The sequence below is a fragment of the Phaethon lepturus genome, unplaced genomic scaffold, assembly GCF_000687285.1.
Source record: "Phaethon lepturus isolate BGI_N335 unplaced genomic scaffold, ASM68728v1 scaffold19968, whole genome shotgun sequence".
In the NCBI taxonomy this organism is placed as follows: domain Eukaryota; kingdom Metazoa; phylum Chordata; class Aves; order Phaethontiformes; family Phaethontidae; genus Phaethon; species Phaethon lepturus.
Window position 1 is genome coordinate 1 of NW_010558521.1, and position 55,627 is coordinate 55,627.

Sequence of the window (55,627 nt, forward strand, 5' to 3'; positions counted from 1 at the left end):
CCTTTCCAACCTTAGTGATTCTGTGAAAAATGTGCAGACATCCCTCCAAAAACTAAATGTTATTGGTTTTATCATGCATACTTTTTGTGTGTTCACAATTACGGCCAAATTCAGTCTTACACTGAATTAATTAATATTGCTGGACACAATCACTGCCTTTCATTCAAGAAACAGTTGCTCTGCATAAGCAAGTTACCCTCTTTCATGAAACGAGGTAACTGAGACAGCAGCCCCTATCCCAAACACATATGAAAGTGTGTGTTTATAAGACAGAGAGGGAGGGAGACAGAGCAAGCACAGAATACATATCATTTCCACCCAAACAGCCAAGTCAAAAAACATTCAGCTTAAATACTGGCTGAACTGTTGTTTGATTTTGCTGCCTAGGGAAATAAACAGGTTTGTATTGAATGACCACAGCAGTTAGAAGGGATACTGTGCTGCAAACAATTGGCCAAAACCTTCAGTTATGATTAATGTTGCCACCTTTTAGCCAGCTCAGTTGATTGCTTTGAAAGCCGTGGGTCACGTTTCAGTCTAGTGTGACAGGCTGCATACCGTAATAGCTCTGTAGGTCTTTAAAAAGCCTCCAACAAAAACAAAGTCAAGACCTTCGTATTTCTAATAATTCCAAAATAAGCAGAAGACCATCTTAATTTGCTGTAGAGAAGCTTTGAAAGGCAGAAACATAATTCTGAATACTTATCAGATGATGTAGTTTCAGACTTGTTAATCGCTGTGTCCTGATGCTTAAGTGACACTTAATATTTTTCTCTTTTCAGTATTGTTTTCCAAAGTGTTAGCCACATCTTAGCCCTGTGAGGGGAAAATGTGCATTCATTTGAATGATGTTCTGGTTGGTACATTGAGCAGTAATAGAGGTGCCCAAAAATCAAGAACCAGATCCTGAAATCCCAAGTTTGACTTTAAAAAATAATTTAAATGCATGGCAAAATTAGGCTCCATTTGCCTACTGGTTTTTAGCCTTACAGGTCACATTTCAGTTATATTTTCAGGCTTCCACTCATAACCATAGGGACTGAACACTTTCCTTTATAAAATTGTAATTGGGATAACCATGTAGTTATTGCCTCCAGGTACCAGAGTGCTGTGCATAAAAAGTTCTGAGATAAAAATCATGCAGGTTGATACTATAGAGAATGATCTGATCCCTCGCTTCAGTTCTTTATTATTTCTAATGTGAAGTGGTGTTTGATAGCAAAGAAACTACCAGCTGCTGTTACAGAAATTTTGCTGATAGAGGAGTTTATTAATAACAACTTTAAAAATAGGCTTTCTAACTGGAATCTGCTATATCCCAGTATCAAGACATTACACTAGGCGACTATAAAAATTGTTCTCTCCCTTACTTAAACTCTTGATGCTGGGAGCTGTAATGTTTTTATTTGTGTGTAAAATAGGGAAATACTACTGTGATTTTGCTTGTGTGTAAGGGAAGAGAATAGTTCTTGTTGTTGTTATTAAAATATTCTAAATTACATACTGTGTATATTAGTATTCTCTAATAAAGCTCCATAGCTTCAGTTCCAGCCCATTCTCATTCCTGACTTCCCAGCTTCAACAGAGACAGAGGGAAAACAGATTTTGTGGCCCTGGCTGGGGCTGCATGGCCCCATGGATGGAGGATGGTCAGGAACCATCCAGCTTAGACCATGGATCATAATGACCATCCTAGGGCAAGCAAAGGCTCAACACAGATATTTGACAGATCTTTCCCAAATCTTAATAACCCCTTAAGGCAAGTGGAATGCTGTCAGACTTCTGTGAAATGTTGTGGACAGAACATCAGACATCTCCAAAAATTGCTCTGCACAAGTTGTTTTTTTGAGATACAAACCATATTGTTTTGATCCCTATCCCTGTGTCTGCTGTATACATACTAGATCTCAGTTCAGATTCCTTATTTGCAAGCAAGCTAATAGAGACGGCAGATTTAATTTAAAATTCTTTTTGCATCTTATTTACGTGTCTTCTGTTGTCATTCTGCTTTCCTCTAACTATGAACAGATGGGGAACTTTCCATACCAAATGAAGAAGGAGCTTTGGAGAACGGGCAGCCTCTGGGCTCTGGGCAAGTTTTGAGCTCCAGCCAGGTATCCCTGCCAGCCCTAGCAGAACTGGAGTCAGGTCCAGCATCTGGGGAACCCTGCTCATACGATGTGCTCCCAACCACAGATATCATGGATGGGACAGGTAACATCTTGTTTACATTATGATGTAGCTACTCTAAGCTGTTTGAAACAAGTTTCTGAATTCTAACATTTGGTGTCTAGCCCTGAGAAATCGTTATTGAAGACCAAGGTCTTGTGATGGAGAAGGTGACAGCATACAGATTGTCAGCGGATGCTCCATCAAAAATTTTTACTGACTTGGCGTAGAAGTAACCTCTATTTCTAGACAAGTAACCTGCACTTTGTCAACATTTAAGAGCACATTTCTGACTGTGGCTACATCTCAGCTGTGCCGATGAACTCTAGGGCAGAGAGCTGACAACATTTTTAAACCCTGGGGTACAACATCATGCCCTCTACCTGCTGGGTGCTGTTGGGTGACACTCATAACCACACAGCTTTCAGTAGCTAACGCAGCCAGCTGCCCTACCCTAGATGAGGCTCTCTGTGCTTCTTCCCCAACCCATGCAGAGAGACAGCAACGCTGTACATCTAGGTTACCTCCTCTTTCTGCATCACTTAATGCTGAGAGTTGTCAATGAAGGTCAAGTGAGGAAAAGTGACTGGTAGAAGTGTTCATCCATGATCTTGCACAGCTATGTGGCCTCTTTGAAATGGAGTAGGCCCCCTTGAGGTGCTTTTACATTTATAGGACAAGTTTAGAGACCACCTGCTAAGATATCTGGTCTCTTAGATATCTTAGCTCTGGTCTGAGCAAGCTGTGGTGACAGACGGTCTGAGATGGGGCATTTTAAGGCTCTTGATTTATGTTCAAGTTGTGGGAATACGTCCCAGCCTGGCATAAGGGAACTGGCTGCTGTCAGAGGTAATGGGAAATTTGACTGTTGTGTAGATGTGTGTTACTCTTTCTCTCTCTCCCCCCCCCCACTTTCTATGTTATATGATGTTTGAGTGAAATCGAATTAGTCGTTCTTAATCTGCATTGCTTGCGCTTGCTTTTCTATGGCTGTATCCGCTGCTGCTTTGCTCGTAACGTTGTTGCGTCTATGATGTGGTTGTGTCCTCCAGTGTCTGAAGAGAGCCCCACATCCAATGAATCCGGCATCCTTCTCTCCCAAGATCCTACAGCTAAGCCAGTCCTGCTACTTCCCCCCAAAAAATCTGCCGCTTTCCCTGGAGACCATGAGGACACCCCAGTGAAACAGTTGTCCCTCCTCAAACAGCCCCCTGCCCTGCCTCCTAAACCTATTGCCAGGATTGCCAGCCACTTAACTGGTAAGTAGGTGTTCCTGGAGCCTCAGCACCACTGTTTTCCTTATAGGAAAAACCTGCCCTTACAGCAAGGTTCTCAGTTGTCCTTCTTCCTTCTGTAATGCACATGTTGTTGTGTGTATTGGTAATGTATCTGTGTTGTACCTAGGGCTCGGATCACGAAGCATTTTCAGACTATGCTTTCATCGAGGTTGCTTCAGGGCACTTCCCCTCTCGGCTGTAATTACCTAAGACCACCACTGCATTTCCTAACCCTCCTCACTCTTCTTCATCAAGACTTACCATCACCACAAAAATTGCAGGATGTGCTTTGATGGGAAAGGAAGTATCAGGAAAATACTAGGGTATCTTTAAATGCCTTTAATGAGGAAAGGGGTGAGGACTGAGAGGAAAGGGAGAGTTTTGCTTTCTCCTTTTGTCCTTTGTTGCTTCTCCCCTCAACTGCCTTCTGGGCAGTCGGGACCTGCACACACCCTGTATCTTTCTATATGTTTGTCTTTCACTTGGCCCCCGATCCTTACACAGACCATTCTATCCCATGGCTTCTCGCCATTTTGCTTCCCTGCTCACACTACCTGCCTAAATGCTTCCTTCCAACCCTGCTCTGATGACTCCCCTCCCAATGGTGAGTCCTGATGACGAAGGGCAGCTTCAGTTGTCAATGATCAGGAGTTTGTGTCCTACATTTTATGCTGCAGTTTATCTCTCACTGCATGGCAGCTAGCAACTGTACAATACAGGCTCCTTTTCTGTGTTCCAGATGTTATCACAAGTGCCCAGGCTTTTTGGGATTCAAAGCTCTAGGTACATGTGGAAAGAGGATTGCTGGGTCTGCTTCTCTCCAGTCTCTCATTTAGACCATTGAAGCAAAGGATGGCTACATTTATACAAACCAAAAAAGGTTCCCTAAATGCTTGCCTGCACCTTTTGAACAGTCTGCTCATAATTGCAGCTGCTGCCCAGGAGGCAGCACCTCAGAACCCTGAGTTCAAGAGGAGGTGTGGTGCATCTCTGTTCTGGGGCAGCTACCGATCTTCTTGTGTTCATGCTGCCCTGATCTTTTCAGGGCTGATATGAGAAATGCTCAGTCCACATTAATGCATTCTAGATGTTGTTTGTTTTTTTTTTCCCTGACAGTTAATACCCATTTTATTCAGGTTAAGATATATATCAGGAAAGAGCTCATTAGGAAAGAGCATGTTCTGGTTTTCTGTCATATCTCTATGTAGTCTCTTCATGTTTCTGTTTGGATGACCGCACATTTTTGTTCTGTATAGTTTTGTTCATTTTATGTGAAATCTCTTTACTTTCTTGCCTGCCAAAATCTACACATAATGGTTAATATTGTGCCTTGTACTACAAACTGAATGGGCAGTTCTGCAGCCTGGAAAGCCAGGCAGCAGTATTAATGGCTTCAGGTGAGGACAAAACCAGCTTCCTATGATCTCCCATAATATTCTGTCCTTATTACAAGAAGCTGTTCAGAAATCAGGCCAACATAGAAGAAATAAAAAAAAAAAAATAGGACTAGCATAGGAAAAATAGCATAGGAAAAAAACTCAGGTACTAAATGTCCTTAATTCATAAGCCTTTCATTTGTAAGAGATAGCAGAAGAATCAGAGGATGAGGACTTCTGGTGTGGTTTTTTTTTTGTAGCTGGAAATTTTGTTTGAAGTAGAATCAGGCTCAAGCTATCAGAGTAAGCTTGATGGTGACAACTTTCCAATTAAAGTGAAACAGAACTGTGACTTCTCTTACTTTGTGGTGGCCTTTAGTGATCTCTCATCCAGCCCTAAGTAAATCCTTGTATGTGCATATAGACTCTTGTACGTTCAATATATAGAACCCTCGGGGAAAAGGAACAGAGATTTGGGTTTAGTCAATAGGGGCCTAATTTAATTGACAGTTATTCCTGGCAGAACTGAAAGCCTTATTTATACAATACCTTATAAATAAAAGTATTAAACTTATTCTTCAGGGTCCATTTACTTTGGTGGTCTAAAGGATATACATGTTGTTCAGTGCCTTGTGTTCTCCACTGGTAATTATTTTAGCTGTGTATAATCTTTGGAAATGATCAATCAATTCTAATGAAGCACCCTCATCAGTGAGAAGCAGAATTAATGCTATTCTTTTACTAATTACTCCAGAGACGCCCTCAGCTTGTGTGTGAGAAAACAAGTAAAATATGAATTCTGGTGTTTTGAGGTGAGGACTTTTCTGTTCTTGTTGCATACCCTTTTTTTACTAAAGATTTTGTGAGAAGGTTGAAGGACAAATTAAGACATACTGTGCATGGCTAATGGAGAGTGAGAGTGGTTTAATGGTCTGCTAGCTCTGTTCCAGAAGACTGCAAGGGGAGATGTGATCTTGTGAAGGGTTCAGGTACACATCTGAAAATGCAGAAGCGCCTCTTAACTTTTGTCTTAAGATATGTATATATGTATAGGTGTATGTGTACATATGTATATCTATATAATAGAAACATGTTTTATACAAATCTATATTATAAAATCACTACAGGCATGGTCAACAGGAAAAAAATAGAAGAGAAATATTTTAAATACAAAACTTGAGGAAAGAAAAGCTTCCTTTGAATCTAATCACCTTCTTGCTGTGAACTTATCCCAAAGTTCTTCAATAAGGGCATGAAGCCTGACTTGCAGGGTTTGGCAAAGGACTTAATACAGGTTTTAGAAATGGAAACAAAATATTCCTCACTTCTGAAAGTGTTTGTGAACCATCTCAAGCATCTATCTGCCTATGCCAAGACAAAGATTGGCCTTTCCCTCAATAAGAAATGTACATAAAAGAGCAGGCCTAAAATAAACATGTAAAAGCACATTTAATTTTGGAGAGAATGAGAAGGAAAAATCCGTTTTAACAGTGACAGGAAGAGAGAATTGCCTCTAGCAAATATAAATCACACAACCTTGGCATGCTGCTTCTTGAGGCTGAGGTACTGTGGGGACGGGGCCATGCAGGAACGGGGACAGAGCTAAGAGCACGCTGCAGAGCAGCCACTGGGAGTGGTGCCACCACAACTGCAGAAGGTGCTCTATACTTTGCCTCACGTCATCTCTCAAGCTCCTGATGACACTGCCTCCACAGGGAATGTCCATACCACAGCACTGGGTGTGGAAGTGACCATGCAGCCCTAGAAGATGGGCAACCCTAAGAGAAAAACATGATCCTTAGCTGTTTTGATACCGTTGTTTCACTGCTCCGCATTTGCTGTTAGCCATTTACCTCACAGTGAGCCTTCTACTGGTTTTCAGATACGATTATTGTTAGACAACGTTCACGGACAGAATTTCTTTCATCATTTCAATTCTCAAATATCTACATGCAGAATTCAGGCATTTAGGACAACACTTGCAGCCCCCTTACTTCACTGAAAATGAGGGAGGAACTGAAATAATCACCTGGGACCAAATTTAGTTGGACTGCTGGGGTGAAGTCCCCAGATTATCATAAAAGCTTTCATGGCCAAAATTGACAAGAAGACTGGTCATATCTGATTTGATAGATGACATACCTCAGTGGTGTAAAGCTCCTTTTGATCTTGATTCATTAAGCTGTTACTTCTCACCAGCACAGACAATGTTTTCTGAAATTAATTAATTTTTTTCCATCTTTGAAACCCTCTTCAAGGCTCTCCATGTGAATTCATGCAGAGCTGTACTTTTCAACCTTTAGGCTAAGCATGCTTTTCTTTCGTTCTCCAAATTCAACTTGAACCTTGGATGCATACATGGTGCAGAAGAGCAGCAAAGAATTTCTGTCTTGAATCTTCCCTGAAGACGTGGCTGCAGATCTTGCTGTAGTCATCAGGAGATGCGTGGCAAAATTTTGAGAACATTTTTTAACTTGTCTTTATGAATCTGTTCAAAAAACTCATTGAAAGAAGAAAAGAGACTCCCCCTGTTCAGGCACAAGTGATTCCCAGAGAGAAGACCTGAAAAAGTAAAAGCTACTTGTCCAAATGCTACCAGCAAATAATCAGGCACATCACCTCATTTCCACTGTGGACCTCCCTCACAGGCCATGCTGGTTTTTGCACTTTTTTTTTAACATTACAGTATTAATTACTTGGATGGGATTTAAAGAGTAACTCATTAACTTTATGCTGGGTTGTATTACTTGTATATAATACAGCAAAGGTTATAGTGTAAGGTCATTCAGGCGGGAAGGAACCTCAGCAAGTGTCTAGTCCAACCTCCTGCTCAAAGCAGGGCCAGCTACAGGATCAGATCAGGTTGCTTAGGGCTTTGTCCAGCTGGGTCTTGAAAACCTCAAAGGATGCCAGTTGCACAACCGCTCTGTCAAGCCTGTTCCACAGTTTGGCTCTTCTCATGGGGGAGATTGTTTTCCTTATAATCTAGTCCTGAACCTCTTTTGTTTCAAATTTTGCCTACTGTCTCTCTTCCTCCCACTGTGCACCACTGTGAAAAGCCTGGCTCCACCCTACCTATAACCTTCTCACAGCTACTGGAGATTCGCTATTAAGTACCCCCCCTGCAAGCTATCTTTTCTCCGAGCTGAACAAGCCCCAGTCCCTCAGCTTCTGCTCACAGGTCAGGTGCTCCAGACCTTGACCATGGCAGTGGCCCTCTGCTCAACTCATTCTGGGATTTTTCTGTCTTTCCTGGAGGATCCTAGGCTTGGCACAATAATCTGGAAACAGTCTAAGGAGTGCTGAATAGAAGGGGAATAATCCCTTGATCTCTTGGCTGTGGTTCTACTCATGCAACCCAGGAGGCTGTTGGCCTCTTGTTGGCAGCATAGCAAACACAGCCAGCTCTGCCACAAGCCCAAGATTCACAGGCATGCATGCCCTCTCCTCCATGCAGTCGTTGTGCTGAGGCAGAATTTGAGTATTTTAATGAGCTTTTCTGCCAGCCCTGCTGGAGCAGCATTTGCTGCCATACATCCAGAACTTCCTAGCACTCTGTCTGCAACATGTGCCAGCCAACTCTTCAGCCACGTTCAGTGGCTAGGAAGCATCAGACTTGGTGTACAGCTCCAGTGTACCACAAACACGTCAGAAGAACCATACATGAGCAAACCTTCTGTGCAGCAAATAAAAGTATATTTATCTGTCTCCTGAAAACCTAAAAGGAAATGCAGCAACTGTAGGTGTTAGCAAAATTATCTATATGGAAGGGGTAAGGGCTGACCTGTTTGTAATAGGTGTGATGTGCAGCAAATATTGTGGCATCCACAACTATCTTTTAAGTAATTAATTGTCATTAGCAGTGGGAAGATTTCTATGTCTAACATCTCTTTCATCTATTCTGGCACAGTTATTACTTAGCCGTGCACAGTACTGAGTGGTCACAACCCTGCTGGGAGCCAACATCTTGCAAAATTGCTCATTATTCTCTTGAGCGTAAAGAACCTCAGCCAAAAGAGATTAAACAGACTTGCACTTCGGGCTTCACACAGTTTGTTTCTCATCTGTCACATGAGCGCTTTGTGCAGTGATTTAAGCCTCTGGTAGTGTTCCACTGAGAAGACACTTGTCATAGATTCCTTGTTTATATTTCCACTGTCCAGCTTCTTATTCATCTACAGATGCCCATGTCTGATGGATATTCCATGCTGGAGACAGTAACGGTTTCCACCCCTGGTTCATACATCACATATATTGTGAAATCAAAACAAACGGAGGAAAGAACTGTAAAGCACAGTCATCTCACTCTTGTACGCAGGGACAAGTTGTTCTCTCGTTTACTCCAGATGATGGTAGTGCAGTTTCCAACAGTGTGCCTGCAGCCCAGGGATTTGAGCAAGGCTCCATTTGTTCAGCATGTTTGCTGATCTGACCACTCAGTAAAACTTGCAGTACAAGGTCTCCGTTACTGTTGTCGGTGAAGATATATCGATCCGTTTCTGAGTGAATGGATCGAACTCTCCTCCCATTGCAGTCATTCTCCTTTTAGCCATTTTTTTTTTTAACAGACAAGTAGAGTTCTCCCAGAGGTGAAGGGCAGACAAGTAGATTTAATGCCTTTAGTTCATTTTCAAGGCTCTATTTAGGTATTAGGGCCATATTCAGACAGGCTTAAGAACTTGTGTGAAACACAGTCAGTCTGAATAAAGCCTTAAGTTAAAAATAATGGACAAGATTTTTGGCAGGTCTCCAGTGGAGTCACCCAATACCACTGAAAATATGTTGATGTGAAGGATTTCTTTAAATTTACGTGGAAACTAAAGGTCCATACCTTTGTTGTGAAGAGTGGAAACCAGAGTATGCACATTGATTCATGATGGAGTATGTGGTTATTCAGTATAATTAAGCTAGACTTGTTCTTCCGTGCAACTCCAAAGCTGCAAAGCCTCTATCACAACTTCACTAGATGAATGCTTGCATGAGAAAGGAAAAGAAATTTTCACTATATTTTAGAAGAAAGATGGAAGCATTCCTGTTTGCTTTATACCTTAACCATTTGGCATGTAACACTCACTTCTAACATACAGTATTGCTCTAATCTTCAGGATCACAGAAGGCAGCAAACCCAGTTGATATTTCCAGTTATTCTTTTGTCAGAAACAAGAGAAGCCTGCACTTGGGATCACTGAATTCACTAACAAGGAATACTCCCCTTATCATACACTGAGTGGTGGGGCGTCCAGGCCCAGGCACTGTCAGTTGAAGGCGTTAATTGAGATACAGCAGAAAAGGATCTAAAACTAACAGTCAAAGCTGCACTTTTCAAAATGGAAGTGCAGATCTCAGTATAGTCTTTGTAATTCAGGACTAGCTCTAGAAATGAAATTGCCTGGAGCACAAATTTATGAAAACACTTTGTTACTACAGATCCCATAGGAGCCTTACTCTCAGGGGTCTATACAATTTACTCTTTACTCTTTGTTATTTACCTTTTATTGAAGACAGTGTGTTTTTTTACGCAGGATACAAAGAGGAAATATGCACAGATAACACATATGTAAGAAAAACGTGATAACTTAGAGAACTTCCTGTGCTTGAACAGAAAATCCTGAAAGTCTTTTTTTTCTACTGTACAGGACAACTGCTTTAGAGGAGAGGTCTGTGCTCTGTGGTTTGGCAATCCCATGAGTTAGATTTCAGCCTTGGTGGAGCCATCAGAAGAATTCTTGCCTTCAAGAACATGTCAAGTGGATATGATAGTGCATTGAAAGACAAAAGATTTGGGTTTACTCTGTGTAACTCTCTGTCTCTGCAACGTGGGAAGGCCACTTTCTCTCCATGCCTCTGTTTCATCTTTGCACTCCCTTTGCCTCTCCTATGTCTTTAGCCTATAAGTCCTTTGAAGAAAGAGAAGACTTACTGTCCGTGTGTTGTTCCTAGTGTAGTAAAAATACTGGTATCAAGTGAGCACTGTGGATGCAATGAAGCTATGACTAGCACTAAAAAAAGTGTAATGTCATATCTGAGCTTGGCTCCATGCGTGGTCTTTTTCCACATTAATCATTCCTTAAACATTTTCAAGAAGTGTTAGTGCTTGGAAGTACTAGTGTTAACCTTGTGCACTGTGGCTAGTAGATACGGGTACTAGTATAGGCGATATCGAGAATAGGCCAGGAGGGAGGAAAGAATAAAGGGGGTGAGGGGAAGGACAGTTAATGCTAAAAAGAACCGTCTGGAAAAGGTCTTTAGAAATCTGATGTCAGTCAAGATGATGATGACCTCAGAAACTTAGAGAGCAACATCTTACTCGCAAGCTTTCTCAGGTCAAAAGAAGATTCTGGACCTTCAGTTCCTTTACCATGTTACAGCAAGAAGAGTGGATTCTGGACCTTCAGTTCCTTTACCATGTTACAGCAAGAAGAGTGAACTGAAGCAACAAGAGGCCAAAAAGTGTGCAAGCCTTGCCTGAAGAGCTGCATTGCGCAGCCAAATGTCTTCCATATTCCAGGCTGAAAAGGCCTGGCCTTCCTCCTAAACACAAACTCACAGTTGCATGAAGCTCACAGTGTATAGATCTGCTCTCATTTTTGCTCTCAGTGTGTGTTGTGACTGTTTCACACACCCATCTTGGGAACTACAAGCCCTGGCATTACTTTTTCTCCCTTCTGAAATCATTCCACAGTGCTCCAAAAATCTCCATCCTTCAGTTGAGTCCTAGCAGAGAGGTTTGCTTGTGGTCCTCTCATTGATTTCCCATGGAAGTCAGGGAAGTCATTGCCTGGTAGGTCAACTATGTGTTTCAATGAACATGCCTACAGTTAAAAAGGTTAAAATTCAGTGCATGAGTCCAAAGAAAAGTGCCTCCCAAGTCTTCTGTAAAAGAATACATTAATGCTAACAATCTTCTGCCCTTTATCATTTTCTCCTCCGGTATCCTTTGTTTTTCCAGACCACTCCTGTGTAATATTTGTTTTTTCTCTTGCCCTACAATGTAATTTTTAACACCAGATGTTTTGCACATTACGAAATTGTAAGAAATATGACTTGTAGTAATTGCACTGCAGTGGCTGAGAAGGATCAGGAATCCCTAAGCTTTTGCTCCAGCAGTGAGAGTGGTGAGTCATCTTGTAACTTTAGACACCAAATTGCTCTCCCCATATTTGCGTGCCTATTGAGTGGGAGACATTGCGCTTACCTCACAGGGCTGTTTTGGAGGATTAAGGCTTTAAAGTATCAAAGTGTGCTACAAGCCTTGTTAAGCATTGCTTAACATGATTATTAAGGGGCACATACAGCCCTGGGATATTTTTTGTGAGACTCAAAAGTGCTGCAAAACAATGGTACTTTTTTCTGAAGACAGTGCTGAGCACATGCTGTACAGAGTTGTCTGTCGCAGCAGGGAAGGGGTGCGCACTCCCATGTTGACTAGCAACCTCAGTACCTGCTCACCCAGGCAGATACTCTCATCTCCATCTTACTGCCATGAAAATTAACATCAGGGCCTCTCTCTCTTCTGTTTTAGATCCTGGTGCTCCTGTGAAACTGCCTTGTATGCCAGTTAAACTGTCACCTCCACTACCTCCAAAGAAAGTCATGATTTGCATGCCTTTAGGGGGGCCAGACCTCTCTCTCTCATCCTATTCCACACAGAAGAGCTCCCAGCAGCCCTTGACTCAGCACCATCACACTGTCCTGCCATCCCAGTTAGCAGCTCACCAGCACCAGCTCCAGTACGGCAGGCACAGCGCATCTGCCTTCTGGGTCCAGCACGTTGCCCATTCACCCTTCGGGATGCCGGATGATAGAGGAACTCAACAAAACACTAGCCATGACCATGCAGAGGCTAGAAAGGTAATGGATCAACTTTTAAAATTACCTGTTGATGTGCACTGTTCCTTGCTAACCTCAGTATCAGTATCACAACTTGAGTTGTGCTGGTAGTGCTTGAATCCAGCCACAGAGACAGGGAAAGAAAAAAAGAGCCTTTCCAGGCTTTTTTGACAAGTTTATGGCAGAAAGGAGAAACAGATCGAATTTCCTGAACCCCATTGTCCTGTTCAAGGAGCTGGATAATGCAGCCAACGGAGAAGATGTTAACAGGACATGCCTGGCTTGCAATATATACTGCCGAGTGCGTAACTCCGGTTATGTGGAGGATTGCCAAACAAAAAAAGGAGAGGAGGTGGAAGATTCAGAAAAGAGCAGTAGAAACCAAATGTGCTACTCAACCAGGACATCTGATTAACATTACCAATTAGCTTGAAACAGCCTATGAGGACTTCCTAAAAGTCACTCGGAGGGGTTTTAATGTACTATTTCAATTAATTTAAATCAAATTCTATGTTTGATCTTAAAGTAAGTATTTAACCCATTCCAGAGCAGCTACCTACTTAGCTGTTTGCGTCTGGAGCAAGGTTGTACATTTGATCAGAAGAGCCTTACCCACCTTGGGGCTGTTTTTTATTACTGTCACTTGTGGGTATCTCTGAACCTTCCTTAGCACAGGAAAGACATGGACCTCTTGGAGCGAGTCCAGAGGAGGGACACAAAAATGATCAGAGGGATGGAACACCTCTCCTATGAGGACGGGCTGAGAGAGCTGGAGGGGTTCAGCCTGGAGAAGAGAAGGCTCTAGGGAGACCCTATTGCAGCCTGCCAGTACTAAAGGGGGCTCATAAGAAAGATGGGGACAGACCTTTTATCAGGGCCTGTTGCGATAGGACAGGGGGTAATGGTTTTAAATTAAAAGAGTGTAGATTTAGACTAGACATATGGAAGAGATTTTTCACAATGAGGGTGGTGAACCACTGGCACAGGTTGCCCAGAGAGGTGGTAGATGCCCCATCCCTGGAAACATTCAAGGTCAGGTAGGGGCTCTAAGCAACCCGATCTAGTTCAAGATGTCCCTGCTCACTGCAGGGGGGTTGGACTAAATGACGTTAAATGGTCCAACCCAAACTATTCTATGATTCTATAATTCTGTGAAATAGTCTGAATAAGTGAAGCATGTTGTATAAATGCAAGCTGTCCTCATAGACTGCAAGATCAGCAAGCTTTGGAAGATTTGTCTTGTAGAGGAAAATTGAGCAAGTCCCAGAATAGGGAAGGTAGTCCAAAAAATGGCATGTTCTATTTAGTACCAGGGCAGCTTTGTAGCCAGCTTGTTCTAGGATCATCAGATCATCCTTCTGTTAGACAGGAAGCTAAAATATTTGGTCTAACAGACAAAATGTCTAATGATTTGCTCCAATACCTCTTTGTAATAATGTTACCTTCATTATAGTATTAGTTAAAAAGAATTCGATCAGGGATGGCAGATTCTCCTTACTGCATGGAAAACAGTCAGGGAACCAGAGACTGTCCCACACTGCCAGCTTAGTTTAGTATCAGGATAGTGAGACCTCTGTGGTTATATCAGGGGCTGATGTTTCTGCAGCATGGGGGAATCCTCTGCTGTGGAAAAACTGCTAGGGCTGTGAGGGAGATTCCTACTCCCATCACTAAAAGGCCTGTAGTGGTAGGATTGGAAAGAGCATCTGCATTCCCCCCCTGTGCCCAGTGACTACCCACTTTCCTCTCACATTGCCAGCAGGGCTGGTCAGATGCATCTGCATAGCTCCAAAGCTTGGTGCACCAAGCACAGAGGGTAGCTGGTGTCTCCCAAAGGCTCCTTTGGGGCTGCACTGCCAATGCCATCCCCAGCATAGGTCAGATGTCTTACTGTCTGGCGCACAGTGCATGTAGAAGGCACTTTGTTATCCTGAGCCCAGTGACAGCTCTCAGAGTATGACTTCATTGTGGCATCTGTTGCCCCACAGCAATGAATGCTCCAATTTCAGGGCATCCATCAAGTTTATGTCTACAAATATGTTTAATTGATTTAAAGAAGGTGATGCTGTTTGGTTTTAACTATTAATTTGAAGCTGAAACTCTGCTGCTTGTTAAAACTGAATAAGCAAGGGTTCATTTCCCAATACGAAGCAATTGCCACCCTTTACAGAAGAAAACAAGAAAAGGTTGTGGCACTGATACTTCACATTTAAACTGAAAATGAGTCCTAGTTCATGATATTCCAGACGGTTGACTTTTCGTAGTCTTTTTGTGTTGATTAACTATTATTTCAATCTTGAAATAAAGTATTGACTACTTCAGTTATTCTCCTCATCACAACAAATCAATAATGTTTGCATTCACAAGAGAGAAGGTAGGTGATGACTGTTTCCTCTGCAACAGTAATTGTTATTTCCATAGTATTTCCAGGTAAAAGGGTCTGTGGAGCTGACACTTAAGTTCTTAAAGTTTTGAACTTAAGTTTTAAACTGCGTTTTCAAGCCACATTGTGATCTTAGTATATTTGTTAACTTTTCTTGAAAATTTGTGCAGATTTTTAAAGTACATATATTTAACTTGGGAGAGGATTATTTGCACAAAGTGCTGCTGTTTTCTAATACTTTTAACAGTAGTTCTTTTTTTTAATTATATAAAACCTGGATTAAACCTAGTGGAAATCATGCTACAGTATTTGTCATTGGATACTTCAGCCCAGAAGTCTTGAGGGCTTTTTAAAACCACACAGATCCTAGACCTGCTTTTCTCTATTTAAAATTTGGTAGTGTGCTCACATCTGTTCCATGCATAGAATATGCAGTGAGATCCTGAGCTTTACTGTTTCTTCCAGGATAACGTGTTACTGGGTCACTGCTATTGGGTCGACAATCATGAGGGGATGACAGAGCCTGATGGATCTCTCAGACGCTTCCTGGGGAATACTAAGTTCATTGGCAGCATTTAATTTTGCTGATCTCGTTCTTTATCTCGGAAGAATCCTATAATATTATAGAATAATTGCCATGATGCTGCAGTAATAATGCTGCTAAGCCTGGCAATTTAGGAGATTATTTAGAGTAGTATTTTGGTTTTAATAAGGGAGGATCATGTAGACAAGTGCCGATCAGTTTTCTGCTCTAAATTTTTTCTTTTTTTCCTTTCGGGATTTTTTTTTTCTTCCCTCTGTCTAGTTTCTTTGATCCTGGTGCTGTGGAAGCTCCTCAGGTCTGTTAAACTCCACTGATATTCACTGAATCCAGAACCAATTTGTATCAATTGCACATTTTTCCCAGTAAGCTTTTCTTAGTCCTACAACTCTTTACCTCCACCAGGACTGTGAGTGTGGACAGGAACAAAGAACAAAAGACTACAACATCCCCTTCCTTTAGCAATCTGGATTTTTTGCTTTCGCAGATGAGGTCTCTGGAATTCAGATAGTCTAAAAACATCTGAAGGCTGATACCTGAAATCAATGCTTTGCCAATGAGCCAGAAGCTTGTCAGAGAAAAATGAGCTGTCCCTCTGTACTGGCCTGGAAGCCAGAAGTTATTTTGCTGCCTTTGACCTTGAGAAAGCTACTGAGCTTCTCTACATCTGTTTTCCCTTCTGCAGGAGTGGTTGCACGTTACTGCCTCATCTAGATCTTAGTGCATATTAATAAGTTAATGTCTTAAATTACATTAAAAGCATGTAATAGCTATTCAAGTCCCAGTTGTTCTTATGACTTAAAATTACAGTTATTTCTGGATTTTTAATTCAGTTTTATTACAGACACTGTAGAACATGAAGTTCATTTGCACACGTAACACTTTTGATTGCAGACATTTTCTGGTACTTGTAACATCTATTCATAACCTATTCTCAGAAGGTCAATCTGTCCCTTGTCATAGTATGACTATTATGACATGTCATTTGTGCTGCCAGTTTGCCTCTATTTTCCTTGATAAATTACCAACTTTATGATAGATTAAGTTGAAAGAGAGAAGAGTGTAATTTCCGTGTAACCTTTTTTCTGCAAGCTCTGTTGTCAATTTGTGCCCTACTGCAGATGACTTTCCCCTTCAGCCCCAAGGGTATGTGTCAAGCATAAGCAAAGCTCTGCATTTTGGCGTCATTTTTACCATTTCAGAATGCATTTTAAGAGTTGGTGAAAATCTCATAACCCCTGCCACCAAAATCCGTGGAAGACTTGATCCTCCTAACTGAATTGGAGAGGAAAGACCATGCCCAAAAGCCACGCATCACAAGCAGCAGCGAAACAAGCTTTAGAAACCCTCTTGTGCCACTGGAATGTATCTTTAATTTTGACTTAGAGAGGCAGCTTCTTCAACTGAAATAGCCATATTTTCTGCCATGCCCATATAATTCTTGGTCTGTCTGGTAAAACGACAATTAATTTCAATTACTCTGTGGGCTCTTGTACACTCGCAGCTGAATCAAGGCCTCAGTTTGTTCAACGTAGGTACTAAAGAGCTCTTAAGTGGCAATATCTCACCTTGAGCTAGAACTGCATCTGTGGCAGAGCAGTGAAAAATAGCTGTGTCCACAAAGACAGTGTGTGAGACCAGTTCCTCTGGGACACCAGTTCAGCTTCAGACTGTAGATTTATGAAATTAAATGCATTTAGACATTCCTGCCAGAGTCTTGTAAATCTTATAAAACATATTTGAGTCTGAAAACATTTATCTTCCATAAAACTTGTCAAGAGAATTGCTTTTTGTCTAAACTTCAGCATTGCCTAAGGATAGAAACACTTAATATTTATAGCTCTGCTTTTTCTCTCTGTCTCTCACACATATGCCTGTATTGTAGAAATGTATATACAATGGTTTGAAGTTTTTTTCCAATTTCTGTTTTAACTGATAAGTACAGAAGAGTGTACTGGGGATCTGAAAACACGCTGATAAAAATGTAACTCTTTATTCCAAAATCAAAGCGCCTGGGATGACAGATGAGAAGTGTGTGGTTTTTTTCCCACTAGATTTTATAGGATGGATTTCACTTTTTTCTTTTTAGATTTTGTCTGTACTATGAGTCATTCATATATTCAAATTCTGGTTTTTCATTAAAATCTTTTCTCACTAGAAACATTGCAAGCTATAGTGGTGTAACTTGTTTGCTGTTTTGATCGCATGAAGATGATGCAACAGTAAATACAAGTGCTTATACTAGTCACCTATGAATTATTCAAATCTACGTGTTAAGATACTTTTCTTAAACCAAGTACTTGCTTAGCTGTAGCTTTGTTCTCTAATTTTGTTGCAAAACATGAAGCTGATTATAAATAGACACTTTGAAACAATAGTGTGCTTTTTGGTAAATAATGCTAAAAAATTTTGTGGTGTAGACCACTTGACCATGTCGGGTTTTTTCTAATGACCCAGAGGAATTTATACACAATGGAAATATCCAGTGACCTTGATTCGTCTTTCTTAAGTATACTGCAATACTGCATGTATTTCACAAGTCCTTTGCTCAGACAGCTGACTTCATCAAAAAGATGTGGAAAATGCTGATTTTAATCAAGAAGAACACAAAACACTAGGAAAGATGAGGGACTTAAAATAGAAAGTAGTATTATCAAGGAAGTGGATGATTCAGAAAAATTACAATGAGATGAAAAGCCATCTATTTCTAGATAGCTAGTTCAAATAAAGATCTAGTGTGGTAATTTTTAAATCTTGTTGCCATCGGATACCTGCTTGGTAACCGAAACTGGTGAACCACTTTGATACCTGCTACTGTACATGCATGCCCATAAGGGTGCATCTGTAACCTACATACATCCTTCACAGAACAAGGAAGCACCAAGTGGTCCTGGATGCTGAACTACTTTTTGCTCCCTTCATTTTTACTTCCAGAGGGACTTAGTGAACTTGTACTAAGTCTCTGTGTATGTGTTGTTTTAAAATTAACTGAATGATTTAGTGGTTGTGTTCACCACTGGAAGTTTTTTGTCTTTTTTTTTAGCAATGTTAACAGAATTCCACAGCATTTTAGTTTCTCTTGGAAATTTAATTCCAGGTTTTTTAACTTCCTACCTGTTGCGGTTTAACCCAGCAGGCAGCTAAACACCACACAGCCATTTGCTCACTCCCCCGCAGTGGAATGGTGGAGGGAAGCAGAGAAAGAAAGTAAAACTTGTGGGTTGAGATAAGGACAATTTAATAGGACAGAAAAGGAAGGGAAAATAATAATAATGATAAAAGAATATACAAAACAAGTGATGCACCATGCAATTGCTTACCACCCACTGACCAACGCCCAGCCAGTCCTGGAGCAGAAGCCGCTGCCCCCTGGCCAACTCCCGCCAGTTTGTATGTTCAGCATGATGTCACATGGTATGGGATGTTCCTTTGGCGGTTTGGGTCAGCTGGCCTGGCTGTGTCCTCTCCCAGCTTCTTGTGCCTCCCCAGCCTCCTCGCTGGCAGGGCAGTGTGAGAGCTGGAAAGTCCTTGACTGCTTAGTGTAAGCACTGCTCAGCAACAACTAAAACATCAGGGTGTTATCAACACTATTCTCATCCTAAACACAAAACACAGCACTATACCAGCTACCAGGGAGAAAATTAACTCTATCCCAGCTGAAACCAGGACACTACCTTACCTCTTAAAAAGAATTACACAAAAAATAGGTTACAGAGAAAACAAATTTTTAAAATGAAGGTAATAAAATTAAAATTATTAAAGCACATCAATAAATTAAAGGGGAGTTGAAAGTTTTTAAAGACTGTAGTGCATTCATGTATTATTAGGATAATTCAGCTGATGAACTCTATAACCACCTCCAGGATAAAAACAAAAATGGGTCAAACTCATTGAAGTCTAATACAAAAATTTACAAGCCAGTTCTTCATGGATCTTTCATACTTTGTATGTAGTATGGATTATCACTAAGGCAATGGAGTGCCTCTCTTCAAGGCATCCAGTAAAGCTATGCATCTCGTTGTTGGTTAGTCTGCAGTAGTAAATGTTGCAGTTAGCAAAACTATTTCTTTGAAGAAAGGGAAATGTTTCAAGTTGACTCGGTAGAAAATCACTTAAAGAGAAGAATACAACTGCAGAATGCCTCTGGTATTCTGAACAGGCTAAACTATTCAAGGAAATTGAGGCTATTCAGCACTCTGACCCAAATTTGGGTGCCTCAAGTGCAATTTGGCCAGCACATCTGGTTTCGCACCCATGTTCTTCTGGAAAGTAAAATGGGAGTTTCACATAGAAAGGGTGTCTGACGGGAAAATGTTCCCCAGCTTTTATACAGCCATTGCCTCTGCTGGGACTTAAGAGAGAGATCGGTTTCTGCTGAGTCACAAATAAACGTGAGCAGCCGTCATTGTTGCCTGCCAGTCTCTCATTCTCATTTAATATTGGAGAAGCAACATGAGCTCTTAGATAAAAATGGGCTGGGGAACTTGGTTCTGTTCCTGACATTTCCTTTCACCTTTTGTTTGACTTTGATCTTTACCTCCTCATATTCCTGCTTCCCTACTTGTATTGATATGTTCCTTGATAAAGGACTTTGAAATAAACATATAAACAGAGCTAGATGGGAGCAGTACTGACAACAGGTCTGAACCTAGTGAGCTGCAGGAAATGATCAATCACACTTTATGTGACAGAAGACATAGGATGTTAGCTCCAATTCAGATTGATCTCCAGCACCTGGCTGGAGTGAGCAGCCAGGGCAGGAGGAGGGATGTATCACCACTGCAGCCCCTACAGCATGTAACTGTACCATTAGCAAACAAATCTCTCAGGCTTTAGCTCCCTCCCGTTGTTATTCTCACCAGCTCCCAAAGTCTCTTTTCTCCAAGCCCAGTTTGACATGCTTGTTCCCCTCCACTTCAGAGGGTTGTGCCTTTGCCTTCCCCTCAAGTCAATCAACATCTACTTGCCCAAACAGTGCAAGTCATGGTTTTGCTATGCCTTTTCTCAATCCTCCTCTACAATCTATACATTTCCTTCCTCCACTCTCTTACTCCACCGTTTGCATTCAGATGAGACATTGTCTCCTTATTGCCTGCAATGCCAGTGGAGAGGTCACACAGGCACTGGACTGAAGACATGCTTATCACTCTGAGTAGCTGGTGCAATTCCCGCTAAGCCTTGAGACTCCATTTGCCGCAGATCTTTTGTTCTCAGTCTTGGCTGTCAGTATTTCTGCCTGCATGCTGTCCTACCTTTCCCTAACAAGTGTTGTACCTTAACTTTAGTGTATACTCAAGTTAAACCCATTAAATGTCTCGCTGGTCATGAAGATCTTCATGTCATTTCTTCTTAAAAAGGGATGAAAAACCACTGCTTTCCTAAACACAGTGAAAGAAGCAACTCAGTCTTCCATTGATCTGTTTCCTTTATTTTATTTATTTTTTTTTCTTTCCCAGCAGCTCTGGCTTACACACAGGTGACAGTGTTACAAAAACAGGACCTGGGGGCCTTCCAGACATGAGACAAGTGCCAACTGTTGTGATCGAATGCGATGACAATAAAGAAAATGTGCCTCATGAAACCGACTATGAAGATTCTTCCTGCCTCTACACAAGACAGGAAGAGGAGGAAGAGGAAGATGAAGATGAGGATAACTCATTATTTACAAGTAAGACTCATTCTATTTTTGCTTTCTCATTATTTTTTCCTCTGAACTCTCAGTACAGAAGGGAAACACAAGGCCTGTGAATTTTCTTTCTCTACTGTGGCTTTTGCATCTTTCACAGGGCTTGACTACATGGGGACACTTGGTGAATTAATCCAAAATAACAAGTAGTATGAATCTATAGTGATTTCCCTAATCTACATGAATCCTTGTCTGGGTAGCTGTCAGACAGAATTCAAATGACTGGGTTTGGTTTATATTAGTTCACTTCCAAATTGACTTTTGGATTCACTTTCCCAGGTGTCCGTGGTGTAGAGAAGGCCCGTAGAGTTTGGCTTAAGTCAAGATCAGCTCAATAGAGTTACTTCAGGAGGATGAAATAAGTGCCACTGATAGAGAATCAGAGCTTTTATATATACTAAGTATTAAATCATGTCAGAATCATAAGTCTGCACATACTTCGAAAGGGATTGTGATCAGAAGATTGGGCTTAGATAAGAAGAGAAGAGGTTAATTGATAGCCATATCGCAATTACAGTCTGGAGAGGGACCTCTGGCCCCTTCCTGACCTGAGGAACCCATCTCCTGCCTCAGTGTGGCGTGATAGGGCTCTCCCATGGAGACAAAATACCATACTGTCATGGTTTATCCCTACCCAGCGACTAAGCACCAGACAGCTGCTTGCTCACTGCTCCCACTGGGATGGGCGAGAGAATGGGAAGGATAAAGGTGAGAAAACTCGTGTGTTGAGATAAAGACAGTTTAATAAGTAAAGCAAAAGCTGCGCACGTAATCAAAGCAAAAGAAGGAATTAATTCACCACTTTCTGCTGGCAGGCAGGTGTTCAGCCATCTCCAGGGAAGCAGGGCTCCATCACGTGTAATGGTTACTTGGGAAGACAAACGCCATCACCCCGAACGTCCCCCCTTTCCTCCTTCTTCCCCCAACTTTATATGCTGAGCATCATGTCATATGGTCTGGAATATCCCTCTGGACAGTTGGGGTCAGCTGTCCCAGCTGTGTCCCCTCCCACCATCTTGTGCACTCCCAGCCTACTCACTGGTGAGGCGGTGTGAGAAGAGGAAAAGGCCTTGATTCTGTCCAAGCCCAGCTCAGCAGTAACGAAAACATCTCTGTACTATCAACACTGTTTTCAGCACAAATCCAAAACATAGCCCCACGCGAGCTACTATGAAGAAAATTAACTCTATCCCAGCCAAAACCAGCACACATACTTTGTGTATGACAACTGCTTGTCATCCTGCTGGTCATTGAAAGCTGAAATTTCAGGCCCTTGGATTTCTTTTCTTTGGAAAACTGAGAGCAGTACAAACAAACAACACCCTTTTTAAAACACATACAAAGAAGTTTCTAAAACAGGCATATTTAATCTCCTCAGAATCCACCCTTACCCTGCAAGTGAAATGAAGCAGTCTTTGCTCTTAAACTAAGAAACAGAGCAGAACTGTACTATCTCACAGTCTACTGCCAAAGCCCAAAATCTGTCATGGGTTTGTGTCTCTGCTTGTGTCTGTCTTCCCTGCTCAGACTGCTTTGGATGCAAGCCTAGGAAAGCAAGCTTGAGCCATGAAAGGCCACTGGTTTTCACAGTGTCTTTGCCACTGTCACTGCCTGAGAAGAAGTGTCAATTAATGTACATAGAGGCCTCTGCTGCTTCTGATTGACTTTTGATTCCTTCTAGTGCTAGCTTGGGTGTCTTAATAGTACACTGCAAGAGAGTTACCTACTCTGCTGCCTGCACAGATTCTGAGGTTGAATTATTCATTCCATTATGCGGTTCAGAAACACTGTGCTAGAGAAAGCTACAGATGCTGCTAGCAATTCTGAAACAAGCCCTTCTTCACTTCCCTCTATGGAGCAATATTTTAATTTCTTTTTCCTGTATACCTACCAAATTCAGCTTTGCCTTATTATGATATGAATTGAGGTTAATTGAGCACGTGAAGCTAATTGACAAGCCTTTTCCCATAGTCCATATCAGTGTAAATGAGAGCCTAGTATCCTTCCTTGGCTAGCACTTCTTTGCCTACTGCATGCTGTAATGAAATGATGACACCTCCTTTGGCAGAGCCTTTCCTCTCTCCCACAGGCTCCCTGGCAATGAAAGTCTGCAGAAAGGACTCTTTAGCAATCAAACTAAGCAACAGGCCTTCCAAGCGAGAGCTGGAGGAAAAGAACATCCTTCCTATGCAGACTGATGAAGAGAGGCTCGAACTTAGGCAGCAGATTGGGACAAAGTTAACAAGGTAAGAGATTAACATTTTTCTAATTCTTGCTTCTGGAAATACATGGTGGGATGCAGTTTTTGTCCTTAATCTGTAAACATTTGAGATCTGTTTGTTCACAGTGTTCAAGAGGAAAAGCCGGTGGGGGGTGGACCAGGAGACTCTAGACATTATTTCTGCTCCAATATAACTTCCCATACAGTGCCCCATTTCATTTTCCTGACGTATCCTATGGGATCTTTGGTTTTCTTAAGTATCAGCATGAACTGTGTGGATTTGGTTCTTTTGAGTGCACCATTGGGAAAAGTTGAGCTTTGATAACATTTTGGAATGTAGCTGCAGGTGCCATTTGATAGACCATTAGTTTGGCCAAAGGGCAGAGGTATGATTTTCTTTTCTGACTGCATCTCCTGTGAGTAGCTGAGTCTTTTCCTGATCCAAAATACTTACATCCTTCAGTACCTGCTTTTGTTGAGTCAGGTTGGACAGATTTACCCTGCCTAGACTCTTCCTACTTCATGCCAGTGTTACTCACCAACTGGTCTGGTTTTCTGTATTGCATGGTGTATAGAGGGGTTGCCATTAAACGTGGAAGATTTTTGTCAAGAATTAGTAAACTGAGGTCAGGTAGAAATGTTTAAGAATCTCCTGTGCTCCAGCCATGATTTCTGTAATCAGTTTAATACTGTTACATTACCAACTTGTCGGTGTGCAGAGCTGGTGAATGCTGTTAGTTACCCTCCAGTGTGATGCTGAGAAAACCACAAGACGCCCAGAGAGTTGTTGGGAATTTTCTTGTGGATTTTTTGGGGTGGGTTGGTTTTTGGTTGGTTTGGGGTGGGGGGTGGGGGCTAGAGGCAGGGCTAAGGGGAGAACACTGCTACCATGTTGTGGAGACAGGAAGAATAGGAGCTCCTGGTAAATACCTCTTTCGATATTTTACATGCTTTTTTTTCATGGCCTTGTTACGCCCTCTTTGAAATAAAATAACCACATCTTTCCGGTCTGTCTTTGAAAGTCTTTGTGCTGGATCAGGCTTAGGCAACTCCAACACCTAATTCTTCAGTATTCTGTTGAAGGGCCTCAGCAGTGATGCCCGAAGTATGCAAGACGATGCTACACTGTTGCTGGTACTGTGATTTTTCAGTCCAGTCTTTATTCAGCCTAATACCTTGTTAGACTTCAGCTGCACATGGAGCTCAGGGTCCCAGAGAGTAGCACATGATAGCAAGGTTCCAGTGTTTATATGATTTTTTTTAACCTCTTTGAAGCATGTGAAGAGTTGTCTCTTAGCATGTCTTACTGTGCACTGCTTGACCTTGCAATGACATTGAACAGCATTTCCACTGTGTTGCCCATTTGCCTAAATTGCTTCGGTCTCTCAGAAGTTTTACATCTCTGTCTGATGAAGGTAAATAGTGTCATTTGCAAACATTGACTCTGCACAGCTCAGTGTGCCCCAGGTGATTTTTATTATAAATATTTTATATCTCACCTCTCCAAAACCTACTTTTTTCCCATTAAAGAATGTTTCTTCAGCATATCTCTTTTTAACAAGGGAAACTAATTTTGGCACCCTTCCTGTGTAAGCCCCATATTCTCACAGTGTCGTTGCTTGCTTCCCCAATTGCATCTCTGCTCATTCAGTCTGAGGTATAATGCTTGATCGTGTCTTCTAATATAGCTAGGACTTAGACGACTTAGAGGCAATCACAAATAGTTCAAATAATTAAGACTGTGTATATACAAGCTCAAAAAAATAGCTGAGCCACTGCTGTTTTATTCCAGTTTTATACCATACCAGTATAACATCACTGACATCATTGGTATAATTTCACAAGCCTTATCTGGAATAATATAGTTGCCAGTCTGACCTTTTAATTACTAGTATTTACAACTTAGTATCTCATCCTTTTGAGTAGTTAAAAACAATCAAGAAATATAAGGAGAAAACAACTTCCCTCATCTCTAATATGCAAAAAGCCACCGATGTTTCAGCAGCAAAAAGGAAGGTACCGTTCTTACCAGTGCTTTGTATCTAAATGCGATGTATCCATGTGCACAGACTGATGAATATTACATTGAAATAGAGAGAATATTTCAACCTGGACAGTATTTCTTTACTGTCCAGACTTCATTACTGAATCCGTCCTTTGCCATTGCTCAGTATTTGTCACACAGTGATGCAAATGCCAAGCAAAATTAAAGTAGTGAAGCATTTATAGTCCTTAGAGAAGACATTAGATGCAGACTATAATTGCAGCTGGCAATTTTGGATTTCAGAGGGATTTGTACTGTTCCACGAATGGTCCCTTATGGTTTAAAATAGCCAGCCAATGAAATCACATGTGCTACTTACAGAAGTAAAAAATGCAGAATAAAAACTTCAGCAAATAGTTCTTGTCTGTAATGGACAATTGATTTTCACCAAGGGGCTGATTAAGATACTTCAGTATTTATTCATAATCCTCACAGTATTTAGTTTGGAAGAGCTCAGTGGTTGCCACATTTGGCAGATCAGAATTTAGTACTGTAAAGAAAAGATCATTTTTAAAGATGCTTATAGCCAGGAATGTTGCGAGATTGACCATGGACATACTGTGTGGGACCAAAATCATCCCAGGTGTAGTTCCTCTAGCCTTATTAGAGTTGCACCAGGAATCAGTTTGTCTCAGAACTGTTTGTTCCTATCCTGTTTAAATGTAGCTTGGAACTTCTGAACCTCAAATTAGTCCCAGAAAATTGTTATGACTTTACTATTGCATCCACCAACTGGAAGAGAGACTCCAGAGGGGACTTCACCATGTTGCCTGTTTCCCGTGCTGGGAAAATAGTGCCCTGACTTACACCAGACCAGTTGTGGGGGTAAGACTGCAGAGATCATATCTTACAAGCAGGATCTGGCCCGCTACACACCTGAATATTAGCACAGCCATGAGACCAATTAAGACCTTTGTGCCTGTTGTAGAAACACTTCACATGAATGTAGTGCTTCACTGATGTGTATCCTGTAGATCCAAGCAAAAATGGAGCTTTTCGCCTAAGATGGCAAAATACGTCCTAGAAAAAGGCAGGAGATCCCACGTCACATGAATTCCAGCTGCATGAATAGGCCACTGCACCATAGACTATTTCTAGGCAGTTTTTATACAGCAATTACAGCAACTAATTAGAAGACCTCCTCTTCTAGTCCAGAATGGAATACTCCAAAATGTGATACCTACTACCAAGCAAAGACCAAACAGTGAATTAAGATACAGAACTTCAGCTCATAACCACATGTGACTTGGGGATAGGAAATGCATGCTGGAGGCCATGTTCTTAGCTGCTAAAAACCCTTACAACTCCATTAACTTCTACTGTGAACTGCAGACCTTCTGTGCCAAGTTCAAGTAAAATTCAAGTAAATTTTGAAGTGGGTATAGTTTTCTTTTTTCCTGCCTGCTCAGCTTCTCCCAAACTCCTCCTCCATTTTATCCCTCTGGTGCCTGCACAGCTTCACAGCTGCTCAAGAAGTGCGTACAAGTGACCATAAGACAGAAAGGAGAAAACAGGAGGAAACACAGGACTCTGAAAGTTGACAGGCAGAGGGAAAAGACAGACTTCTGCCTTCTGCCTGTCTCGCTGGCTATGTTGGACCTGCTGGGAAGCACTGGTCCCCTGGTTATTCATGTTAGAGCAACAGGGAGGAGGACTTGGATTTAGCTTTTGGTGGCTATCAAGGTGAGAGGAGTGGGGCATATCTGTGCTACGCCTGTGAAGCAAGGACTCAGACAGGCTCTGGATCTGAGCTTCAGGGTTCTCTCAGGGGCAATGATAAAGGCATGACCTGTCAGGAGCCCCAGTGAGGAGGAGGGCCAGCACTGATTGGTGTTGCACAGCAGAGCCATGTGTCTCCCAGAGACTGTGGGACTGTCCCCTGGTACTGAGATGGGTGCTTCGGTGCTGGTCCTTGCACTTCTGTTTCACCAAGGAATCGTAATGGTGATTGTAAGAGACCACACAGATTTCCTTCATCAACATATTATTTAGTAAGCACAAGAGCTCTTTAGAGAAAATATATCTATATTTTTCTGTATAGCTATACACTACACCAGACTTTGCTGAGGACTTCGCACTCTCTTGAACTGGGAAGACCTGGTTTCTTTGTGTGTCTTTCACAAAGTCTGTCCTGCACCTTGAGAAAATATGTGACTTTAGACTATGTATGTGGCTCATCTGCCACACATCCTATGAGAGAGGCTTTCTAAAGGACTAAAGTCTTTTTTGAGTCTCTTACCCCGCCAACTCTAGCAAAGGTACTCATTAGCAATTAGATACAGAAGTATTAAAGCTGAAATCTTGGTCCACTGCTTTTCAAGAATGCATGGCAGTGTCCTTATGCCAACAGCTGTCAGTTATAGGAGTTACGTTAAGCCCTCTGCATATTAACTAGCTAATTAAATAGAAAATAATTAAATTAGAAAGAAATAAAGAAGAATGTAACTTCTTGCAGTGTCCACACACTGCCTTTTGCCTCTCTCATGACTTTGAGTGATGGACATCCCATTGCTTGACTGAATTCTGTGAGTGTGTCACTGTATATGTTCTGCTGGCTTTAAAGCAGTGAATCAACGTCAAGCTCCTCTGTCAGATATACAGTTGTGCTGTGCATTGTTTTTTGTGTAGCCCTAGATTTATTCACTACAATACCTTATAGGGTGCTGTCCTTGCACCAGCAAGTGGAAACTCCTGCTCTGAAGCAATATAAATAGTATATTGCAAGTATCACAGGGCAAAGGATAGGAAGTATGAAAATAGATCACAGAGTCACTGGGTGCATATGGCTGTAAATATGTACATGTGAGATACGGACATGCACACCTGCTAGATGTGTTTATAGTCCCATTGATGCTTTGGAAATAGTAGTGAGATGTCTGTGACTGAGAAATGTACCATGAAAAGTCATAAATCTTTGTTATGGAGTGGCAGGTTTGACAGATGATGGTCACCTATTACCTCGATCAGAAGGGTAATCTACTCTACGCATTCCCTGATCAATACTACGTCTTCCTCAGCTGTACTGAAAAATACTGCCTAGAAACAGAAATCCTTTGATGAAATGAACTTGGTGAATTCCCACAAGTATAAAAAATTGCTATTGGTTTTTAAAATGTCATATGGCTGCTGTGAGATTTTTGGACTTGTTCACATCAGGTGCTGGTTGTCCACGTGTCCATCTGCATGAGGGGAATACTCAGGAGTAAGAGCAACAGAGCGTGTTTGTAAACAGAAGGAGAGACATGAACCATAAAAAGAGTAGAAAAACTGGGCAATTTGGGAAAAGGATTGTGTCTTCAGCATCACCATGAAGGTGACAAAGATATTACCAGTGCTGAGGAAGGGTTGGTCTGCAAGGCTTGCACAGTTGTTAAAATGCCTGAGGGGACCGAATAGTCCAAAGTGATCATTTTTATTTACTAAAAAATTAGTCTGTGAGGAGATTCAGCTTTTTGAAATGATAAATTACTTAAATTGCAGTCCCGTTGAGGGAAGGGTTTGTTCAGCCAGAGGGTGGCAGCAAGATGGCCCCCATCGAGCATAGCTGAATCTCCTCATGGCTGCTCCCCATCCAGCACTGTGGAGAGCATTTTGTGCCCTCCCCATCTCCGAGTCATTTAGGGATAAAAAGAATGGGCAGACAGCAGGATTAGGCTTTATTCACAGACCTCATTTTGTTGAGTAACGTGAAATAATTTCTTCCTAATTACCTCTGACGTCTGCAATTCTCAAACTTATTGTTAGCTTCCCCTAATGAGAGAAAAGCAAGTGCCTAAAGCAAGAGCTCATCCCCAACGGCAGCGCGTGCGCGCGCGTGTTTCTGTGGAGCTTGCCTCTGCGCATGTCGGGTGCTGGCGATAAATCACACGGAAAATGGGATTGTGGTGAACAAGCTCATCTAAATCCTGGATTAGAGGGGACGATGTGACAGCACTAGATGCATGAATGGGGCGACCAAAAAAAGCCGCAAAAGGCTGAGCCTGGGTTTTAGCTGTGATGGTACACAGGGAAAATGGCATTTGTTTCCCTTTAGTTTAACTTCATGAGGAAGCTGTACATTTGTGAGAAACCCTGAGGGAGCTATCTAAATTGCCCTTAGCATCAGGAGGAAGGCAGCAAAAGCAGGTGATTATCTATGGGCAACAAGCTGAAACTGAGTTATCATTATGCACCTGGGATCAACCACCAGGAATAAATACTCTGAGCGGAACTGATCGGGGTTCTGTGTGGGGTACAGATGGAAGATGGGCTCTCAAGGCCCTTGTCAGGCCTTTTTTCTGTGATTGGTGTCCTGGCGAGCTCTGTTGCACTGAAAGGAAAGGTGGCTTTGTAGTTAAAACGCTCTAGGAAGGCTGCATCTTCCACGGGTGTCACAACCTCAGGCAAACCACTGAAAAAAACACATCTGCACATATATATATATTTAAGATATGTCGGGCTCTCCAGATGTACATATGTACCTGTGAACTTTGGAAAATTCCACTAGTTGACAAACTCTCATTGACAGCAAAGTTTGTGTGCTTTTGAAAAAACACCCAGACATCAGGATCTCTTTAGACATCTATTTCTGTGTTTCAGTAGGACAAGGATCCTCATTTCTGAGCATGGTTTGAACTTGTCTCTTTATATAAGTAATTTTCATAGCTAGCGTCATCGTTGATCACAGAAAAAGACAAGTCTAACATCATGAATAATGCTATTACTATTGTTTTGATACGAATTTCAACAACCAACAGCATGAATTTGCTTCATCTCAGTAATTTATGGTTCAGATTTACTATGGCAAAAGGTCAATGGAGCAATCCAGGGAAGGAGGAGGTGACAGAGGGTAATGTCACCGCAAAACACATCACCTCTACATACTCCTTCGTTTGTGGGATGAACAGTGTCCTTGACCTATGATCTGGATGGGCCCTGGCAGTGTGACCTCTTCTCTGTCGCAGGGCCACCTTGGGTTGGGATGAATCCCTGCTGCCACCAGTTTCACTCAACCGGGACCAGCAGATGTTTTGCTATGTATGAAGGCAAAGCCTCACAGAATGGATGTAGTCTGTCCTTGGGCAGATGTCTCTCTCCATCTTAGAAGGCGGGGCTCCAAATGTGCAGAGACAGTTTATTTACGTTATTATAAAGGAGGAGGAATGTTGTGCTGGGGAGAGGAATGCTCTTAATGGTAGACAGCAAGCCGCAGGAAGCAGCATTTCAGGGCAAGGTCTCCTCAGAGGCACCCGTGTGACCACTGATGAAATGGAAAATGTTTTCTCTGTGTCAAAAGTTCATTTCAATCAGAGATGTCGCCAGTGCAGGAAGGTATTTGTTATTCCTGGGGTCCGTCACTGCTCCTCTCGCCAGCTCCCATGGAAGCAGTGCAAGTCATCCACGTTGTCGTTGCAACATCTGTTCCTCCCACCCTTTCTCTGCAGAAGCCGAGGCAGAACACATTATGGGGTTACAGTTTCCCCTTCGTGCTTCCCATCCTCTTCAGCCCCCAACACAGTCTGTATTTGAGGTCTAACTCAGTCTGTCAACACAGCCGAGACAAATACAGTCTACCTTAGTTTCCTTTGCAGTTTCAGTGGGGTGTGGTATCCTTCGTTTTCTGTCCCAGATTGATTGCAGTGTTGCTTTTAGTTGTCAAACCACCGTCAGCTTTTACCTCAGAGGAAGCCACATTTCTCTGCTGGGCAAAATAATCCATGGTGATATAATGCAAGCTTATGGCAGTAATGAAATAACATATGTCGGTGATAGAAATAGTCTTTTATTTCTCCAGTAAACAAGAGGCCGCGTGGAGCCCATGCAATGCTCTCTTTTGAGTAAAAGAATGACAAATATTAATAAAAACAGGTGAAACAAACACGAGCAAGGAAGTAGCTGATTCAAAATATATTCTGGCTTTCAAAGAAGAAAACAAAGGTGGTTTGTTTGGTTTTTTTCTTTTACCAGTTAATGCTGACAAATTTAGGGCAGCTCCATTAAGAACTAGCTCATAAATTTCTACCTTGAGAAAATCTAACCATAAATCTTCATGTTTTATGTCTACTGATCATGGGGAGTTAATCACAAGCACAACTGTTGCTCAGCTTGGGTGACCTTGTAATTTCTGTAAGGGAAACAAATCAGATGGCAGTACAAGTACATAAAAGAAGCAGACTGGCAGGAATAAATTTCACTTTATAGGCTGATGATTATAAAATGGAAGAGTTGCTTTTTGAGAAAAATATTTAGCCTCTCTCGGAAGTTACAGTTTGCAGTTTTTTCCAGTGTATTATGGCCTGTTTGGCAACAGGTGTGCAGGACATTAACATAGGTAATCCTTGTAAAGGAGTCAAATACATAAAATCAATTTTTTATCCTGACTCCAATCAGCTTTTAAATATATATGTGCTCATATATGTGCACTGTGGTTATTACTGTGAGCATGAGCATGACTGCTAGAGAACTAAGTCTAACTTGTATGCATGGTCATCTGTCTATGACCAGAATGTAGGAGTTTCATATCCAGGTTATTGTTTCTGAGTAAATTGAGGTGACTTTTTCAAGAGTTGGCCCTGTAGTAAATAGGATTTCACGTTTTATATGTTTGTTTTATACAGGATTAAATGTCTTTTGGACAAATGTACCAAGAAAGTAAATATACTGACCATTACACCTGGTACAATTATGTAAGGTTGGAATTTTGCATGTTTTCCCTAAGACATACTGTTAACATGAGGATCACTTAGAGATGAACAGGGACTTTTTTGCATACACGCAGAAAAGTTACAACTGGTCTTTTAGAGTCAAGCGTGGATGAGAATTATGCTCATATTTCAGTGCACTGGGATTCATAAGCACTGCACAGACCATATGTGGGGATTAAACTAAGTCCTTAGCCTCAGACCCAACCATGTAGAATTACCATTTACGTTAATAATATTAGTGGTGAAGCAGAAGTGTTCTCATGTACATTAGACCATACCAACATGTCTGTAAGTATGCAGACTGTAATATTCATTGCTTGCCTTTGATAAATAATTTTCAAACCAGCAAACTACAGGGAAAACATGTTAGCACCAAGGTAAACTCAGAAACTTCATTGACATCCCTGAATTCAGGAGGCAGCAACACTAATGGTAAATGAGTAATAAAATAAGCATTCCAGATATTGTATTTGCTAAATGAGCAAGGATCTATAATGTCAGGCTGGACTATTTATCCTGCAGAATATTTGAGTTTTTAAGCATGCTGGAAAAGTCTTCACAATTTCCTTTGTTGCAGTAATCAAGACAGAAGTGGTCTTCCTGCCTCCCAGCAATCAGCTGGCTTTGATGTAAAATCTAGCCTTGCAAACAGGAGACCCTGATCTCCAGCAGTGGGGGCTGCAAAGGCACCAGTCCACTCCTTCAGTGGGGAACAGGAACTCTCCCTGGACAAGGATCCTTTCTCCTGCACGTGCATGGGGACCTCAGTTACCTGGTGGGATGGTGGATGGCAGCTTGGTTGCACCTTGTGGGTGCAGCTCCCTGTGGGGAAGTACATGGGGAGATATGAACTGCAAGTAAACGCCATCCTCAGGAGGTCCTCACAGAAGCTACAGGGAAAGGTTGTCTTCCATGGCTGTCTGCCATGAAGGTCTTTTCACAGCCCCATCAGCTGACCCACCTCCAGCTAAGCTCATGACCAGCATGGACAATGAGCTCCTTTGGCTTGTTTGGATGCACTGGGAAGTCAGAGCACCTGACCTGTGGTCCCTGGCTTTCCTGGAGCACTCTCTGCTCCAGTGCAAGGACTTCCTTGGCCACAATATCCAGGTTTTAGCTCTAAAAGAAAAAGGGCAGGCAGCCCCTCTGGCAGAAGTCAGATTTTGTTTGGAGTCAGGTTTACGGCTAGGCTTGACACACTGCAGCTGCACATTGGTCTCAAAGTGGGGAGCAACTTCCCTGACAGGAGTTTGGTGCCTTCTTGAATATCCCCATCAGGACATTCTCCAGCGGATCCCAAAACCTCCCTCTGCTCCCTTTCAGGGGAAGGAGTGACTGATGTCCCAGGGCCAGAACAGCCTCAAAGACTTCCTCCCTTCCCTTTTCCAGGCTAACAACTCAGTGTAAATGCCTGGTGTCCTTCACCCTTGGGTTGGGCCAGAACCATTAACTCTTCCCTCATTTAGGCAGACCTAAATATATAATATATAGGGCCTGTAGCAATAGGACAAGGGGTAATAATTTTAAACTAAAAGAGGATAGATTCAGACTAGATATAAGGAAGAGATTTTTTATGATCAGGATGGTTGCCCAGAGAGGTGGTAGATGCCCGATCCCTGGAAACATTCCAGGTCAGGTTGGATGGGGCTCTGAGCACCCTGATCTAGTTGAAGATGCCCCTGCTCATTGCAGGGGGGGGGGGGCTAGATGGCTTTTAAAGGTCCCTTTGAACCCAAACTATTTTATGATTCTATGATGAGATTCTGAGACAGAGAGACTTGGGCAATTGCGGGGATCATAGATCTCTGTGATACTCCACCATCCATTTCAGCTTCACCCTCGGACTAGCAAAGAAAGTCTAATACTGTACTGCAGTTAGAAGAGCTGCCAACATGTTGCACTGCACTGTTGAATTCCAGTGAGTTTAAGGTTCCGTCATGTTTCCTAATGTAACATGACAGATGAAAAGAAGCTCTGCAGCAGTGAAAAGATATGATTTTTGCCTCTGAGACCCACCACATGTGACACATTTTTGGGAAGTAGTTTTATTCCTCTTTCTCTTGACTAATTCTTCTCTTCAGAGTCTTTATTCTATCTTATTTCTCATTGTATTTCACTAGTGCTAATAGCCCCCTCTACCCCACCCAGCCCTGGTTCAAGATACTGTACAGCACTTGGCCTTGGTCTGAAGGATTTAGGAGCAGATACAGAGTGATGGGGAAATGCAAGGCATTGGTGTGGGAATGGTACGCATCACAGCTCACTTTCCTCAGCATTTTCCCTGATCATTGCGCACTTGACTGCCTCAGATTTGATTCTCCCACCTGCCTATCATTGTACTTTGCCTTTCTCTCAGTTCTGTGCCCTTGTCACTAGACATGTCACATTTAACATTAGGGCACATGTTAAAATCTTCAAGAGAGAGAGAACAATGCTCCCTCACTATTCAGTGTAAAAGTATATATGAAACGATGAATTTGACCCAGTAGTACTAGAGGTTTAGTGCTATCTTTATTTTCTTTAATGTTTCTTTGATTGACAATGGTAACTGGGAGAAGTACCCGAAGACTGGAAGAAAGCAAATGTCACTCCTACATTCCAGAAGGAGGACTCAGGGAATTATAGACTGGTCAGCCTTACCTTGATCACTGGGAAGGTGATGGAGCAGCTAATCATGGTAACCATATCCAGACATGTGAAGGACAAGAGAGTAATCAGGAGTAGTCAACATGGATTCACAAGGGGAAGTCATGCTTGATCAAACATGATGAACTTCTACAATGAAATGACTGGCCTGGTAGACAAGGCGGGAGCTGTAGATAGTGTCTACGTAGACTTCAGTAAGGCTTTCAACATTGTCTCCCATAAGATCCTCACAGTGAAGTTGTTGAAGTATGGCCTGGATGGGCAGATGGATTGAAAACTGTCTGAATGGCTGGTCCCAGAGGCTGGTGATCAGTGGCACAAAGCCTAGCTGGAGAGAGGTAATTAGCAGTATACCCCTGGGGGTCAATACTGGGTCCAGTCCTTTTTAACATCATTCATTAATGATCTGGATGATGGGCAGAGTATACCCTCAGCAAACTTTCTGATGAAGCAGAACTGGGAGGAGTGGCTGATGGCACCAGAGAGTTGTGCTGCCATCCAGAGGGACCTTGACAAGCTGGAGAAATGGGCTTACAGAGATCTCATGAAGTTCAACAAAGGCAAGTGCCAAGTCCTGCACCTGGGGCGGAACAATGCCATGCACCAGTATATGCTGGAGAGCAGCTTGACAGAAAAGGATCTGGGGGTCCTGGTGGACTCCAAGTTGTGCATGAGCCAGCAGCATGCCCTGGTGGGAAAAAAAGGGCTAATGGTATCCTGGGCTGATGATACAAAGTACTGCCAGCAGGTCGAGGGGGGAGATCCTTCCCCTCTACTCAGCACTGCTGAGGCCACACCTGGAGTGCCGAGTCCAGTTCTGGGCTCCTCTGTACAAGAAAGATATGGGCATATGGGAGAGAGTCCAACGAAGGGCCTTGAAAATTATTAAGGGACTGGGGCATCACTCCTATGAGGAAAGACTGAGAGAGCTGGGACTGTTCAGCCTGGAAGAGAGGGCTCAGGGGGATCTCATCAATGTATATGAGTACCTGAAGTGAGGGTGCAAAGAGGACAGAGCCAGGCTGTTTTCAGTGGTGGTCAGTGACAGAACCAGAGGCGGTGGGCACTAACTGAAACACAGGAGGTTCCCTCTGAACATCAGGAAACACTTTTTCACTGTGAGGGTGACCGAGCATGGGCACAGGTTGCCCAGAGAGGTTGTGGAGTCTCCCTCCTTGGAGATATTCAAAAGCCATTTGGACACAGTCTTGGCTCTAGGTGGTCCTGCTTCAGCAGGGGGGTTGGACCAGATGACCTCCAGAGGTCCCTGACAACCTCCACCATTCTGTGATTGCACAAGGCATCAAAAGAGCTGATAAAGTCTCTGTGTATTAGCAACATCTTTCCCTTTTGAAGTGCAAGACGTTGTTGGCTGATTTTTTGTGTGTCTTTGGCAGTGCAGAGTGGCCAAGTTCTGTCTCAGACTTTCCCAAATCCTGATTCCCTTCACTCCCCCAGTCTAAGGTTACTGTGATTGTGTCTCATAAACCTATTCTGATACAATGCTTGACAAATTTCTCCTGCTTTGGGTTATTGCACAATGATGCTGCCGGCACAGACAATTTATCCAGGTCATAAGCTCTGACAAATGCTTGTCTATGACATGTAGACCATAAAAATCTCTAGCTCACTTCAGTTCCAAGAGAGTGTGGGGTTAGCCCTTGAGACCAAAGTCCTTGTGCTCTGCTCCATGGAAAAAATTACCAGGACTTAGTTTCTAAACAAGAATATCTCTCAGGCATTCTGTATTCACATGGAAATCAACTCCAGATGCCCCACTTCCCTCAACAAACATTTCTCTCAGCCCTACACCTTCCCATCCCCTCAGTCTACCTCTGCTATAGCAAAAAAAAAACAGTCCCAGTTTCACTTCCAAGAGTTTTTCAAATTCCTTGCACTCTTGTATAGGTCTTTTCTCCTCTTCTAGCTATCTGAAGCAGAACCTTAAGATCTGCCTTCAAAACTTTCTGTCTCTGGGTGGATCCAGAGACAAAGAGCAATTTACTGTTCTTTCTCAATTTGGGGAATTGGGAGCTTGCTCCTCTCAGAAACGTCCCAGACAACCTGCAGTGGCTCTCTCTGGTATCTATGCAACAGCAGTGATCTCCAATAGTGCAGAGTACAGCAATGTTCTAATGGCTCTGGTAAGAAATAGGATGGAAGCATGTATTTGGTGCACATCTTGCCAAAAACACTGAAAAGCTGTCAGTTTAGTGGTTGCGAGACATTTTTCCCCCCCTCTTCCTTAGCAGCTGGTGTTCATTAGCTGGGCTCAGCAGAGCACCAGTGCTGTCGAGCAGAGGCAAAGTTGTTATTAGCACGAGGTAATCTCTAGTCATGAGAGGGGGCTTAACACCCAATAAACTATAAGGTACAGATGTAAATTTGGTGTGCTTGTGAAGAAAAATACAAGTCCACATGGCTGTGGCCAGTGGGGGCTGGAAGGAGGGACTGAGAGAGTGTTTTTTTTTACTTCAACTCAATGCTGATGCCTGAGAAGTTGCATCTTTTAAACTAATCATGAAGCTGAGAAAAGCTAGGAAGCAGGCACCGTATCTGTTTGCCCAGGCCACCTCTGCCAGCGTGTTTTGGTGCCAGTCTGCAGCCTCTCCATAGCAGTAGGTGCAGCTTCTAGCTTTACAAACACTTTGTGCATCATCGATATGTGTTCAGAAGGGATTTTATCAGGGTGACTGTGCTGATTCCCTTTGCTACCTCTCTCCAAGCCCCCTCTCCTTGCCTTCACTGCAGCTGGATATACAGAAAACAAGTGGATGCCACAAAACCAGGGCACTGAAAGCCCAGGACAGAGGTATTTCAGTTCTGGCATCTGAGTGTGCCCTGCGGGGAAATCCAAGCTACTCCTATGGCATGTCAGCAGCCGTGAACAAACAAACTTTGCTCATCTTATGCATACAAAACATTTTAAATATTAACTCTCTTCAGCCTCTGTGCCTGAATGCCAGCTGCACAAACTATTCAGATCAGTAAGGAGCTCAAAAAACAATCACCAATTCAAGGCAGCCTTTCTTGAGAGGACAAACAATTGCAAAAATGTGGGTTTTAATAGCACCCTCATTTGAAATGTCACAGGGAAGACATCTACAACACTGTCGCAATGGGGTTTAAGAAGTGAAGTGTCTGAAGTGTAAAGGAGAAATGACTCTTCAGGTCAGCTGGGCCAGGAACAGGTTTCTTTCCCATTTTATATGAGGAAGATAGAAGATGCCGCTGGGCATTCCCTCCCCCTCCTTAGTTCTACGTGAGCTCTCATTAAGGAAAAAAGTAATGAAAAAGCTACTGGTCTCCCTCAGCAGCTAGATTGTGATAATGAAGCAGGTTTTCACATTGATAAAGTGTCAGGGGGAGCAGGGGAATGTGCAGGCAAGAGTACAGGCACCTGATGTTAGAAAACTAAGAGTGGAGAAACTTGGTGAAACTAAGCAGGTGTTGAACTGAGCCCTCAAAACTTCAGGGGGAAAATGGGAAGAGCTAATGTCACACTATGCAGAAGACTAAGAGAAAGGCTGCAGCCTGTTCAGCATATCACATAGGGTTTGTTTCTCCCTTTGCCAGAGTTTTGTTTCATGGGTGGTTTTTTGCTTATTTTGAAGTTAAGAGTATTTGCCTGGAAATAGGATCTTTGTTACTTTGGAGATTATTGATTCCGGCTGCTAATTCCTTATTCAATGTAGTAAGCCTCTTTGTAACGTTCCATTTGTTTTGCTGTGGAAATACTTACGAAGCAAGAAAAAAACCCGAAGATTATCACTTTATGGTCCAAATTTAGCCTCAGACTAATTATGTGTGTCTCAGTAACTTTGAGAGAAGAAAATACAGATGGGAAAATATCTTGTTATGCTTTTAAGCCGCCAGATCTAAACCTAAAGGTGATAATATAATTGTGAGCAAGTCGTGTCTAATATCTTGTCAAAATAACAACTGTGCAGTTTCCTAAAGCGTGAGGTTTTTTAATTGTAACCAGGTTCTTTTTTTTTTAAACTAGACACTCTTGGTATTTTCCGTCTCTGGTGCAGCATGTTTTCACTGATGTGCCATGAGATGCTATGATTTAAAACAAAATATTTCTAGGTTTTACTAGTGCATAGAGGCAGAAGTAGGCACTGGCAGTGAAGGTGTTAAATACACACCAGCTGGAAAGGGTCAGGTTGTGTTCCTGAACAAGGTGGGAATTTATACAATGCACAAATCTCTTGTGTAGGGTGGTGAAACATGAAATCCTCTGGAAAAGGTAAGAACTGAATTCGCAAACAGTGATGCAGATACAAAAAAATCAACATTGTAAAATGTATCCAAAGACCCGGTCTGATCAGCAGGTACCACAGATCCAGATGTGACCATTAAATGGCTAGGAACAACTGAGGCATCTGCACTGCAGCTGGCAGCGCGGCTGCTGGGGAGAGCTCTCCTTGTAACCTGCTTCAGTAGAGTTGCGCTGGTAACTGCCATAGCAGTTACTGCAGGAAGAGTTGTGTCTACTGCATTTGGCTGAATAAGGGCTTTTTTGCATTCGGTACTCAAATGGAACGAAATAATTAACAAGTGAGATAGATAGGGAAAACTGAATAAAAATAGCAAGTCTAGGCATTAATTTTTTATTGCAAACTAAAAAACTAGCATTTCAGATCAGAACCCAGTATTTTGTCCAATGCATTTTTTAATGCTTTTTTAAACTTTTTTTTTTTTTAGAGAAGTATGCCTAGTGAATTGTTTTCTCAGCTGAAACTATTCACTAAGTTTGACCTTACCTCACAGATGACTTCTGACCTGATCGAACTCAATTTTTCAGCAATGTTACTGTTCATCACGAACATTTCACCCAGACCTAATTCTTAAACTCCAAATGAACATTTTAAGACGTAGCCCTTTGCAGTAATTCCCTGCTATTTATCACCATGCAATCTGGGGGTCTGAAATCCCTCTGGCACAAAATCGTTAATCACTCTTAAAGCTTTCAGATTCATTCACTTCCAGGATTTTCACTTCAGTAACAAGACAATGTGTGGGCACCCTGCTATTTCCCATACATCTTTTCTCCCAGAAACTGAATTATCATGGTTCTGAATGGCTAACGCTGCCAACTTCTGTTATAAATGTATTTATTTGGAATTCCTGTATTGTGGCTGTTCCGAGTTACTGAGTATTTTAGCTTTTGATTCATTTCTTGGAAACTGGATAAGTTGCGCTTTTTTAACATTTTACCAATGTAAAGTGCCTGTTTGGAGACGAATTTTATTTCTGCAGTATTGTTTGTTTGCCTGCCTTCATGCTGGCACTGGTAGAATGGTGTGTGACAAACTAACACGGTCAGGGTATATACAGAATTCCTCTCTCTCCGTTCTTTGAGTGGTCTGTAGCTGCTGCAGGAACAGAGGAGACTTTTTCAAGTGTCGAGCATGCCGTCTGCAAGCTGGTGAAGCTCCCCGCCTGAGTTTCCTTCGTTAAAACCAACAGCTTTCTGCATTTTGGATTGAGATTTTAGGATTACAGCGGCGTTAGTGCATATGTGAATAAGAAGTTAGGGTGCTGTTGCTTTTTTAATTAGACAAATTGCATACTGACAGTGCTGGAAGCGCAAGATACCTGCTAATGCACAGGCCACGCGCACGCAGTCACTGCGGTCCGTACTTAATCAGCATGTAGTTGCTGTGGTCCACAGAGACCGATCAAGAGCCCTCACGCCAGCCAACTCTAGGCAAGGTGGTTCCTCCGTTACATGCTTCAGCCCTTAGCTTGTCCTCGGTCTGTGGCAGCAGATTTCTCAGAAGAGAACTCTTAGAGGACAGGGGCGCTGGGAAAGATCAGTGGGGGGTTTTAGAGGGTTGTAGGAGGTTTGGGGCGTGGGGATGTGCTCCCGTTGTCATCCCTCAGCCTCCCTCTGTGGTTTCCTCCCTGGACCCACAGACCTTCTTCCTGCCTAAAGCGTTGCTTCCTCTCTCCATCGCGAGGCCACCAGACGTGCACAGGAATAACTGCTTTATTCCTCTATCAAACCATGCTCAACCGTGCGAGCTTCCTTGAGCACCAGGAGCTGGGCAGGGGGACATGCCAAGAGGGAAGGGGCCTCCACCATTCTGGTTCTGGCTTGGAGGCGGCTCTGCTTTTAAGAGTGTAACTTTTATGGTAAGAAGCAGCCATGTGCTGGAGACTAGAGTGATACCACAAATTTGTTTAATCCAAGTTGCTAAAAACACCCAGGGGTGGTGTCACAACTCCAGTCACAACTGGTTTGATTGGGTGACAGAGGGCTGAAGGGGTCTGGACCCCTGCCTCAGGTCCGTTTTTTGGCAGAATGGGCCATAGGATAGTCCAGGAAGCCCTTCGGCTGCAGAAGACTGGGGACACCTTTGCAAATATATTAATGGTGATCTGGTCTCCTACAGATCTTCCAAATACAAGGTTACACCTCAAAACTGGGTAAGTGCAGAAGATGGCAGGAGAACCTTCCTGAATCTGTTCAGCTCTGATTGATTTTTGTGGTGCCATTTTATTCAAGTCATTCATGGATTGACCTTGAACTGTGAATTATGGTCTCTTCAGCTTTGTAAAATCAGCTTTTGGTTCAATATTATTACTTTTGGAGAAGCAAGTGTCTTCTCACAATGCTGTACAGACAGCAGAAGGACAATTGCTAATATTTTAGAACATTTTTTTCTTTATTACAATGGGTCCTAACGTCAGTCTGTTTTTGCTGGCATGCTTTAGATTTTCAACCAAGATTTAGTGCGTTTTCCCCTCTGCATTTCTAGTACTCAAAAATATCCCATTTTTATTGTTCCAAAAATATATTCTTGAATTAGATACATAGTAAATTCCCTCCTCTAAAAAAGATTGTTCTTTGTTTCCTACTGCAGCTGTTGGATATTTTGTTCTTGGGATTAGGGAGAAGAGATTTGAGAATTAATGCTGCAAAGCTCCTGAGGTGTAACTATCTTAATTCCACCATGCCCCTTTTTTTAAAATCATTTAAACTTGCATGATCGTATTTTATGTGAACAGCCAGCATTTGGCTAAAAGGTTTGATGTTAATGAAACACTACAGTAACAAAACAGAGGAGGCTCCATTTTAGAGCTTGAGGTTGCTAGACGCAAGCTCGCATCATCTTGCAGTGTTCCACATGTCAGTAAGTGTTTTGCAGTTAGTATTATTGAAAAAGGAGCCAAAATCTGAATTTGTGTGACTAGCACTACTTGGCTTTATCTTTTGAAAAGAATAAGAAATTAAGTAATTCCTTGGGAAAATGCAGGTGTCTGCATTGTGATACTGTGGTCTAATGAAAGATTGATGACTTGGGTATGTCATTATTCACACAGCTGTAAAACTCTGTTTCTACTCAGAGTCATAGGACTATCTAGTCATTCCTTTATTTCTTTTAACAAAATACAGAGTTCATGGCCCAAGATGATTCTGCTTTATTTGGGTATTTTAAAGAAGTATGTTCTGTATATGATAGGCAAGATCTTAACTTTATGCAGACGTAATGAATTGTTGAAATCTACATTTTGAATATGATTCTCTTTCCCAGGACACTTAATCTGGGCAGCCTGTTCTTTCTTGGGGAGATTTTAACTTTCCCAAGAGTAAATCAAAATCATAATAAATCAATCCCTCAGTCAGCTGAAACAGAAAAGACTGCATTATTTGAGCTATGAGTCAAGAATGGATTCACACAGGCTAAAGAATGAGAAAACAAATTGGTGAGGTTTCGAGTTTTAAACAAAGGGCCAGCTTGGTTATATTTTTCACTATCCACAGATGCTTGAGCAAGCAGAAAATTTGCTGATTAGTTTTCCTAAAAATCCTCACCGCAATCTAGACGAGGCTGAGCTTTAAAGTTTATATTGAAGCTGTTTCTCAACACAAAACCAAGTCTGGGATAAGCATAATTTTGGGGGGTAGTAAAAGACTGCTTACAGCCTAAATTAAAATCTGAATGATTTTAGTTGAAAATCTGATTTTTCTTCAGAGCCCAGCTGGATACATGACTGCAAATGTGTTACGGGAGCTGTTATCCGGTTGGTTCGCATGCCAGGCCGCTTCTGTATTTTTTGAGGTGCACTAGGAAGAACTGCTGAGCAAAAGCATTGCCTCTCTCCTCCAGGACATGGGACTGTTGTAGTTATCTTGGACCAGGTGGTCCAGCCCAGGGAACAAACTGGGATGCTGAGGCAGCAGAAGTACCTGCCAGTAAGGCACCATCAGAAAGTACTTAGACCTTCAACTTACACTTCTCAGTTTTTAGATTTTCACCAAAAGCAAGTTCTTCCTACCAAAATTGTCTAACTAGTTCTCATCTAAACTCTTTCTCAGTGGTGCTTCACCTATTTTCCCGGGGATGAACAGGGGTCTCTGCCCACTTTGGCCTGCTCTAGTCATTGCCACAAGTTTCTTTATAGCTGCAGAAGCACCACCATCTCCCAGGGACTGAATGTTTAAAATCAACAGGGAAATGGAGAGCAGTCATTACATGGTAACTGAATCATGGCAAACACTCCTTATGGTTTTATTGCCTTAATTTCTCAGGAAAGGGAGTTATAAGGCGTGTTATCACAGCTGATACCAGGAGGCTTGTCACACAGGAGAGGGAGCTTAAAGAGATAATGTATCCTACAAATTATCCAACATGTTAATGGAGTCTAGTACAGGAATTTTAATGGTGTAAAACTCTCACATTTGCTTCTTTGGGTAGGGATTTTCTATTTAATATGCCTTCAGTTTATTCACTCATTGATAAAACTGTACTTAATCCCTTTTTATAAATGTTAGGAGAAAGACAGTTCTCTCTAGACCCTGAAGTCTGGCTGGCAATATCTGGGCTGATACTTTAGAGAAAGTGAACCCCCAAGCTTACAAATATTTTTTGCTCATTGTGCAGTGATGTAAGGAAAGGAGGTAATTCATTCTTGCCCTCTGCTAACAGTTAACTGGCAGAAGCAAATACAAGATTTTCCGTTCCCCTGTTTTTCTATTCCAATTTTCTGTGCTTGGCATGGGAGTGCAAAGAGCCCCTGGTAGCCTATACTTCATCAATATTGCTTTGCTATCAGCATTGTTATTGGGAAAGGCAAGCTAAGTTAAGCAACAGTAAGACTCTCTACTCCCATTGAATTTTCCTCAAATTATATAGTTGATGTAAATCAGCGTGGTTCTACTCTCTTCGGTCGTGCTCATTTGTGCCAACTAAAGAGCAATGTGACAAGTAGTTCTTTGTAGCAGCTGGCTTCTCACATGCCCAGCTCAGATCTGCTCCTCCCTTAGAGCAATCTCTAGGGTGGTATGAAACCAGCTGTAACTGAGTAAAAAGATTTGCATCTACAGAATAAATTCAAGAGTTGCTCCAGAGGTTATGCCCCACTGCGCTCAGAAGTTGTTTTACATCAAGGTGAACCACGTCCTCAGGAGCAGCTGTGTGAGAGTGGCTGGGCTCCAACACGTTTTGATGGTGTTCTGATCACCTCACCATACCGCTGCGTGCCCTGTTGTGACCACCCGTGACCTGTTTGCCCATCAGTCTTGCTCTTGGGTCACGCACCCCAGATGTCACCATTCAAGCGCTGGAGAGCTGCTGGGTTCTGCCTCTTGGATCTGCAAATGCTCAGAGTTAACAAGCCTGGCAAGTATGTGGGGCATCAGTTTTCCAGCAAGCCCTGTACTATATCCAGTCATGCTAGGTACAGCTCTTAAATTTTCTTGCCCTCTGGGCAGAGGCAAAGATGAATTCCTGATACCCAGAAAACACATATCCAACACCATCCTGTTCACACTACAATGAGCTGGATGGCATTAACCAGCTCTTTCTCAGAGCTTATCCACAACAAAACAAGAGACTAAGGGGAGAAAACCCATGACTCCTAGTAGGGGACAGCTGAGGCAGCCAGGAGCGCCTTGCTTCAGCGGTGCTACCAGACACAAGGGCTGCAAAAATCTGACCCTCACCCCCAGAACTAGTTGGCAGCTGTCCTGAGAGCCCTCTGGGTATGGCCACACTGCAGATCAGGGTAAGCATCACTGCGTGGGCTCTTAATTTAAGTGTTTTGTATTGCCTGGGGAGATATACAGCCAGTTTTTCCTTTTACTGCCACTGCAGGACACTGCCACATGGAGCAGAAGCTTCCCATTCTGAGTTCTCAGTTTGCTGAGCAGGCTCCAAAGAGTAACATCCTTCAGTGAAAACGCTGCCTGCCTTTCCTCTGGCTCCTTGAAGAGATTACACCCCCACCAGCCGATACTTGGAGTCTACAGCAATTGATTTTGCACAATCGTCCCTCCTGCCCCAAAACTCCTACTCATCCACCATCATGTGTCCAGCCCAGCCCTCAAAAAAACAAACAAAAAAACCCACCACACAATGTCCTTATAAAGAGCTGCTTAGCTCTTGTTGTATAGTTCTAGCACAAGGAGTGTAGTGCATTTTGATCATGCAGGGAACTAATTCAGAAAATCAGTTTGCTGTCAAGTTTATCTTTGTAAATCTGAGCAAACTTATTTTTCACTGACAATCTCATTTGGATATTATTTTCTCAGTCAAATCCTATCAAAGCTTTCTTTATGTGACCATCAATCTTGGGAAGGTTTTCTTCGTAGTAAAACCTTTATCAGTGTATTTGCAAAAACGCTGTTAGCAATATTGCAAAAACATACAGAATCACAGAATCACAGAATCACTAAGGTTGGGAAGGACCTTCAAGATCATCGCGTCCAACCATTAATCCAGCGCCACCATGTTCCCTAAACCATGTCTTGAAGCACCACATCCACTCGTTTTTTGAACACTTCCAGAGATGTCTATACAAAGTATAGACCAGGCAAATACATTGCAAAGCACGAATTACAAAAAACAAACTTTCCTATCCTGTTGAATACCTGAAGCTTATTGTAAAACTGCATGGATGGCACAGTGAAGGTCAAGCACGTTCACACAAGAGATTTTAGGTACAGAAAGTGCTGGTAAAGTTTGTTACTTTTTAAGGCCTGTCTTGCCTGTTCCTTGGGTAGACACCTCTGCTCTTACAGCTCCATGAAACAGCCAGAGTTGCCTTTCTGACCAGCAGCAGCACTGCACATCCCACTCAATTCTTACAGTTTTCACAAGTGGATCTGTTCTTTGCTGTTGCACCAGGCTCCTTCCTCACCTCCGTTTTCTCCAGTTTATTCTGATTGTGCTGCTAATGAGACACTTCTTTCCTGACCTCTGGCCTCTTGACAGTCTCGTGCAGCCCCTGTGAAGTTAAATGAAATAAGGCATGGCAGCAATCCAGCAATCAAACCACTGAAATCAACCTCTGCAAGATAGGTGGGCATCATTAATATTTTTTATTCTGGGCAGCGCAGGAGGGAAGGTAGAAGAGGGGAGGTATCACGCCTGGTGTTTGCCAAGATCAGAATGGCGCACCAGAGATGTAGTGTGAAAAAACTTGTATCTTTGCAGCCATGGTAACAAAGCAAGAGCTGCTTACATTTCTTGATTTACCGGATCAGTAACTAATATCAAGATTTTCAAAGATGGTAACATTAACAGCTGTTCAACACCTGGAAAACCTAGAAGTTAAGAGGCAAGAAAAAAGAACTAAAATGAAGCTGTTCTAAGGAACTGATGGAGTTGTTCATAAAGCCTAAAGACAGTTTGGGGGCAGAAGTGACTGTGGCAGCAAGAGAAGAAATGAAATTTAAAAAGCAAGACACCAAGGTAAGAAATAATTGTGAGAGCTTGGAAGCAAAGGGCTGGGGAAGAGGCTGGTTTGATGGAGGAGCTGATCAAGGAGGGACTCACAACGTGGGAGCAGGAGCAGGCTCAGTCAATCCAAAAGGATGATAGAAATGGGGATATAGCAGCATGGAGATGAAAGCAGACACTGATACTGGAGGCCAGGCACCTCTACAGCTTCTATTTATTACCTTCTTTATCCTCCAGCTGTGCTTAACCGCTTGCACTGTAAGGACTAGTCATGATTTTGTTACGCTACAAGGGTACCTTATTTTTTTCTACTGCCTAAGCCTTGCTATTAAAAATTCTTGGCTTTGTAAGAGTCCAGAAGCGATCGACAACCCATGAATGCAGATAGCTTCAGATCTCCAGACTGTATCTATCAAAAGTATAATGGCTTTTTCTGCCATGTGAGTGCATTGCCTGAAAGTGGTGGCCATCATTTAGGCAGGAGCACACTGCAGCCTCAAAGGGGTGGATTGTGGGATCCGTAAAATAATTTGCCTCTCAAAGGGGAACACAGGTCACAGGTATCCCTGGCAAGCTTTCACTAGGGGCCCTACCAGGCAGCGTGGGCAAGAATCCCACAGTCTATAGGTCTCTGAGCAGCACAGGAGTAGAGGGTGCATATAATACCAAGGGCATACTTCGAGGAAATACTCTGTCCTCTTGTGTGGAAGCAATGACACAGTGAAGTGAAAGCTTTGTTTAAATGCATCTACTTCATGGCAGGTACGCCAGTAAACACATGGCAGGCTTGGTCCTTTTTGTAAATCACCTACGTAGGTAGATAAAATTTCTGCCTTTTGTTGGAAACGCTCCAGTGTGAACGGTTCTTGACAGAACTGTTAGCCAAGTCCTTCGATCCTTGTTTTCTTGGAGAGGACCTTTTCGGGACCATTCTCTTCAGACTTATTTCTCCTTTTACTTGTTGTGTGATGTTTGTTTCTATAGAAGCAACTGCAGGCTGGATGGCTGGAGTCCATCCTTAACATCCCTCTAATGCATCCTCTTCAAAAGAGTCACGGTGCAGTAGATTAAAAACATTGTATAACTCAATTCCTGCAGACACACATGGTGGGGCTAAGAGTGGCAACTTTTTCTCTTTGATTCTCATGAACTGCTAGAAATAAAGTAGTTTTAATTGCTTCATAGTCCTAGGATGAAGTCTCCCATTAGCAACAGCTACCGTATCTTAAAGACGGTAATAGCAAGCACTTGAATAGCACTTTTTGTCTTCAAAGTACTTTGCAGATGTTGTTTACTTCTGAATTAAGGATGAGTTTCTGTCCCTTTCAGCACTTTTCCAATGAGATAAATGTTCAATCTGCCATGGGAAAGAGACAAAGCTGATGACTCCAAATCCTCCACTGGAACAGGGCTATGTTCTGCTGTTTTGTTTTCATGGTGTAAAGTGGCCCCGGAGAACGTATGGCTGGTATCACCTCTGCTGAGGGAAATCTTCAGGCCATATGAAGTCAGATGCCTGTAGCGCTTCTGCCTTCATACAGCTAGCGTAGGGGGTGGGCTCCTACCCAACCCCATGCGCTTCAGCCCCGTGCACCATGCAGGACATGAGGGGCAGGGGTGTTGCACTGGCACACAGGTGAGCTCCTGGCTCGGGGGAAGGCTGGGGATGTGTGCGCGTCTCTGAGCAGTGGCTCAGCCCCTCTGTTGTGAGGAGCCGTTGTCAGACATCCCTCATCCAGCCTTGCAGAGACATCCCTGTTTCAGTGAGCTTCTGTGCCCCAGGCAGGGGAAATATTCATCGCAGAAGATGAAGCCATGCAGCCAGCGTTCATATCACGCTTCCTATCGGTACCCGGTACCTCACAGAGGAACTGATGAGCCAACTGGCAGAGACTGGGGCCCCCAAGTTGGGAACATCTCTGAATGACCATGTCTGAAGGAAGGGGAGGTTCTGTCCTGTCGCTGGCATCGTTCACAAAACTCCCATTGACTCAGAGAGTATGAGGAGGCCCAGCAGTGTTGACTTCTGATGTCATCTGCCTGGCTAACTTTGTTTTCCAAAGACCCCTTTGTGCTTCTCTCCCTTGCTTTGTACATTCAGACCGTTTCTATGCTCAGGGTCCCCGTTTGTAATTAGACTGCGTTTGTTGTGGCCCTGTTAGGTACAGGTTGGCTAGCAAGTCGCACTGATCCTTCAATATAAGATTTAATAAAAGCCACGAGAGGAGGAGGGAAGTGAGGGCGCAGAGGAGGAGGGCTGCTATTGTTCTGCCCTCAGCGCTGCCAAACCATCCCTTGTTTTTTCTGCGGAGTGTCTGTGTATTCAAACGCTGTTTGAACAAACGGGGCGCAGTCAGGAGGCTGGCGAGAGTGCAGCGAGAGGGCTAGCTGGGTCTTAGCTAGAAATACTCGCGCGAGTCAGGAAGCAGGCATGGGAGGAAGGAAATTAAGTGGAGACATCTGTGTAGCTTAGCTTTCAGCAGCTCCGCCTGGGGTAGGGGTGGGAGAGTCATGCCTAAGATGACATAACGTATTTTGCCTTTCGTGAGTTGAAAACAGAGGAAACTGCGAAAGCGAAGCATGGTCTGTGTCACGCATGGTCCCGGCGTACCAAGTACATAATGGAGCAGTGTCAGTGCTTTCTGCTCTGCCTTTCACACCCCAAAATAACTCTTCAAGACAGAGAACTGAGGAGAATGTGATATGGTCCAAAAACTGATCTTGGACTTTTTTCGCAGACGACTGAGCCAGAGGCCAACTGCTGAAGAATTGGAGCAGAGGAACATACTGAAACGTAAGTCCTGATACTGCTGACATTTAACCTGAAGCCAGCTAGTTTGGGTTAGTTTAGGTGTATGTTGAGTGTTTTTTATAAAACTTCAACTGTTCTGTACGTGCATCATTAATAAAGTGCATCAGAAATGCAAGTAAGCATACAAGTCTGTAGCAACATCTAGAGCTGCAGAAACAATTCTTTAAAATCAGTGTCAGTAAATTCACAAGAATGAACAATCTGGGGGGGGGGGCGGAAATGTTGAATCTCTTTTGCAAGTCCTGTTCCAGAGGGTCAGTCATTCTGAAAAGCCTTTATGCGGCTCTTACACAGGTGAGCATCCCATTATAAGTTAGTGAAGACATTTAGGGCATCGCTTGATTAGTTTTCCTTGAAATCTTCACAGCAATCTAGACTAGGTGGAGCATTTATTCAATTAAAAAAAGAAACCAATGTGACTCGGGATTATTTCCCTGAAATGTTCCCCTGAAACTCTTCCTTTAAATCAGCCAAAAACTTGCTGGTAGATCCTCAAAACATTAAATGCTGTTTTAAAGGGACAAATTACCATTTAGACCTGGTCTGAGTTAAGTTAGTAGATGCATCGCCACCAGTTTCAAGGGAAGCAGGACTGAGTCTGACACAAATCTCGTAATCTCAGGAACGAATAAGAAAAAAAAATCAACAATTTCTTTATCCACATTAAAGTGGCTTGAATATAAAAATTTTTAAAAAGCTGTTTATCTAATTGTTGTTACTTTGGAAACAGAGAACAAAAGAAACAAGCTCTTCCCTTTTTAAGTTAGTAAATCCATCATTCCAGGGAAATTTTAAAAAATTACTACAGAAAAAAGTATTCCTAAATAGTACCTTAAAATACTATAAGTCTCCCCTTAGGTAGGTCCATAATTTACCTTCTCTTGTTGTTCAAATAACTGCATTGTTCAGAATCATAAAAATGTGGTAGCAGGAGATTATTTCTCTGAAAATTATCAGAATCGATTGATTAAATACTTCAAAATCAAATTCCTGGCAAGTTAATGATAGTGTTAACGCTCAGCAGGGTTTTATTATCTGTTCATGTTATTACACGTGGCAGAGAAAGAGAGAGACACCGCTGTCGACGCAAAGAGGAGAAAAGACCAGACAGCAGAGCGGCGTGGGCGAGCCCCAGGCTGCCAGGAAAGCCATTTGTTTGGGGCCAGCCCCCTTTTGGTAGCTGTGCTCCTACCATCTACTGCCAGCTCCCATGCCTGGCAGCTGGAGAAAGTCAGGGGCAGAAACTGGGGAAACGGGTGGCACATCCCGATGGGATTGTCTCGCGGGTGGGGCAGCCGAACAGCTGGAAGAGGAGGAACCTGCATTGTGACTGATGCCAGGCTCAGGCGAGGAGGGACAGAGGCCAATTCTCTGGGCAGCTTATGTTGTCATCCCGGGACGTGCCACCAACATGACCCAACATGTGTCATGCACCACCTGGCACTGGTGCGTGACCAGTAAACACCGCCCTGGCACTGGTGAGGGTGGCTGCGGGGAGGTGGGGGTCTCGGGCTGCCGCTTTGGCAGCGGTGTTTGAAATGGCATCAGCAGAGAGGCAGCGTCTCCAACACTGGGTCCCTTGCAGAGATTCCTAAAGGTCACGTCACCAAGCGCAGCAGTCACGTAGCGACCTGAAGATGTCTTACCTTTCAGAGGAATTACCCCTGAGTCACACTGGTTTCTTTTTGAACTGAATAAATACTCTTAAATGACATGGATGTATTTGAAAATATTACCCTGAACCCAGAACTATAATGTATTTCCTAAATGGAATTTTTGTACTTTGGTTCCTAAGCTCAGATCTGCCCCAAAACATGTGTGTCTTGGTAGACAAACAACTTCATAATTACAGGAAAAAGTAATGTGGTATTTCCGAGGCATCTCAACTTTTGGTGAAGCGCAGCAGGAAAGGAACAAACAATTAAAATAATTACATAATTTAAAAAAAAAAAAAGCATAAAAACGCTCCACTCTTAAGCAAGTAACATTTCCCTAGACTTCTGAGAAAAAGAATTATAACAAATATAATGCAGCCTAGGGGAAAAGAAACATAGGAAGCAATAATGAAAATAGTGTAAATTCTCTGCATAAGCAGGTCAAGCTATTTGCAAAAGCCCAGTTCACAGCATACACACATACAAAAAAAAAAAACAAAAAAAAAAACAAACACCAACCCCAGCAAGCTCCCGAGTAGAGTAGACAGCATTTCCTCTGCAGTTACAGCTGAAATCTCCTTGATGCAAATGTCATGTCCAGTACTATGATGTTCCTCTTACATGTGTAACCACATTATTGCCCGTTCTGATGGGAAGAAATGAGGCAAAATGCGGTTGGACATCCAGTCTTTATACATGAAGTGGTCACTTCATAGCTCCGTGCTACTGCAATAATTAAGACATGGTCAGCTTTATTAAATTGCAAGGGCAAAGCGTCCATCGCACGAGTTCCACTACTTGCTGCCAGCGACAGTCAGATTACAGCAGCCGCAGCAAAGAAACCGAGAAAGGAACGCTGAAGGATCCTTCACTGAGGTATAGCCCATGCACTGACTCTTATTTAAGTCAAAGCCATGTAGTGAGAGGAGTCCAGACCTGCAGGGTTAATGTGAAGGCTAAAGAACACTTTTTGCAGTTCATACTTGCTGGCCAAGTTTAGGAGGGAAGATGCCTGGATCCCCCTCGCACACCACCCCCGTGCCACTTCTCTGATGGATACGAGTACTTCGGTTGTCAGCCTGGCACATTCGGGGTTGCATAAATTCTTCACAGAAGTGATGGTTAGTTAGGCTCCGAGTGTCTCAGGCTGTACTGGGGGACATTTCACGCTGGCACAGAAATCAGGCCGGAAAATCGCACCCGCACCCACCCACCCTCACACACACAGGTCTGGAGAAACGGAGCATCTCCTGAACACATAAGATAAAATAAAGCCACAGTTTTGTAGCTTCTCAAGATTAGCATGACTTAATTAACTTTAAAGAAAGTGAAAACAAAGTTATTTTCTGGTTCCAGAGGAGAATGTATTCCTAATACCCAGCTTTCACCTGACCAAGGTCCTCAGCCTGCCTGGCTGTCTCTGAAGGTGGGTGGCTGGGCAGAGAAGTGAGGAGAAGAGAAAAACTTCATATGCCAAGTACAAAAATGAATGGCCATAACCAGATTTTATACCTAACTCCTTGGCTGCTTGCAGTTCTACCCTGACTCTCTGTGGGCTCTATCTAGCGTTGTGTCTCTCTGGCTTAATCTTACAAGGATTTATTAGTGGCTCTGCTTCTGAGAGTAGGCATTTGCAGGATCAGCTCCTCCAAATTTGAGACACAAAAGGAAGAACAAAATTGTTAGAGGAGCAATTGCTGAAAGAGAATCCAGCCCAGGAGGGACAGGAACCATTGAAAGAGGAAAAACGTATTTATCAGCCTAACTATTCCAGTTATCATTTTAAAAGCCATTTGTGACTCCCTGCTGTTTTCTGTTCTTTTCACTCCAGTATCAGTTTCCTTCCTCCTGACAACGTAAGCAGTATTTTTGGTAAAATGGCATTTAAAGATCAGAAGCATATGGTAAAACATCATAACATTGACTGGCTCTTTGTCCACGCTGGTGGACATTTCCCAGTCCTGCCGAAGTCAGTGAGCAGTTGTGATAGACCTGTCAGCTCTGCTGTCCTGAGCCGCACGAAACCTGGCTTCCAGCCTAGCCCTCCTCACCTGCTCAGAGGCTCCTGTGGTCTCTGAACCTTAGGTCTTATTTCTGTGTGGGGAATGCCCCAACTTCAAATGCGTTGGTTTGAAACGTTGCATCTCCTCCACTGTGGGCAGACTTCCATTGGGTTAGGACTTTCTTACATTATTTTTGGCTTGTCCCAGTTGGTTGGTGGGAGTGCCGACCTGTGCTCGCTTGGCTGAAGAAGTTACGGCTGGCGGTTTATTACTGCCGCTCTGCCAGGGGTGCCTGCTTCTCCCGCAGGATCAGCTGAGGGGAACGCGGGATTCCCCCTTGGGTTTTAATTCAGTCCGAAGTTGGATAATTTAAATCAAGTCACCTATCCCAAAATGGCCTTTGAGGCCCATAATCTCCCCTGCAGAGTGCTATTCCTGCCTGAGCTAGTCCTGAGTGAAAACCGGGTCACACCAGGGGCACAGGGTACTTGCTGGAAGAGCCGATGAGTTGTGTTCGCTCTCATCTGTTACACGCGGGTGTGACTGAAGTGAGGAGCAATTCTGCCATCAACGAAGCAGTGGAAACAGATCCTAACTGACTGAGGAGCTGAGTACCTAGAAACCTGGGCTTGTAGTGACTTGCGGTAAAGTTCAGTGGAAAGACATGCATGACAGCTTGCTCCTAAGTTGAAGAAGAGTTAGTATACTCAGGTGGTGGTGTCCTCTTGAGGGATAATGGTTGAGGCTTGCCCTGGTAAGTACTTGTAACATGATCTTTTGGTTTAATGTTGAAAGTGGATTGTCCTAGGATGTGCTTTTATGCTCCAGCGTGATGCTGTGAAGGCTCGTGATGGAAGGATACCATGACCCTTACTCTGCTCAGGTCATGGGAAGTTGCAGATTTTGCCTGGCACCCCTATTATGAAATTTTTTTCCATTCTTTCCAAATAGTAGCTGCAGAGAAATTATTCTGTAGATGATAGAAAAAAAAATGCATGTGTTTCTTTTCCAACCGTTGACCTTGCAGCCTCACAGAATCTGACCGTATCATAGCTGAACCCCCTGAGGCCACCAGGCCTGTGGGCAGGCAGATAACTGTTTCTGAAGAGCTGGCACACTGCCTGGCCCTTCTAGAAAGTGACACACATGAAGAGGTGCCAACACAGGGAAAGGAAGGAGGCTGTAGATGTTTTATGGAGTGTGTGAGGAAATGCAGTAGCTACGGATCGAGGAAGTTCACCAGCCCCAGAGGGACATGCTGTGCATCAGAGAGGTCCTGAAACATTAACGTGCTGATGGAGAGGCTTATTTTGTTGCATACTGTGCATGCCTGAGATCCTTGTAAATCTTTTACAGCCCGGAATGAGCAAGAGGAGCAGGAGGAAAAACGAGAGATAAAAAGAAGATTGACACGTAAGGTGAGAAGCAACTTTGATCCTATTACGGCACTACTGTAACTTTCTCCCTACTGCACAGTTGTTTGCCTTTTTCCTTTTCCTCACCACCACTTTCAAAAGTAGAGTACGAAAAAAGTCTTAAAAGAAATCTTTAAAAGAAATCACCAATGTTATAGGGTGTAAGTCCGCAGATAGAGAAGGGAACCACTTTGCCAACTGTTGCTGACAACATTTTGAAACTGGATGAAGGAAGATCTAGTCTTTATAACAGAAGGAGCTTTGAACCTTCAACCATCCTGAATGTGAAGGATACAGAGCCTAGCACTGGTCTAACCCTGCTCCCTGTAAATGTAATGGCTTCTGCAGCCATGCTGAAGAGAGAGTAAAGTTAAAACAATTCTGATTGCATTTGAAGATTCCACCTAAAAAAGCATAAAATTGGGAAATAAACTTTTTTCTGGAAACAGAGAATGTCACTTGAGGCATGTTGAAACTAAAGACAAGCGCTCGCAAAATGTTGTGTAGTGCAAAAAACAATCTTGTATTGGCAGGGAAGGATGAACAAAACAGCATAGTTTGGTTTTGGGTTTCCTCCCATTTGTAAGTCATTTACTCTTAAAACTGAAGACCAGTCATTTCAGATACACACGTTCTGTTTCGCAGCTGGTGTAAATGTCTACAGATGCCCTGGCATACGTAGCCAACAATCCATCCTGTCATTGCAGATAAACTTTATTTCACCACCGACATATTTCCTATCTCCAGACGTAGAAAAAGCCCCCTGAAAACGCACATGCTTGCGAAGCAGCACCAACCCCTTCCTGTATATTTTTAAGTAAGTGGCTTAGTCTTTTTGACCTATGTGATCACAAGCTTCCATGCTGTAAATAATGACAAGGGAAGGGCTCGAAATATACATGCAAAGGTTACAGTCGGAGAGCTGGATTGTTTTATTTTATGGTTAAAAATCTCATGCCTTATTCTCAGCTTATGTAAATCAGCAGAGTTCTCCGTCACCGGCAGAGATACTGTTGTCTGTAGAAGCGAAGAATGCAGCCCAGAGAGCTATAATATTATTTTTTTAAACACTTACATTCCTGACAACAATGGCAGGGATGGTCTCGCATCCCTTTGTAGCACTGCCTGAGAGAAGAGATACTAACTGCATTGTAGATGTTTCGTGGGACTGACTGACTTACACTCTGCAC

At 42.8% G+C, this 55,627-nt stretch overlaps 1 protein-coding gene across 1 annotated transcript; it reads left to right on the plus strand.

The window, feature by feature from the left end:
- Nucleotides 1–2,028: 2,028 nt before the first annotated feature.
- LOC104616281 (phosphatase and actin regulator 1-like) lies at nucleotides 2,029–54,440 on the plus strand (the record flags this gene model as incomplete). Its single annotated transcript, XM_010293097.1, is given in 8 exon segments — nucleotides 2,029–2,214; nucleotides 3,222–3,428; nucleotides 12,345–12,567; nucleotides 12,569–12,673; nucleotides 21,036–21,244; nucleotides 23,352–23,508; nucleotides 49,291–49,346; nucleotides 54,379–54,440. Coding segments are annotated over 8 exon segments (1,205 nt in total), but the record flags the coding sequence as incomplete, so codon positions are not given.
- Between the last annotated feature and the right edge of the window lie 1,187 nt (nucleotides 54,441–55,627).